Source organism: Tasmannia lanceolata, unplaced genomic scaffold, assembly GCF_043159265.1.
Source record: "Tasmannia lanceolata isolate RefF3 unplaced genomic scaffold, GAP_Taslan_0.1 ptg000011l, whole genome shotgun sequence".
Taxonomy (NCBI): Eukaryota; Viridiplantae; Streptophyta; class Magnoliopsida; order Canellales; family Winteraceae; genus Tasmannia; species Tasmannia lanceolata.
Genome location: NW_027518688.1, coordinates 24,223,648 through 24,288,558, shown reverse-complemented (window position 1 = coordinate 24,288,558; position 64,911 = coordinate 24,223,648). Strand labels below are relative to the sequence as shown.

Below are 64,911 nucleotides of genomic sequence, written 5' to 3'. Positions count from 1 at the left end.
TGATAAATTCACACTGCCGGTAGGATAATTCGCACCCCTTTAAAGGAGGGTTTGTGGCAGACTTTAATGCTTATTAACGTTTAAAGGGGTGCAAATTATCCTAGGGATGCGAATTTATCATTGTCCAATATGTATGTTTATATGACTCCACGGATGACCAATGGCTGAAAATTATGTCATGACGGGATATTTGTTTCATGGCCCTTGTGGCTGGGCCCAAAGTATGGATGGTCCAGATCAACGATCTAACCAAGCAAATCACTCATGCATGCTATGTTTTTATGTCCATGTATCAAAAACATTTTTATTTGCTAATTCTTAGATGGACCCAAACTGATCTAACCAAGCAAACCTCCTATCTTGGATGGGCCTTTCTGTCATGAGACCCATATGTGGCTGGGACAGTATGGATGGTCCTGATCAATGATCTAATTAGGGTTGCAAACCTTTGCTCGTCAATGAAAACAAGTATATCAATGTACTTGAAAATAATTTGGCTAGTTATTCAAGAGATATTTAAGAAAATCATAGCACACCTATAAGTGTAGGGTTGGGTTTTGAATTTCGGGTTTCTTTTTCTTTAGACCTGACATGGCCCGAGATTGGGTCCGGTTTTCCAACATGAAACCCGACCCAACCCAAGACCCATGATTTCTGATCAAATAATCTTGACCATTCGTTTAAGTGACGATCTGTATTCAATTGACAAGAATGCATTTAATTGGAGTCAAAATCGAATATCCAACCAGATGAGGGCTCCACAATTTCTTGGTCAGGATTATGGAAACCACTACAGATAGGAGGGTCTCCCATTATGGAATTTTGGGTCCCACTTTGTTGATCTGGACCCAAAACAAATGAACGGTTTGGATCATCCAGTGAAATGGGGCCCACTATACGTTTTCGAAAAATACTGAAATTTAGCCCCACATGACCTATAATTTCTCATAATAGGTATTTGTTTCCTACAGCCCTACATAATAGGGTTTTGAGAGACAATTTTTTTACTTTTCCATTGTTATTTAGAGGGACCTTCAATTTATTATTTTGATGATATCCCTTTAAAGTTTAAACAAGCCATAACTAATATTATTTCCCTCTAAATAGTAGAGATGAACGGAAAAAAAATTCTACAGAAATGTTTTTTCCTGAATCCAAACAGGGGCATTTGAGAGACACCCCCTCTCTCAACTCCTTATAATCCCTAAGGTGGGTGATACAAACCATTCATTTGTTGGGCCCACACATAGATGGGTGTGCCTACAAAATCTTCTACATAGGATGATCCTAACCCTCCGAGTGGTTGCATTAAAGAGCTAGAAATATAGGACCTCCAAAGACATTTTACCCTTCTGGAGTCGACATACTGCTCAATCTACAGGGATGATGAGAGGGTAAAGACATTTTACCCTTCTGGAGTCGACATACTGCTCAATCTACAGGGATGATGAGAGGGTATGGACACTGGAACCCAATGGAGAATTCATGGCAAAATCTTTCGTCGCATTTTTTTTACAATTCCCTAATATCAGACATCTTTATTGACCCTACTCTAAATCGTATCTACCATATTTGTAGATATTCACTATGTTCCCCAAGTAGATTATCTTGAGCTATTTCAAGAGTTCGTTGAGCTTCTTGCGGATCAATGTCACTACCCCTCTCCGCTCACTGTCAAGAGCGAATTTCTTATTATTTAGATTCAAAAAAAAAAGAAGGGGATCCATTAGAAACTTGCAAAACAAAATAAGGATTGGGTTGCGCCATACATTTGAAAGAGCATACAATAATGATGTATTTGGTGAATCAAATACCATGGTCGTTCTAAATGATAGACAACCAACTAGAGCCCGGCGCATATGGAAATACTTGGCACCTCCAAGGGTGGTGGCCTTTGGATGGACGTTGGTACACAGGAAAATTAACACGTGCGACTGCCTAAAGCAAAGACATTTTAGTCTGGCAAGCATGTGTGTACTTTGCCAGAAAAATGAGGAAACATTGGATCATCTTATGCTACACTTCGATATTCATACCATTTGTAGTCAAGGGTAGTTGGAGCATTTGGGATGTCTTGGGTTTGCCCTGGCTTTATCAGTTCTCTCCTTCTTAGCTGGCCAAGAGGACCTTTCGGTGGAACAGATAGGGCATTATGGTCAACCTTCCCCTACGCTATAACCTGGAATGTCTGGAAGGAACGAAATAGACGGATTTTTTAGGACAAAAACAAAACAGCTGGGCGCGTGGCAACGGATATTACGGTGGAAATAATTTCATGGGCTAAGGTTAAAAAACGAATCCCTTACATGATGGAAGATCTAATACGAAATTGGTGGTCAATTATATGGGATAGAGTAATCAGAACCAAGACCAAACCAAAATGGTTGGCACCACCAAATGGGTGGTTGAAGCTCAATTTTGATGGGTGCTCTTTCGGCAATCCAGGAAGGGCTGGTATTGGGAGAATTATTAGAAATAATACATAATCTACAGTCATGACTTTATCCGGACCGGTTGGAATCTGTGATGCAAATGACGCTGAAATTAGGGTATTACTCTTTGGTTTGAGGTGGGCATATGAGAAGAATCAGCGTCCATTAATTGTTGAGAAGACTCCACAAATGCAATAGCATGGGATTCTGGTTCTTCGAAGGGACCTTGGAAACTACAAGACCTGGTTGCGGAAGTATTGGACTTGATAAGACTCTTGTATCCTAGGATTGAGCATCGTAGGAGAAAGGCCAATGAGGCGGCGGATAGTCTCGCAAAAGTAGGAGCCCAAAGGGAAGAAATATCGATCGCATCTTTTTTGCAAACGCTATTGGTGTTGAGGACTCTGATCTTGTTGTACTCTCGGGGTGGGAGGGTGGGAGGGCACCTTGTCCCAACCATATTTTAATAAACAGTCAATTTTCAAAACAAAAAAATGTAGAGTGGTTGCATTTGATGCTAGCATGTATCTCTTGCCCCATGCCGTGATTATAACCCGAAAAATAGGTTTTACAGTATATCTCTTTTCCTCGATATATTCATCTTCTACATGTTCCCAAAGAAGCTAGGTTTTACCGAAGATCCCTTCTCCAGGATATCTTCGTCTTCGACAGGTTCCCAAAGAAGTTTGTTCATCTTCGTTACTACTACTCTTCATAAGGTCACTCAAAAAGAATAAGATTTCACGGCATGGAGAGGGCGTCACTGACCAGCTTGTGCTGATTTTAAGCAAATTGCTAGCAGTTCCCACGTTAGAATTCAACACAAAAAACAATCTGTTTGAACTTTGAACTGCAGAGTATGGTTGTAAAGCAATTGCCACTCTAACAACCTCAATTGCTGGCGCCTGCCATGCAATAATCGGAAAATAGGAGGGGAAGTACCACTTCCCCATTCAACTTTTCCAAAGATTTGCAGATATAATAGGAACAAATCAGTCACACAATCTATGATTTATAAATGATTCGCAACGGGCAAATATATGTCAAATTCCAACGCATTTGACAAACTACTTCAATTGCAACTGAAAATCAAACCAAAACCAAATTACCACTCGACCATTCTCTAATAGTTCCATATCAAATTCAATCAACACAAAAATACAGAATAGTGAATAGTGAATAGCTTTCTCCTGTCAAAGAAGATACATGACTTGTAGAAAAGCGAGAAATACCTTATCAAATAAGGGTCAAAATGATGTGGAGCAAGCAACAAGAAGAGATACAAGAAACAAAATCACACAAAAACAAGAGCACAAGATTTACTTGGTTCACCAGTGGATGTGAGTTTCGCTATTCCGATTTGGGTTACAAACTCTCCTTCTCAACCGAGAAAACTCAAAGAAAACCTTGTTACCCGTAATATGTGGCTTATATATCAATGCCACTATATCAAAAAAATTACCACATATTAGTTCGTCAGCGTCATCTTGTATACTCTCAGAATACAAGACAAGTGCACAGCAAAATGACCAATGGGAAATTTACCACTAACCCTGGAATTGTAGACAAATAGAACATGATGAACAAGAACCTCTTAGATTTTTATCTTGCTTCATTCAACACAAGATGAATGGTAATCATTTCTTCTGGACAAAGAAAGACAACCCACAGTCAATTACGTGATCAACAGCTAGCAAGCAAGACATACTGGAATTATGCTATTACACACATTAAAAATCAAATGAAGATTACAATGAAAAATCACCAATGTCAAACAAGAATTTAAAAACCAATATCAAATCCAGCAGCCTAAGCCAACCAATAGAACCAATTAAACAAAATAAACTTTCTATTATCTTAGATTTGGAGTTCAGGGCTTCAAACTTCAGAAAACAGAACGACAAATCAGATTCCTACTATACAAAAACAACCCACAAGATTTATGAAAGCAGAACCATATATCCAGAAGTATCCATCTGAACTATGTACAAAAAAAAAGAAAAAGGATTTACTTCTCGATGAGGCAACGGTGATTAGTCAACCAACAATGGTGAATAGTCACCAACACTCTTCTCCGAGCACACATCTCCAACCCCTTCATTATCTGATCCCTCATCGTTGTTGTTCTTCTCCGTCGCCAAATACTGCAATCTCCTCCTCAAGTCCACCATTTCCCTCTCCATCAAGAAAAGTTGCTCCTTCAACGTCAAATTCTCCTCCTCCAATTGTGCTATGTGCGTATCCTGATCATCCACCCGGTTTTCCAACAAATTCGCATGTTCATAAGAGAAATTCGGACCCACCATCTCGAACCTACTCAAATCCTGATCCAATCTCCTCTCCATCTCAACATGTTCCTCAACCTCACTCTCACTCGATCCATCAGATTCATCTTCCTCATCGCGGATCTCATTCCCCGGAGATCGAAGTCGAATTAAGCCCTTCATTGTCCCATACCCATCAACACCCCACTCCTCTTTCGCCATATCAACTAGAACCTCCCTCGAAGGCGAAAAGATAGGAGTTGGAAGTATTGCTGGCGTAACAGGATAGGGAGAAACTAGCTCTGCAATTCCTCCTGATTTCTTAGCCCTTATAATGAAAGACGAAGTGTTTCTTGGTGCGAATGGGGCGAATCTATTGAACTTTTTCTTTGGGTAGAATCGCCTTGCCTTCGTACGATTCTGCGATTTCAATTCTTGAAGTTTTGGGGGATTGTAACCACTGCTCTGCTTATTCTTTACCTTCCAATTGATCCGACTGGGCTTTGTTGTGGCAAAATTTGGCCGAGAATTGTTCCCAAAATTCATAGAATTTTCGGGCTTTTTCGTGATAAAAACCTGCCGAGACAGATTTTGGAAATTCATAGCATCTTTGGCCTGTGGTGGCCAAATTCGATACAATCGATTCTTCATTTGAGAATCGTTCATTTTGGACCAGCAAAATTCAAGCAAGAAAATACCCTAAAAAGACAAAATACCAGTGAAAGAAATTCTTAAAACGTAGATGTGTAACACAAACCCTAGAATCCAAGATGATGAAAGGCAAAAGAATCGAAAAGCCCTAAATCTTGATCTATGAACCCTAGATATCCTAGATATCTAATTTTTCTGAAAAGAGAACACAAAAATTCGAAATATAATTCTTGAATTATAAGAAATTTAGATACAAACCCTACAATCTGATGATCTGTTCCGGAAGGAAGATGATACAAAGCAGAGGAATCAGAAAACCCTATATCTTGATCTACGAACCCTAAATATCTAATTTTTCTGAAAAGAGAACAGAAAAAATCGAAATATAATTCTTGAATTAGGGATTTTAATCTTTCAATACCAGTGAACGAAATTCTTAAAACCTAGATACATATAACACAAACCCTATAATCCTATGATCTGTCCAAAAGGAGGAGGATAAAAGGAAAAAAAAAATAATCAGAAAACCCTAAATCTTGATCTACGAACCCTAGATATCTAATTTGTTTCAAAAAAATATAATTAGGTTAAGAAAATTCGAAATATAATTCTTGAATTAGAAGAAAATTAGGTTAAGAAAATAGATTTCCCTTTCTCTTCTTGAATGCTTGTTGAGATTTGAGAATAACTTTTCCTTTGGTTGAGAACTACAGAGAGGCATTTTATAGAAGTGGTGGATGGAACGGACGGTTGTGATTGAATGGATGAGATCTAAATATCTTTCGGTTTTTCAAAGTCCATTTTTAGTCCTTTACGTGATCCGCAATTTGAAGTTTCCCTTACTTAACGGGAAACTAATGACGGCGTTTGAAATTTACTATCTTGCCCATTAGATCTAACAAAATTACCAAAACCAGATCTTTGAAAATAAGGAATTTTGGGTCCCACTTTGTTGATCTGGACCGTCCACCTACTTGCTCTCATCTTGTTTCTTCAAGATGAATTATGATCGAGTAATCTTGACCATTCGTTTAAGTGATGATCTGCATTCAATGGACAAAAATGCATAGATCAGCCCCCCATGTACTGCAAAGATCAGCCCCCCATGTACATTATGGAAACCTCTATAGATAGGAGGGTTAAGATCACCCTATGGAGATGATAATCGGGTGCAACCTATTTACATTGTGACCCAAAAAAAATCAACGGTTTGGATCATCCTATGAAGTGGGGGGTCTCACTACACTGTTTGAAAAATACTGAAACTTAGGCCCACCTAACACACCTAACATATAATTTCTCATAGTAAGTGTTTGTTTCCTACAGCCTACTTTGGATTGCAGAATTTTTTGGAAAAGTTCGAAAAATAAATTTTTTTCCCTGAACTTCCTACTTTTCCTTTGTTTGATCACAACTAAAAAAGTAACTTGAACAATAGTAATTGAAGTTTGTTTTAGAGGGAACTTCAATTTAGTACGAGAGAAATTATATGGTGCCCGATCAACAGGGGTGTAAACGGATCGAATTCGATTACAGTATCCACTATCCAAATTCGGCTTCGGATTCGAATTCGACGGGTATTTAATATCTATTACCGAATTCGTATCCGCCGGCTATTGTTCGAATTCGGATATTATCCGTATCCCTTTATCCGGTAAATTCGAACATTTTATTGCAGCACCATCATCCATTTGTCTCTTTCATCCTACAACCCACATTTGTTGCTTCATAAAGAAGCCATGTCAAACTCCAAGAATGCCCTTAAAATGAGAGATTACTTCATTTCCTACTCAAAAGACTTTTTGTTTATGTTTTTTTTTCTAAAAAGAAAATTCACTTTTCTTTTTGAAACAAAAGATAGTGTGTCATTAATAAAAATAAATATTAATGATATTATTAATAATAAATAAAAGGGATTTACTTCTCGGATTCGGATGTTAAACGAATCGGATATACCATTTACCAGATTCGCATCCGCTAAGAGCCGGATATCTCATAAACGAATTCGGATAATATCCGCTTGAAACGGATTCGGATAATATTCGTTTTAAACGGATCCGGATGCGGACGGTAATCGAATTTTCGAATGTCCATTTACACCCCTACCGATCAGGCATGCTCGTGTAAGGAGGCAACCCTTGATATTTGATCCAACAGCAGCCCCTTAAAAATATGAAGGGGGAAGATCAAATATCAAAGGTGGTGCATGAGCATGCCCGATCAGGCACCATATAAAATCTCTAGTTCACTTGCGTTCCCTGGAAAGTAAATCCCTGGAAAACAGTCTTTTTTCCTTGACAAAACCTTGACAAGACAGAATTCTAGTGTTCACTTGCTTTCCAGGGAAAATAGAATTACACATGTGGAATATTTGCAAAAAAAAGCAAAAAATGACATGGAAAAACCCATTTTCCCACCCTTTAGGGATTTCATTTCTGACCAAAAACACACGGATTTCGTTTCCTTGGAAAACTAGTGCAAAAAGAAGGGCAAGCAGTTTCCCTGGAAACCTTTTCCTGCGCAAGTGAACAGTCCAGAAACAATCCAGGGAAACCTTTTCCTGCACAAATTCACCTGGATTTTTTTTCCTAATGCCACGTCAGATTCCAGGGAAACATTTTCTTTTCCTTTCCCGGGAAAACAAGTGAAGGTGCCCGATCCGGCATGCGCATGCACCACCTATGTTATTTGAACCCCCATGCAAAGAAATTATATGGTGGCCGTCCGTGCAGCCCCAAAGTACAGTGGGAGCCACATTGTTTGGGTGATCCAAACCATTCATTTGTTGGTCCCTCATGTAGATTGGGTGTGCCTAAAAAATCTTCTCCATATGATGATCCTAACCCTCCGATTTGTGAAGGTTTAAAATTGAGAGTACAGTATAGAAACCAACAACACCACAGATTTGTGAAGGGTTAGGATCATCCTATGGAGAAGATCTTTTAGGCACACCCCATCTACACGAGGGCCCAATGGAGAAGATCTTTTAGGCACACCCCATCTACACGAGGGCCCAACAAATGAATGGCTCTGATCACCCAAACAATGTGGGGTCCCACTGTATTTTGGGCTGCATGTTCATGCACGGCTCGTCACAGTGTAATTTCCCTATAATCCCCAAGCATTAGATGTGAGCTCAAAAGGTATATGGTCGTAGGGAGGATTCGATAATTTCACGCAGGAAATCATATCCACACTCCCAGTCTCCCTTGTTTTAATAATGTCACTCCTCTACCTTATAATTAGCTGATAAAAGGCTGTTTAAATTCTCCAGAAGCTATCAACAGTGCTAATAAAATAAGAGGTTCCACTATCAAAACGAGGGAGTGCAGATACCATTTCCCTTTCACCCTTCTTACTCAAGAAAGAGACTCTCACGGTCACGGTCTCACCCGTCTACTTATTAATTGATGCAGGTAATCTCCTTTAAAAGCAAAGATGCACAGTTAGACTTAACCCTGTTACTTCATCACATAAAGCTTTCTAGGATAATGACATGAACCCCACCTTGAAAAGAGACTGTGCCTGCCCCCCTTTGTAAATGGTCAGATCCAATGCCTCCAGTGGTTCGGCCCCACGAAACAACACTCCTTGTGATCTAGACCATCCATTTGCTGTGCCCCACATACCCAGAAAGCTCCCCTATCATACAGCTTCTCTTGAGTCCACCCCTAAGGAGCATATCCAATATGACCCAGTATAGCAAGTTAGCACAATTCATCCATCCAAGCATGAATTGTTAAACTACTCTTCATAATCCAAACAGATACTTTCAGAATATCAATGAGCATTAAAATAGAGAGAGAAACAGTAAAACTACTCTACTTTGATCGGAAAACGTAAAAGTTGGTCAATATTAACAGACCTAGATTACTACTCTTCATAGTATTGCTGTTTATATCTAATTTTATTTAGACTCAAAAGTTTCAGGAAGATGGCACAAATAAATCAAAACATTACTGATACCACCATACTTTGAGCACATCTTGAGGAAGTGGATGAAGTATGCTCGCGACTGTGATAAGGATGAACCCATCATGTCAGGACCTGCGGATTTGGGCCCCAGATACATCGGGTAGGTTCTCGGTTCGATCATTCTTGTGCAAGTTGGTGTGCGGCGACGGTCAGGATTCCAAATTCTCTATTATTTGGCGTTTCTTGGTCCCTCCCCATGTGGCGGCTTTTGCATGGGCAGTGGTTCATAGGCGGATAAAAACATGTGACCGTCCAGAGGCGCAAGGTTTCTTTAGCAAGCAGATGCATCCTCTGTAAGGAGGCGGAAGAATCCTTAAACCATGTCCTTCATTGCTCCTTCTCATCCACGGTGTGGAAAGTAATTACAAGGTGCTTTGGTTCTGCATGGGTATTCCACATATCCATTTCAAGGACAATGCTGTTTCGGCCATCTAGCCCGTTTAGTGAGTCGGGTCGATCCCTTCGGAGCATGTCACCCTATCTATTATCTGGCCCATTTGGCTAGAGAGAATGGGAGAATCTTTGAAGAAAAAGAAAAAAGCATCATATCAGGGATTAAGATTGACCCCATAGCTTGGGCAAAATATAACAATCTTTTGTCATCACATTCAGTGGCCAATATTTTGCGAAATTGGCAGGCAACAATCTGAAAGAAAAATGTCAATTTACCTGCTAGGAAGCTGCCTACTGGCGGACGGTTTAAACTTAATTTTGATGGACTCATCCGCGATGCTGAACGCAATATAATTTTCTCAAACTTCAGTCTGGCTGGGATATGCAAATCCAATGAAGCGGAAGCAAGAGCTTTACTGTATGGTCTTAAGTGGTATGTTTCCCAGCACCTTGGCCCCTTAATACTAGAGGGAGGCTCGTCTAACGTCATCTCTTGGGCGAAAGGAGAAGGCCCGGGTCCCTCGAAGCTAGGTAGCATCATTTGGGAAATTTGGGACTGTTGTAAAATTATAAGCCTGAATTTTTCGCACACCTATTGGTCTGCCAACGAAAAGGCTAATGAGCTAGCTAAGGCGGGAATGGAGAGCAGCCGAGTGGTAGAGTGCTGCTCTTTTGTATTGCAGGCTAGTTTAGGCGATGGTTCCGAGGAGCCTCGGTGCCTCATAAGGTTCTATGCTTGTACATTTTCCGGGGGGGGGGGGGCCTCCTCCCATCTGAACGAGTTGAACTGGTACATGATGTAGTGATTTGGATCTAGAACTCTTATAGACATAGAACAGGAACATACGTACAGAGAGAGGTTACACCAGCTCCATAAATCCATGACAGAACTGATCCCATCAATGAACTCAAATTGGAAGAATAGCTAAGAAGGCCTGCAGCAAAATTTGAAACAAACAATAATGAAAAGATACCAACTGAATTAGGTGCTTCTATATTTTGTTTCTCCGAATAATCGAACATAATATAAGCAATAGATGATAAAATAGAGATCAAGCATGAAATAGGAGGTGACTGATGAGGAGAAAAACTGATATGGATTGAGGCATCGTGCAAAATTGGTACTTGCTCAAATGCTTACAGATAGAGCAAAGAAGCTTCTTTGCACACCCTTAATTTTGCCTGGGGTATTATTCTAGTACCAGCCACTGCCAGTTAAGCGAAAAATGTTCGTTTTTTGGCAATTCAGTTTGAAGTTGATCTTTGAGGATCATCATAGAAGCAAATTACCTGAGCACTAATCCTTCTTGTGGAGCAACAATGAATATGTTGGTGGTGGGATAGTAAGCTATATGTACTGTTTATCAGAACTCCTAACGATATGAGCATTCTGTTTCATTTTCACTTGCATGATCTACTAATGAAATCCGAGGACTGTAAATGGATAAAAAATTTCTATTGTCACTAGAGACTATGAATAGTTGGGACTTTTCTTGAGAGCCATTTTACTCTAGCTATTATACATTTTTCAACTTTGATACAAAATTTAAAAGCAAATGTCTTTTGCTGCAATGGGAAAATTTGAATTTCTAGTCCAAGAACAATGCCATGAAGAAAGGTGTTGGTGACGAGTTGTTCTTTTTCTTTTTGTTTGGGTGTTAGCTTTTACCATCTTGGTTTCTTAGCTTTGCTCCTTTGTAATAAGGCTTCACCATTCAAAAAAAAAGACCAATGCCATGGACTTCATGAGGATAATGGGTAAATACGTACATCCTTATCAAGAGCTTAAAAGAATGCACCCAAACTATTTCTTAGTCTTACCAACCCGATAAACCTTTTTTTTTCGAACAGCAATAACAGATAAAAATTTATTAAAAACAGGGATTAATCCAGGGTCTGAGACTTTTTTTAGAAAAAGTAGAAAAAGTCTCTGATCTAAGTTCGGACTGATCAACACCTTCTCATACCAATGTTTCTGCTACCTCATTCATATTTCTAAGCTAGGAATTACAATTAAAAGATGGGTTTAATTGTCTGCTACCTCATTCATATTTCTAGAAATACATTTAAAATATGGGTTTAATAGTCTACACAAACCTGCAACTTCAGTGCTAAATATGGCTAATGTCCAAAGCATGATGAATTCGCATTCATTCAGTCCGAAACTTCATACCTGCCAGTTCTTCGTGAAAAACATAGAAGCAAAATAGTTTGAATTTGTTGGAAATTGACACAAACTAAATCTCTCTGATAAAATGCTATAACAACAAATTTCTTACCTGCATAGGGTCGGGGTAGTTGTGAGTTTGCAAACTTTCTCGTGGCATTAGTTCTTTGCCAAGGCCTCATAGATCTTAGGGCAGTATGCATTTAAGTCTTAAGAGAATTCCTTGTTCCTCTACAATAGGCTTCTAGTGTTATGGCTATTTGGTAAGACTTGCTTATGGTACACAGTCCTGCAAGCACATATCGTCTTTTTGGTATCCTTGCGATGGGCTAATCTAGTGGCAATTTCAAACAACACTGTGGCATGGGTCTGTACCCCTTATCATGGCCCTAGGTATCAAGTCCAAGGGATAGAATGCAATGAAAACTTATTAGTATGAAAAAGCTGTCCCCTACCGAGGTTTATGTCAATTTGTTAACACATCAAGGTTTCTAAAGAGAGGCTGGAAACTGGATAAATATATGAAGTGCAGAAGTTCAAAAAAGGGTGTTATCTATAATCTAGTACCCCATTACTTGAATGAAGTCCAAAAATGGCATGCAAGCAATACTAATGTTGAGATAAAATATAACTAGACCATGGAGCTTTAACAGAAAAGGCTGCTCGAGTACCTTCAAAATTTCAAATTTTAAAATTCAAACAGTTTTTGAGGATAATTTTAGCATGTAGTAGGTAAGCCACTGCCTAAAACATGGATAATTTTTTTTTGGATGACATTAAAACACGGTCACCTTCTTCATGAAAATTTTCTAAAGGATTCATTAGCCGACCCCAACTAGTTTGGGACAAAGGCTTAGATGAGTTGAGTTGATGACATTAAAACATGGATATCATACATACTGCTTATAGTATAGCAATGCCATAGAGGAGGTATCATTGGTCTAGGATAAATTTTTTTTTTTTTTTTGAAAAGGGCAGAATAATATTGAATAAACAGAACCGAGGTGGTCCTGAAGAAACAAGGAAAGAAAGAAAAATTACAATCAAGGAGGGAGGTAATCAAAAAATTCTAAAGCTGTCCTATAGACACCTCTGGCTAGAGCATCTGCTTCAGCATTGGCTGACCTCCTAACATGACCGAACACAATGGAAGAGCCCTGAGACAGTCCTCAATTTCCTCGAAGAAAGGCAGAAATCTCCAGGGAGGAATCGCCTCACCCGAAAGCCATCGAAAAACATTTAAGGAATCCCCTTCAACTATAGTTTTGTCGAAAGCTTGAGAATCCATTAACTTAATCCCTCGATGTACGGCTCTAACCTCTGCTTCATTCAAGTCTGCAACTCCGATAGGACCCGAGAAAGCCCAAAGGACTTCCCCTTTGTTGATTCTATATAGACCCCCAATTCCGGCCTCGCCCGGGTTACCAAGAGACAAACCATCGAAATTAAGCTTCATTAGCTCCTGAGAAGGCGGAATCCAGGATTGCCTGATTGTCACTTTGCTGACCCCTTCCATACAGATGATTGCCCACCCTTTCCAGAGATCAAAAGCTGAGACAAAACGAAACAAAGGTAGACTTCGAGCCCAAGATATAACCGCAGCGATCAGCTTTACATAAATTCCATAGGAAGATCTAGACTTTCCTTCAAAAACACGCGCATTCTTCTCTTTCCACAAGAACCACCACACAGCTAGAAGACACATCCTCCAGAGGATCTTGCCTTTCTTTCTCCAAGGGCTCGATTCCCAGCTCTTAATGAAATCAGCCATAGATTTGGGAGGAACCCAAGAGATTCCAAAGCGTGTAGTAGCTTTGGAGGATGTGTCTAAGCCACTGCCTAGGATAATTTTAGCATGTAGTAGCTAAGCCACTGCCTAAAACATGGATATTATACATACTACGCATAGGATAGCAACGCCATGGCGTAGGCATCATTGGTCAGGGAATGAAAATGCCATAAGTAGAGTAGAAGACACAACCTGATAATATGCTATAAAAAAACAAAAGAAACTCAAGTGTGTGTATCAGTGTATATACACATACACATATATGCCACTGATATCTGCATGACCATGTTTTGATAATGGGACGAACTCGCCAATTGTAATAGCCTTTGACGGCTAGTTCAACAAAGAAGGGAGCTTAATGAGGAAATATATCATAATCCAGTGATAACATATTTCAGACATGAGAAAAATTGTAAGACCATCAGTCGCCAAAAATAAAAACTACTACTCAGAAAGTACATGGTTCACATCAAGTATGGATTCTTTTTTTCCTTTTGAGTGAGAAGACAGCGGAAATTTATTAAAAATGAATATAACCAAATTACAATATTACAAGAGGGACAGGAATTGACCCTACACTATGACATCCCTGATTATCCCGTCCTTAGGCAGAGAATCAGTAATAACATTAGCCTCCCACCGCATATTACAAGGCACTTCCCTCCCCTACTAACAGTATCTACTCATTTGAGACGTATCCCAGCCGCCACAGACCCCTACATTTGCATGGATTGAAGCCCATCTGACCGCACATTAACCGAATCACCTTCCACAATGTGTGATTCCAAACCTTTCTGAAGGGCCACAAGAATTTGAAGTTTGAGTACCAACTAAAGTGAAGGATTCTTTACATACCAGCAAAACTCTGAGGTCCAACCTACTTGCCCATAAACCTTCTTTTCCAAGCCTGCGCGGGCAAAATAGTGAGTCATCCATAATTTTTTTATATTTTTTTGAAACGGTAGAAAGAAGCTTTCCACTAAAAAAGAGAAGCAAAGACTGGATTCCACTTTGTTTTGAAAAGTCCTGTCTCTAGACATGCCCCCTTCACAGGCGACCCTTAATTTGGAGAAAAAATGACCATCAGGCAAAAATTACACTTATAATTTTTCAGGAAAGGATAAAATTGTTTACCCAAGAACCTAATCAAATCAATTAGTTGGTCAGAAGATTTCCATCCAAGCAACTCTTAATTTGGATTAAAAAATGGCCCAATTTGCTTTAACTGTATTTCTAGCCTTTGAACATCATCTCAACTGGATAAACAGATAACATATAATGTGCTCTGACTGAGCATGAAAAAACAATTTAGAAGGTATATTATTTTCCTTACCACAGTAATGAATGAGTTGGATAAGTTACGCAGCTAGCATTTGATGCGCCATTGAGAGTCGCTTGGGTGTCACTGCTGAAACTGCGCCTTCTTGGCCTTCATAATTGCATCATCTAACACGGAGAAGGTAAGAATATCAGGCTCTATTCCTTTAACTATCATTTCATCAACAAGTTTTACAGCCTTATCAATCTCTCCCAGACTACAATATCCAGTCACCAAAACTGTGTATGTCACTGCATCAGGTGTTAATCCCCTTTCCAGCATTTCACCAAAGATATTTAGAGCGTCCTGAACACGTTCATTCTTGCAACACCCATCCATCAAAACAGTGTAGCAAATTGTGTCAGGTTCCACCTCCATCTCTGTCATCTGACGCAATAGTTCCAAAGACTTGGCATCGACTCCACCTTTTCCCTTCTCTTTGCGCAGACGGGCACGACCTTGGAAATTTTCTTTCAAATGCCCATCAAGCAAAACCGTGTAAGTGATTACATCGGGTTTGATTCCCTTCTCTTTCATCTTGTTGAATACATCGCAGGCTTCTTGCAGACGGTTCACTTTGCAGTACCCATTCATTAATGTCGTGTATGTAATCAAATCCGGGGTTAAACCACTTTCCACCAAATTCTCAAAGAGGCACCAAGCCTTTTTCATATCCCCTACTCGAGAAAAGGAGGCTATAAGTTTACTATAAGCAATTTCATCAGGGGTAACATCCATGGCCAACATCAACTTAAGCACAGAGGAAGCTCTTTCTACATCGCCCGCCTTACAGAGACCACTAATGAGTTTAGAGCGTGCAATCTCATCTGGAACAATTCCTTTCTTAGAAAATCTCACAAAAAGCCCATAGGCTTCAATTAGATGACCAACATCGCAGTAGCCATTAACCATGGCACTAAAAGTAGCCACACTTTGAGCAAGCTCCTTTTTTTCTAAAGTGTTAAAGAATGTTTCTGCCTCTTTAAGTTTCCCGCCTTTACAGAGACCTCCAATGACCATGCTATAGGTTACATCATTGGGCTTCACACCTCGGTCCAACATAGAATCTAAAAGCTCAAATGCCTCTTGTACAAGCCCATGTCTACAAAAGCCACTAGCAAGTGTATTGTAAGTGACAATGTCAGGAACGAGATCAATCTCGAACATGTAGGTGAACAACTTCCAAGCATCATCCAATTCACCAAGGCGGCAATATCCACCAATCAGACTAGTATAATGGATGGTGTCTGGAACCAGTCTCCTACCCTTCATTTCATTGAGTAATTCCACTGCTTTTTTCATCTTACCTAGCTTGCAGTGAGCATCTATCGCAGTATTGTACACGACCTCGTCAAGGAAAAGGCCAGCGTCCTTAAATTTCTGAAAGTAATCCACTACTTCCACAGCCATACCCATTCTAAATAAGCTTTGGAGAATCAAACTGATAATGACACAATTTGTTTTAATCCCCTTTAGGAGCATCTCGTCATGAAGAAACAAAGCTCTCCACAGATTCCCATTACGACAGTATGCACCAATAAGGCTTCTGTAACTATACCTATCGGGGACTAAACCTTGCTTTTCCATGTCCTCTAAGACACATTCAGCTTCTCGAAGTTGCTTTTTGTCGCAAAAACCTCGAATCACTGTATTATAACTGAAAACATTCATCGGAACACCCATGCCTCTAGCTGCACTAAGCAGTTCATAACCCAAATCTGATTTCCCACACGAACATATCCCATCAACCAAAGTCGTGTAAGTGAAAACATCGGGATCAATTCCCATTTCCTTCATTTCTTTCAAGATGTCCAATGCTTCCTCCCAGTTCCCTTCTTTGCAAAGTGCTTTAATCAGAATTGAAAAGGTGTAAACATTCTCATTCATTCCAAATCTCTTCAACTGATGATAAACAGCCCTTGCAATCTTTGGCTTACCACGATCGATCAGGCGTTTAAGCAAAAAATTGTAAGACCGCACATCGGGTATAAAACCGTGAGTTCCAATCTGAAAAAATGCATCAACTGCCTCGTCCAACATACCAATATCAACATAAACCTTAATTAACTCATCGAATGCCCGAACTAATGAAGCAGAACCCTTATAACTCTTGAAGAGAACATCGAAAAGGGTGGAAATATCAAAACCCAGATTCTCTTTTGATGATACCAGATCCTTTAACAGAGAATTCAGTTTCCTGTTCAAACCCGACTTGCATAAAATACGTATAATCATAGAATAGGCGTCAACATCGTGACTGAAACCACTGTTCTTTACATAATTGAAGAAAGATAGAGCAAATATTGGTTCTTTCTTCAAACTGTTCAAGATTTCAACAACCCTACTTGTATCTAATTCAACAGAATGCTCTAATGAAGAGTCCCTAATTAAAATTGTTCTCTTTTTACCATTTGGGTTTGGAAAACAATGGGCTATTTGATCAGCCAAAGCTAAGGATGTGAAAGATGAGAATTTGAAGGGTGTTAAAGAATTTCTACAAGAAAGCAATCTGATAGTTGAGACCCACATAGGAATTTAGGTACATCAGTCTGGGATTCCGATACTGGCATCGGAAGAAAAAAAATCCCAATTACATAGAAGAGAATAAAATAACTGCAATGATAGATTCACTAATAGGGGAAAAACCATCCAAAGCCCAAAAAACTTCAACAAGTAAAAGGAGCAAAGAGAGAGAGAGAAGTGTCACCTGCTATTGGAGAAAGAGATTACAGAGATGAAGAAACTATTGAGAGAAACAGCAGAAACCACTGAGACTGGTATTGGAAAGGGTTTAGTAAAGTCTTTCTAAAACCCTCTCTATATATCCCACAAATGGTTCGAGTCAGCCTCTAACGAGGGTTTTGGTCGAAAGAAAACAAATAACCAAAAACTCTCTTAAAATCAAAGGAGATTTTAAGGCTAAATGAGTAAATGTGGGCCTTTGGTTTCTATTTCTTAACCATCCACTTTTTAGGTCAGAATTTCAAAGGCTAGGATCGTTCTGAAATGGAGATACTTTTCAAGCATTACTTGATAGATTCAAAGTTTGGGTTTAGTTGAATGAGTGGTCTCACAAAGGAGATTTTCTTGCTGAATGTGGGCCATTGGATTCAAGCACTTAACCATCTTTAAAGGGCTAAGATTGCTCGAAGGGAAGTAGTGATATTCATGCATGTCCAGTCTGGCCTTTTTTATCTTAATCAATGGGAACTTGGAGGATCATTTTTAGAGTTCTTGGGGACTTTAAGACAAGATGATCCTCTATCACCTTTTCTATTAATGCTGGACCAAGCAACCTGGATCCGATGGTCATATCTTACGATTTGTGGAGGTAAAATGGCCGTGTATAAACCTTCAGAAATCTGTCCATTTTTTTGCCTCCACGATTCGAAGGATTAGGATGGTCCTATGGAACTGATTTTTTGTGGACACCCTATTTATGTGAGGGTCAATCAAATAAATGGTTTGGATCACCCAAACAATGTGGGCCTCCGCTGTATTTTTGTAATGGCTTTTACTTTTAAAGGAAAGTGTTCCTGCGCAGCTGCGCAGAGAGCTTCCCTGCGCTTAAGTGACTTAAAAAGCCTCACATTGGTTCGTATAGCGGGCCCACTTGCCAATATCCCTACATGGCATGTGGAAGGATCTTTGATCTTCCATCCAAGGGCACCACTATATAAAAACCCAGGGCTCTTGGATTGGAGATCAAGGGTTTATTATATTTGTACTTTGTTGGGAACTTATCAGCAGTATCTTTGTTTGTTTCTCACTCAAATTTTTCTGCACTTTCTTTTTTTTGAATGGTAGATTTTTTTTGTTACTACTTTTATCCTGCCCCTAATGAAATAATATTAGGCATCGAATGGGGGACTGATATCTGCACGATCATGTTTCCATAACGGGATGAATCTTTGCCTTTATTCTTTACTTTTCTATCCAAGTGTCAAAGGCTTTTAGTGGGTAGAAATTGTCTATCTAAAAAAGAATTGATAGGAAAAAGTATCGAAAAAACTAAAAGAAACAAAAAGATAATTGAACATACAAAATTCAAAAACACTTGTCGGAATAATATTAAATTCTACAAATCTAAAATAATAAGCCAGGCATCATCCTCATGGTCACGAGTGGTAAGTGCAGCATCTGATCTGTTCTCCAATTCGGAGCTCAACAAGTATTTGCAGTAGATTTTGAAGCGGGTGAAGCAAGGAACAATGGGGAAGAGCCTAATGTGGAGACCTAAGGCTTTTCTTCGCCTTATTAGTGGTGGGAGGAGTAAGATTTCACTGACCTCAAGATGAGTATAAAAAACCCATGTTTCCTTTGATTTTTATTGAGTTTCATCAACATGAAGAACCCAATTGAAAGGAAAATGAGAAATATGAAATACGAGCAGAAGGAAAAACAAATCATTAGCCACCCACTCCAAAGCTTTTTGCAAAAGTTATTGAAGTAAAACATTTCAGGAAAGAATCGAAAATAGTATGCCTGAAGTCGATTAAGGTGTTTATACACTTTATTTGTCTACAATGAAATGAACTCTTAATTGAAGTAAAATTCAAATGCATCAATGCTACAGAGCCTGGCTGTATCAAAGCCATGTCCATGGGCCTTATGAATAGCCAAAGATGCAGCTCTCATCCAAAGTACAAGTTTCTTTCCGCAGAGCTTCCGATCACAATAATAATTAATTGTATGGTAGAAATTGCTTCTTCTATTGATTCTATTGACGCAGACACCTCTCCTCCGCAGCTCATTACATGTTTGCATAGATGGCCAAAGGAACCATGGTGAAATGGGTTGGTGGAAATGTTCTTGTAGAAAGTGGTTGAAACAGCAGAAATGGCCGAGGAAAACAGTATTAAAGAAAAAGGAAAAAAAATGGCTGGCAAAGGGTCTTGCAAGTACATGGGTTGCCAACAGTAGCAAAATGCTTTTTGATTGACCTTGACCTGCAATACCTGCGCACCATTCGGTGGTGAAAGAGAATCAGTACCAAGTGCAAAAACGGTACTAGGTGAGAAAATGTTAGCATGGTTACTTATTGTTGTTGTGGTCAAGGGCGACGACACACGGAGCAAGTGGGGATAGACAGAGACGATAAGATTCATTGAGATTGGCCGGGGTTGAGAATTTAAAAGGGTGGTGGAAAAAAGTAGATGTAAATTCCTTGAAAGCTTGATCTCACTAGCTCACGCTTTGGACTAATGTAGTGAAAGATGGTCTGGCAGGAGTTTGGATAATTGGATTTAGCATTTAAAATGTGAAAGTGCAAAGGAGAAACAAATTTCTGGAACCAAAATCTGTTTCTCTCATGCTTTAGGACCAGAGATCACATGGGAAGTTCTGTTTGTTTTAGATGTAGGAAGTTGGAGCTACAACTGACATTGACCCATAAATACCACCAAAGTCTAAACATGATCTCTTATCACATGTGATAGTCATACCTATAGACATAAAATTTAAGAGAAAATTAAAAATTAATAAAAGCGCATGCACGAACATGCGCATATCATGTACAAGCAGGCATACATATACAGATTTCAATATAGTTAAAGCCTTAAGGGTGCATTTAAATATACACCCAAATTGTGGGAGTACATCCAAAAGCACCCTATGATAATTAATTGGAAGCTATTTCAAAGATTTGCCGGGATAGCAACAGAATGGAGTTTAGGAAGGGGTCAAGCTGGGATATGAACATAATGCACCCAACGATAATTAATTCACTTTTATGTTGTAAAACTGAACATGAAACAAATTTTATGTCCATTTTTACGTTAAAAGAAACGGAGCCATAAAAAGCACAATCTGGGATATGAAGGGGTCAAGCTGAACCTGGGTTTAGGAAGCGCACCACTATCTGCTCAGTACCACATCAAGCGGGTAATCTGGAACCCACGTCAATCCCTTCCAACGTAGAAAAATCTGACGGTCCCACAGTATCAATGAACCCCCGTACCGACACTTTTGGTACAGCAGCATTTGCTTCCCGTAACTCTTGATCTATGAATACAGCAGCATTTGCTTCCAGTAACTCATGATCTATGAAGACAACAACGACAGTTATATCATCATGGAAATTGCGACGCTGTCCCTTCCCCATTCTCTTAATTTGTGCATAGCTTGTTTTTCTGTTCCGAGCGGCCACTTGTAAAGCTGCTATGATAAGTTTCCTGGCTATTCCCTACAAATAAAGCAATGATAAGCTTGACAAGAAGAGACAAAAAGAGCAATGAAAACAGGAATCATATGGGAAAAGAACATACTGCTCGAGGGTACTTGTACACAATTTCTGCAGCTTCTTGATTTGTGACAAGTTCCCAAAGGCCATCAGATGCAAATATCAAAAATTTATCTTGGGGATGTATTGCTCTTGTATATACAAATGGTTCTGCCGTCAGTACAGGCCGCCGAAGAGGTTCAGGGAGACCGAAACGCGGGTTTGATGGATCAAGTGAAAACTCTGGCTTCTTCAAGTATGCATCACCTATAGATCTCGAAACCTGTAGCCACCAAATGCAAATCAATAACAGATAAAAGAAATTCAAAAAAGGTTTAAGCTAAATATATCGCCAAAACTTGATGAATGTACAAAGGAAACAGCCTATACAAACCAAATGAGCAAAAAGCAGAATGTAAGCTTGATTTCTTATTAATGATACATGAAAAAGTTTATATTTGATTCATATCATGTGAATTCTTAAGGAGCAATGTGGAGAGCACTGATGGCATGATTGCTGCTTTTCTTTATTGACACCTCACAGTAGGATTCTAGTTTCTGATCAATTGGTTAGATGTAAGCTTCCTCAAAAATAAACTGGCCTCCTTGTTAGCAGGACAGTGAATTATGCTATCATTTTGATAGGTCATAATTTCTTCCAGAAGGTGCAGAGCTTCTTTTTTCCGTCTTTTAAATGCTAAAATCACAGCTGGCATTGATCGCAGATATTTGGTTTCACAGTTAACTCTTCTTCTGGGCAATAGAAGAGAAGCATGCAGATCTAAAAAAGTAATTATGTATTTATTCATGTAATTGCAATCTTCTGGTGTATCCTAGTTTTCTAGAAAATTTGCAATCCCACTACACCCTGGAAGATTTTTCTCCATGAATTATCTCCCATATATTTTTTTCCTACATCCAAACAGCCCCTAATTTCATCGCTATGGATTCTAAACAGTTGTACAATAAATTGTTAAGCATTGACTGCACTATGTCTTTTATACGTTCTTAATAAATGGTGACATGGTGGTCAAGAATTTGTGGTGCTATCTACATAATTAGTACAAACTAAACAACCTCTCAGAATAAGTAGTAGTGTATGACTAATATATAATTATATACTAACTATAAAAATGCCAATAGAAACAAAAAAATCATCGATCATTAGACTGAAGATGTTGACAATGTTTAAATGTGTTAGATTAGCCCTCATCTACTTATTAAGAATTCTCTTTTAGTCGAGGTAAGTGACAGACACTATGGATTTCCAGCTTAGGGATCCTTGAGCCACCTAATTATTAAGATATCACTACGGAAGAAACCAAAAATCATCAGGTCATTTGACTGTAAATGTTATTAGATTTCATGTTTTTAAAAAGAGCAACCTCTTAGCCATTAAAAGTGATAGAACCTATGGATTTACAATTTAGGAATCACATGCCTTTCTTTTCCTGATTGATACGGGTTCCATGGATAGGAGCATGTCATGAGAAGAGAGAAGATTAAAACAACGATTATCCACTACACGATTTTGTCAGACTTGAAGATTAAAAATAAGAAAAAACTTATATTAAAAACTCAAAGGACAAAATAACGAGATCAAACCTGGATTATGCCTTTAATACGCCATGCTCCTTGCTTACAAACTAGAATATGTGGATCATCCGGATGCAATGACATGAGTTCCTGTCTAACCTCCTCCATACTCGCATTATGATCCCTAGTCAATTGCTCAGCAACAATGTTATTTGATCTAGTTAAACGACCAATCACAGCTCGTGAGTCACCTACATTAGCAACGTATAATGTTCCTCCCCAGATAATACCAACCAAACAGCAAGATCCCATTGCGGCAATTAATGGTTTAATTTGGAGTGCTCTACGCACATGAGCAAGAAATGAGCTCTCGGTTACAGCAAATGCACTTCTCAGAATATCTTCAGATATTATTTTGTTTTCTCGAACTAGCCCTGTAAAAAAACAATTGCACTGCAGGGTGAAACTTCTGAACCGTAAACACTGCTAGATGACTATATGCAGAAGCCAACAAAAGTAATTAAGGGAGCACAAACAAGCATGATCAAATGGAAATGTGGTGATGAGGAACAAAGGAAGGTCACTTACATAACAAAATAAATGGAACTAAAAGAAACTACAAATGATAAATTGAAACTGAGAATTTCATCAGAGATTTGCAAAGGGTCCATCAAATATGGGATATTAACAACGTCCCCCAATGATCCTAAATAACATGAGCAAACACCAAAGAAAGCCTTTCATGTTCAATAGCCATAGCATTTTGTTGAGGGCATTGACCTCAAAAATACATAAGGGATATGTGGAAAAGGCAGAAAACTGCAGTTGGCAACTCAGATGATTAGAAAGTGGACAAAAGTTTCCCACACTGTGCACATTGAAGACTAACCATTACACATCCATGTGCAATATCAGATGAAACCGGATGAAGGCAAATACATCAAAATGAGGCGTACTTACAGACTACCATCCCCAATTGGGTCATAAAACTTTGAAGCATCTCTCTCAAGCTCGCCAACTAGAAACCTACCATGCATTCGTGAAGGCCTCCAAAGTGTAAATGTAAATGAGACATTTGCAGCAAAGACCTATCCAATTCTAAGAAACTATGAGGAGCTGAGTAGAGGGGTAGTACATCTACAGTGATTTAGGGTTGGAAGCAGCCTAGGGAATGTCCATACAATATATACATATGCATACACACATGCATGTTGTGAGTGGCTGGTATAGACACCCTTAAAATTAGGCATGACACCGATGCCAGTTTGTCGTGTGTGTGAAAAACTAGATTCTAATGAATAAAACAAACTGAAATGGGCATCAATACCAATTCCCACATAATTCACATATAGGGATAGTCATTTTTAACAATATCTATAAAATGTGTAAGCATAGCAAATGGCAGTTTCCATTCAAACCATTTAAGTAAATTAATGAGCACAGTAAAAACGCATACACTGATACACACTATGTCGCATCAGTACAGATACAAGTGTTGTATCCAGTGTTGAATTCGGCGAATCTAAAAAAGAACAATTCGTAGATTAGCTAAAATGTTTTAGTCAATTCTCAAATTTTAATTTTTTACATAATAATATGGTTATAACAAGTAATATATTAAAATTGTTAATAGATTAAGCAGAAATAATGTTTTATTTCCACACAAGAAACTTTAGGATGATTAAAACTCAAAACATGCGATAATTGTGAAGTTTTTTTTATTCATAGGTAAGGATTGAGCCTGCGACCCAAGGTTGAGAAACAAACCCTCAACCATTGAGCTACAAGCCCAACCCCCATAATTGTGAAGTTGTAGTAGTAGTATTCATAAAAACAAAAGAAGATGAAAGAGATCTAGAAGTGTCTCAGTGAATCATGAAGTACTGGAATCCGACATGTATCCGACACGGGCACTTCAACTATTTAGAAGAATCCATGTAACATAGAATACACACTATGTTTCATCAGCACATGTACGAGTGTCGGAATCTGACATGGCTATCGAGTTTAAGGTTCGGAAAACCTAAAAAAATGATTCCTGGATTCGCCAAAATGTTTTAATCAATTCTCAAATTTTAATTTTTTACGTAATAATATGGTTATAACAAGTAATATATTAATAAGTTTAATAGGTTAAGTAGATATAATGTTTTATTTCCACTCGAGAAACTTACTATTTTATTAATAGTAGAAAATATCATTAATGAGAAAAAGGAGAAACAAAGGGACCCCTGGAACTTTTCCCACTCATAGTTTCATAGCTTAATCAGCCAAAACAAAGAACATACAGATCACCGTATCTAATGGTTATTAATCGGATATACCATATCAATTATTAATAAGAACTCAGGGAATTCATATGAGTCAAAATTTGACAAGGTAAACGTCAACAGGTACGAAACAATTACAAAAAACAAGGCAAAACACACGCAATTCAACCTATCTGTTAAACAGCTTGATTCACCACAGGACAATGAATTCAAAGTTACATAAATTTTCACACTAAAACATATCTAGGAAGTGCAAATTGAGCATGGTTTTAAATTTTGCTTTCGGTACCGGTTTCGGACCCCACCAAAATTGAAATTTCGGTCGAAATCCAATACACCAATTAAAAAATAATATTATATTGATGACGAAATTACGGTAATTTCAGCTGAAATTTAATATTAAAATACTGTTTTTAAAAAAAATAAATAAATTTGAAGTACGAAATTTTGACCGAAATTACAACTTTTCGTTGAAATTCACCTAAATTTCAGTCGAAATTCTGTACAACAGCGTAAGTAATCAAATTTCGGTCGAAATTAACGAAATTTCAGACCGAAATTCTCGAAATTTCAGACCGAAATTCTCGAAATTTCGGTGAAATAAATTACCGTTTCAGGTATGTGCCGTTTCGGTGTCGGTCTGAAATTTCGGGTTTCGGTTGAAATTTAAAACAATGAAATTGAGTAGCAATTGATAAGAGAAAGAAGGGAAACCACGGAAAAATAACAAATCAAATTCAACAAGTATATACAAGCTCAGACATATACATCAAGAAAGAGACTGTCAATTATCTAAACAAGCAATGCTTGAATTCAAAACACAACCATATAACATACATATACATTGCATATTGACAAAAACAAAATAACCCAGAAAAGCTAAAGATCAAGAAAATCAGGACTAACTCATGAGATGAAGGAACAGATGATTGGCGATGAAGCGGGAGGCATCAGGCCCACCATGACCATCATAGACACCGATGAACGTGGAATTCGAACTGGTTTCGACCTGGCAATGGTCCTCAATGAACTCATTCGCCTGTACAACAGCAATCGAGAACTCGCCCAAAGAATGCCGATCGAGGTCTCGTGACCAAAGCAACGGATCGTCCTTTCCATCATCATCCTTGTTCATATGGTCGACTGGGAGCCAGCACGTAGTCACAAGCTTCCTCAGATATGAAAACATCCCTCATTTCCTCAAAGAAAAACCCTAGAAACCAAGAAAAACCCTAAAAACCCTAGAAGAAATAGACAAAGAAAACCAAGAAATACAGCTCTATTTCTCTCTCTCTGTGTGGCAAATTCAGAAACAGTCTGAGATATAAAATGCGAGTTTTCGTGTAGAGAAATTTGCAGAGAGGGATAGATTCACAAAGAAAAACCCTAAAAGAAAGAAAACCAAGAAAGAGAGTTCTCTTTTTCTCTCTGTGGCAAATTCACAAACAGTTAAGACAGAGGATTGGAGGTTTTCTGTAGTGAATTTTACAGAGAGAGAGGGAGAAATGAGAGGAATTTGAGAGATTATTTTGCAGAGGATTTGAGGAGAAATGGAGAATTAGGGTTAGGGTTAGGGTTAGGGTTTTTCTATTGAGAACAGATTTTGAGAGAAAAGGAGGGAGAATCTTGAGAGGAGTTTTGTTGGATGAAAATCTGCAAATGGGAAAGTTGATGAGGGTAGTTGGAAGAGGACAAAGCTTTAACGAGAGTTTTAAAGGAGAGGGATTGAGAAAATAACACTTGTATGGCATGAAACTACGAGATTGCCATCAGTCTTCTGGAATTACTAGAATAGCCTTTGTAAATATTAGGCTCTGTTCACTTGCATTCCCGGGAAAGCAAATCCCCGGAAAACAGCCTTTTTTTTCCTTGACAGAATTCTGAAGTTTACTTGCTTTCCGGTGAAAATAGAATTACACATGTGGAATTTCTGTAATAAGACAAAAAATGACATGAAAAAGCTCATTCTCTCCCCTTTAGGGATTTCATTTCCGACCAAAAACACACGGATTTCGTTTCCCTGGGAAACTAGTGCAAAAAGAAGGGCAAGCAGTTTCATTGAAAACCTTTTCTTGCACAAGTGGACAGTCCAGAAACAGCCCAGGGAAACCTTTTCCTGTACAGATTCCCTAGATTTCTTTTCCTAGTGCCACATCAGATTCCCAGAAAACATTTTCTTTTCCTTTCCCAGGAAAACAAGTGAACATAGCCTTAGGGGATTTGCTAGGCAATTTTGCATAAAGCCATTTCCCGACTGGTTGTTGCGTGTAAGAACAGCCACACAAGTTGACTCTTTGGCAGATTCTGTCTTTTTCATTTAATTCATCTGAGGTGGCTGTTCTATCATTAAGAAAGCCAGACCTAATTTGGCTTTCCGCAAAATTGCCTAGCAAATCCTTGTAGCGGTCCTGCCTAATCCCAACTTACCTACCAAAAAAAGAAAGAGAGAGAGAATCACCCGAATCGAATCCGCACAGCTTCAAAGAAAAAGACGAAAAACTCATTATTTTATGCCTTTTTTGTGGGAATCTAGAAAAAAGCGTAGAAATCCATCTGATTTGCCAAATGTGGTCCTCCCATATTTTTAGTTTTTCTCATTCTCTTCAAGGTAAAAAAAAAAATTAAAGAAGCCATACTGAGAATGATTGTCAAACAGGCGCTTAATGAGCAGTTGAGTCAATTAGTTCACCAAACTTTATGTTCATTTTTACAACATAAGACAAATTTTACGTCCATTTTTACGTAACGGAGCCTAAGTGAGGAAATCAGATTCTCATTTCTTTATTTTCCTTATCCTCTTAGTTTATGAGGAAGGTCAAACAGTAGATAAGAGTTTGCATTTGGAAAATTTACAGAGGATAGTAAATAGCAATCAAAGAACACTAGGAAAACGAAAAACATGTCATTTTACTTTGATTTTCCTCATTTTTGGTGCAACCAAAGGGAAGCTAGAGTGTCCAAACCAAATTGGAGATAGTTTTTTTTGGATGAGATCATAACTCATATGAGAATTTTGCTAGGCAATTTTCGCAGAAAGCCATTTCGCGGCTCACTTTTGCAAGAGAGAACAGCCACGAATGCTAACTTTTTTAGCAGACTTTGTCTTATTAATATTATACCTATTCTGATATGGCAAAGAACTTGTTCAACAATCCAACAGTGAGGAAAGTGAGATCTTGATTTGATTCATGACTGCAGTGAGATCTTTCTTGTTGTAGAACACTTTAATCAGTTCAAGATTCATGCAACTCCCGTGCATTTTTAGAGAACTTTTGGTTTCTTCAACCACGTATACTTATCTCTTAACCCATCTCGAAGGTCAGAGAGGAGATGTCAAAGACAACCACCCTTGTGATGAATAGGATGAGTTTTAGGTGAACCGTGATGGTTGGGCTTCATGTGATTGTTGAAAGTGGAGTGCCAATATCATTTTCTGAAGGGGTGAAATATATTATCATGCACCCTCTAAAGTGATGGGACCCACAATTGACACATGGCATGATGCTTAGCGTCTAGGAAATGGGTCCCACTTCTTGTAGGATGATATGTTAGAGAGACCCTTTTCCTTTAAAGGGTTGAATTCATGACATTGATTCATTTATTTTGAGTACTGTTTGGATAAAAGGAAAAAAAAATTCTAAGAAAATAAAAATTTTATTAAAAAGAATATTCCATGGAAAGAGAAATAACAGGGCCCAACAGGTATGGAATTTTCCTACAAAAACTTGGGAATCTAGAAAATAATTTCCGTGAAAAAATGAGTGAGCCAAACAGTGAAAAACTCATTTTCCAGGGAATTTTTTACGTTGAATTCAAGGTGACATCTGTCTATAAGAGTAAGGCATAGCTTAGAATATTTATAGACATAAATTCATGGTCTTACTGTTGCTTAATCAACAAAGTGATAGATATGTTTCATTGAAAATGCTAAGATGAAAAACTCGTTCTATTCTTTGTAACAAACCCACATGTAAAGTTTCTGCAGGTGATTGTGTTCTTGAATGCTCTGGTGAGGTGAAGCCTCGCAGTAATAGAATGAGGAAAGCTCCCTAATTCATAGTGGGTCTTATTCCAACATGTGGTTAATCCAAATTGTCCACCTAGTCAGCCCCATTTGAAAATCCAAGTGGAACATGCAAAGTTTACAAGAAGTAGTTTGAGTGTAAATGAGAAGTAACAAGAGATACTGTGCACTGAATTCGGTGATGGTGTTGAAAATCAATGTAGCGCAACTAGACATGCCAAATGCCAATCGAACTCCACAATTAGGCATGTTTAAGCAAAGTCAAAAAAAAAAAAAAATTTGAGACATTCAAAATATTTTGAGCAGTCATGATTCTTATGCAAAGAAAGGATGACATGAACATTCAATAATATCTAAAATTTACTACCAAAAAATTTAAAAATTGGGTTCTGATTTTGTATTTGGCTCTTGGCGGCATCATTTTGTGTTGTTGGATATAACTAGGGGTGTAACTTGGGTCGGGGTCAACCTGGTTAGGGTTGAGGCCTTGGCAACCCGACCCGACTCGAACCCGACCTCCGTCTTCTAATTTTATCATGATTTTCTCCGGATTATGTTTTTCTATCTCGTATTTTTCTGTTGGGTCGTAGATAACCAGATCCCACCCGACTCAACCTGACCCGATTTGGAGGCGGGTTGACCATCCTCAATCCGAGACTTGGCTTGGGTTGGGTCGGGTTGGGTCGGGTTGGGGTTGAGGGAATGCTATCTAGGATTGGGTTAGGATTGGCCTCAACCCGACCTGAGTTGCACCCCTAGATATGACTTAGATGTGTGTTCTCAACTTCTATCACTTTAGTGATTATATCGTTGCAGAGATTTTTTTGTCAAATTGGAATAACACTTGAATGGCGGTTGCATGCAAGGTTTCAGGTTTCGGTTTTGACATGGAAACATATTGGTTTTGCATAAAAATTTAGGAGAGAATTTTGTAAAATTAGACATATGGAAATACATGCAAATGATAGACATTTACAATAAAACTTCAAAAAATGCTAAAATAATAACAAATACATACAAAAATATCATCGCCTAAAAATAGACCTTGAGTGGTTTAACCACATCGAATACCTAGTAACATACGATGCGCCACGCTGGTCTGATAATTCAGTATATATCACATTTTACATGTAATTTATATAAATACACAATTTCACATGCAAATCAATAAAGCCATGTTTGGATACCCACAAGATTTAGATTTGGATTTCTCACATTTGCAATTGAAATTTGAAACTGGATCAGATCCTTAGATTTCCAAATCAGCTACAACAGTGGAAAAAAGATCCAATTTTCAAATCTGTTCTGCAAGACATTATTTGGAAATCAATATTTGTGGCAAGTACCTTCCCCCTTGCTGCTCCTCGACCTTGCTACAGCAGCGAGACGTCCCTCATTCCCTCTCTCTCTCACAACATGAGCATGAACAGCAGCGAGACGTCCCTCATTCCCTCTCTCACGAACAACATGAGCATGAGGATGTTTGATGCATTTTGTATCCAGAACTCAAATCCAAATCCAAATAAAAAAACTTGAGGTATCCAAATGTAGCCTAAAGGATTTGCTAGGGGCCATTGCAGAAGGAATTTCGCAGCTGGGCTGTTGCATGTGAGAGCAGCCACCTCTTCTGTGATGGTCCCAAGCAAATCCCTTCATATAAATACAATTATGTCAAACATATAGATAGAATATGCAGGTACTGCGTTTACATGAATAGAAGAGATCTTTGTAAAGTGTGTTTTTACTAAAAAAAAATATTACATTGGAAAAGGCACTCTGCCTACGGGAGTTGTTCATGATATTTCAAATAAGGCAATGGTCTTTAAGAAACTTAAGAAACTTCGAATTAATCTAATGAAATGAAATAATGAGGTGAGGTGTGTCTGTGTGAGTGGGGGGGGGACTCTGATTTTTTTTGCCCTATTCACACCTATTCACTATTGTTTTTCGATTTCCATATGTGTTTTGATGAGAATGGAAACAAAAATATTTCAGTCCTTTCATGTCAGTTTAGAGGAAATTTAAAACTATGATTGCATGTATTATCATGCCATACATATTAGAATTGGCAGCTGGTGAGACATCAATGCTCGAGACTCACAATGAAATGGCTATGAAAGTTAAGCATTCAAAAAAATGGAAAGAAACGCAATGCTAGCCAAGTTGAGAGAGGTGGGAGATATAATTCTGACTACACAAAATATTGCTAACAAAATTGACAGAGAAGACATCCCCATAGAGGGATGATAGGTAGCTGGTACAACTGGCAAAGAAAATTCCATAGACAACGCTACCTGTTCCTCTGTCTACAACCTTTACAAGTGATATGCAATATCTATATGAATAGGGAAGAGAGATTGATTGATGCTATATGAAAAATTGAGAAAAATATTTGGATCAACAAGCTCAAGAGACTGCTTGGAGCTAACTTTACTCTTTGTTGCTGGATGATCGGTCCTTTTTCTGCCCGCCAAGAATACGTCGAATCTGTAGACCTCTGCTGAAGGCCTGGTTGAAAAGCATACGGGTTTGGAACTCTGAAACGAACGGAAACCACGCCAGGAATGCAACTGGGGTGAACAGAAGAAGACCCATAATGACTTCATAGCCACGAGCCAGAGTGCGAACTGATCCCCAGAACCCAGCTCGTTGAACAAGAGGCTTACAAGCTTGTGCAATCTGAAAGAAAACCATGAACATGATAGAGAATGAATTGACAAAGGAACGTATAAGAAAAACAAAAGTAATATTATACATATTCTACTGTTTTCAACATTAAAGCATAAAATCAATCACATTATCTACAGTACATGCATTCTTCTGAATGGGCGACATACCTGTGTCAAGACAGGTGTCAGATTCCAATACTTCAATATTCACTGTGCACTTCTAGATCTCTTTTATTTATTTATACTAAATATTTCTTTTGAAAGGTAGAGGGTGAGCCTTGGCGCAACAGTAAGTTCGCTCCATTGTGAGCTGGTGGTCACGGGTTCGAGTCACGGAAACAACCTCTCTGCAAAGCAGGGATAAGGCTGCGTACATCTAGCCCTCCCAAGACCCCGCAATGGCGGGAGCCTTGTGCACTGGGCGTCTGGGCCGCCCTTTTATTTCTTTTGAAAGGTCTTTTTTTTTTTTTTTTCTAAATACTACAACAAATTTACTACGATCACATTTTTTCAGTTTTATCTATATTAATAGCAACTTTTTTTTTTGGAATGGTTGCAGATTTCATTAATCAAGAAAGAGGCCCATTAAAGTGTAGTCAACCCGAGACAGGAAATACAAGATGAAAGCAGAAAAACCAATAAAGAATATACTACAAAAACTCCAATTCAAGGATGTAATAGCAAGTTTTTATATGGAAATAAAATATTACATTTACTTAACTCACTAAAATTTCCAATCAATTGCCCATTATAACCATATTATCGTGTAAAAGAAATAAAATTACAATTGATTAAAATAAATTGGTGAATCCAAAAATTCTTTTTTCTTAGGTTAGCCAAATCCGACACTCGGTATCTGTGGCGGATTCCGAACCTCGTACCCATACTCATGCAAAATAGCATATTATAGATGTTTTTGAAAGTTGGCATTAGTGAGAGGAGTGTTGGACAGAATTCACGTACCAGAAGCAAACCCCATCCACTTGGCAGGAACGCGAGAAAGCACACTACGATGTCTTGGACTGTCATATGGGGCAGCGCTATCAAGGTGACCAGAATTGAAACAAATGTCAGAAAAATAAGGCCCTTGAATAGCCTAAACACAAGCTGAAAGTTTGCACTGAATTTTCGCCTTCCCACGGACACAGTCTGCAAAGGCAAAAATACCATCAAAACAAGGATATTATAGATGATACAGCACAAAAAAAAAATGTTTGGACTGGAAACCATAAAACGAACAGCCAAAACAAGTTGTGGCAGATTTGAAATATGTGAGAGATCCATCCAAAATCATATATTTTCTGTTGAAATTATATGCTGTCTTGAAACAAGAAAATTGTTATTTGGTCTACTAACAGTAATTAGTCAGCTACGATTAAAAAAACCAGTAATTAGTCAGCTTTGCAGGGGATGAATTTCAGCTTCAAGAAACATATCTCACACCCCTGTTCCTGTTATTTTTTTATATACAAGTTAGGGAATTGAATGATGTTTATTTAGTTACCTTCATCACAAGCAATATCGCAAAGATCACAAGCCATGAAATTCCATAAATCTGCAATGCAGCAAGCAAATGCTATTATCATCAAGTCCGCACTCTCATTGTAAGAATAAAGTCATAACACAACCCATGTAATGGTAAAATGTAACAGAAGAACAAGAGGAAACATACCAGAATACTTTTGTTCCGTTTTGTTATAGTCAAGTGATAGACAAGCCCATATTGATAGATAAAGAAGCGTAACGCTAATAAAATCTCAGCAATGATCCCACGCTTTCCAGAAAAACGAAGGTGCTCTTGCTCCTTCTCCCACCATGATTCCCAACTTTTCTCTGGGGGAACACCAATCCCTCCGTGGTTGCTAATCCATTTATTCCAATCAGTCCAATCATCTACAATCTTCTGCCACTCAAACCCCGAAGGATTGAAAAGAAAGGGAGCAAAAAGCCATGATCCCACCAAAAACCACATAGAAACGGTGATCATAATGTATGCAGCTGGGTCTCTATATTTATGACCAAAAATATGGTACACAAGAAGAAGAATCATAAGTTCAATTCCCTTTACAAAGTGACTGCGAGAGTAAAACCTATAATTCTCAGCAAACTTGGCATGGAAGACAACAAATCCACGACCAGTAGCTCTATATTCAGCACCACCATGAAGCAATGTCCTTCCATAGTAATGGGTCCTGGTGCCGAGAGAAAACGTAAAAAACACAGGCGCCAATTGTAACTGCATTAGTATGAAATCTGTTAGCGCAGTCCGGAATCCTCTTTCCAAGCCAATTTCCATCATCATAGGCAGGGCCATCAGAAATCCAAGTTGGACAAAAGACTGAGAAGCAAGAGCCACTTGGAGAGACTTATTATGTCTAAGTTGATTAGCCAGTCCTTCTTCAAGTCCACTAAGAACAAGATAAAGGCGTCCATACAGAAATACATATACAGTGAGCACAGTCACCTGGCAGATGAAAATAAAAACCAATTCCATCATCACCAACCAGATAAACAAGGTTTAGAATTTCGGTTTCGGTTTCGGACTTCGACGAAACCGAAATTTCAGCCGAAATACCGAAGTTCGGTAAAAAAACAAATTTCAAACTTGTACCAAAATTTCGGCCAAAATTTTGGAAAAAAAGTAAATTTCGGCAAAATTTTCCGAAATTTCAGTTTCGGTCTTGACCGAAATCATCGGATTTCTGTTGAAATTTAAAACCATGTAGATAACAGGCCCACAAAGCATTATTTACAGGGTATAATCTGTAGGGGTGCAACTCGGGTCGGGTTGAGGCCAACCCGACCCAACCCGAGGAACCCATTTTTCCAACCCAACCCGATTACCAACCCGGCTGGGCTCAACCCTACGCAACCTGATTTGCAATCGGATCAACCCAACCCAACCCGATTTCCAATTCATGCACATGTTTTTTGTCGGCCCCACTGTTTTTTTTTTGCTCACATTCCTACACATGCATCCACCGTATAAAAACTCTTTGTAACTGAACTGAAGAATAAATTTATGTTGAAATTTAAGCACATTTCTAGCTTCAATGGGAAATGTGTTTAGTTGAAATCGGGTTTTAAGCACATATCGGAATTGGAAATCGGGTTTCGGGTCGGGTCGGGTTGCCCGACACCCCAACCCGACCCAACCCGATTTCCAATTCGGGTTGATTTTTCCCAACCCAACCGAACCCGATTTTAAAAAAAAAAAAAAACCAACCCAAATTCGAGTTCAACCCAAATTCGGGTTCAACCCGTCGGGTTCGAGTTGAACCCGACCCGAGTTGCACCCCTAATAATCTGTATCATACCAAGGTGCTAAAGTAGAAGCCCACGGTGGTGAAATAGCACGATAGCATTCTGAAGAAATCAAAACGGTGTCCAAGCCTGTATATGTCACGACTCAATGTCTGTTCACCATTGCCATTAGCTATCTTTGACTCAAACATGGAGATCTGGTTAAGACCCACATCCCTCCCTTTGCCAACTTGCATGTATTCGTGATGAGTTACATTTCCTTCCCGAAGTGTAGAATTGAAACCTGTCATACCGTTGACGCAGAGAAGGATATACATGAGAATGAGTTCCATAAGAAATCCTACGGCTCACAATGAATAGGAAATTTAAGTTTGAAACATGCCTGCAAATATGTCCTCGCTTAAATTAATGATCTTGGATGCTTTACTCACCCCACCTCTCGTGAGATGAAATAGTCTATCAAACACGTCTGGATGGCCATAGTGAAAGCGGACCCTTCGTGGAAGAAAAATAAATGGAAGCAACATAAAAAAAACACTTCACCACATTGAACACTAATAAAATTAAAAAATGATAACACTGAAAGACATGACATGAAAAATAAATCGAGAAAATGTTAACCGATATATCATCGTATAGAGAAGTGAACAATCAAAGAAAACACACATTAGGTACACAAAAAGACAAGTTCCACGGGAGAGTACCAATGATTGCTTAAGGGGACAAGTGATTCGCTGATTTTGTGAGACAAGGTTCAGGGTTTTAGAGGTATGGAGGATCACCATTAGTTACCTCCACTAAAATTTAAAAAACACAGACAGTTCTGACCCCTTTATAGCATACATAAAAAATGCAACTTTTTTTTTAATGGAAAAAATGCAACTATTATGACATCAAGGATGCAGTTCACAAACTAGAATACTCACTTCAATGGGTTAGCCAACAATCTCTGTCCAATAGTTACAAAACTAGTCTCTTGATTTGACATAAACCACGCAAGAGAAGAAATACTGCACAGTTAATTAAAGAATGATAAGGTCCCACAAAAATGTCCAGAAATAATAAAATTGATATGCACGAGTAATCTATTACAATGAATTTATTTCCCATTTAAATCCAAGTCAAGAACAGCAGCAATAAAATATTTACCTTCCAGTAAATATATGTTCTCTAAGCCCGAGAATTGATGGATACCTCACACCATCATGTTTTTTAAGAAATTCCTCAAGCAAATTCCTCATTTTGAAGGCTTCTTCCATGTAATTATCCTGTAAAAATGGATGCACTCAACAAGGTGATGCTTTGAAAAGATGGATGGGTCATCATGGAAACCAAGCAAACATCCACTCTTTACCTGATTCATGTCAATTGTCTGCAATCCTTCCCCACGAGTGAAAATAATGGCATGATTCTGATTTTCTGGTTTTCCTTCACCCAAAATAGCAGGACCTGGAAGCTTTATTCGATAAATAACCTGTTTATGGAGATCGAAGAGAATGAAAAATCAATAAAAATGAATATCAGGAAAATAAATCAAATGAAGATTGTAGAGGCATACTGCAGTTACCATTAAAAAAAAAGGCATTCTACTGGAAGATTTTCATTACTTCCTCATGATTATCATCCATTAAAATGAGTGCACCTGCCCATTACGTTGTTCTCTTCAATGAATGATGCAACAATTTTATTTTTTTTAATGGCAGCAACAATTATTTGTTCTAAAAACCGATAGAATACCCTGATAACTAGATACCTATGTTCATTAGTTTCAAGAGAAGCTTTATAAGATTTCGATAATTGGAGAGAAATGAGACAATACAGTATCTAACTTTCCTAGTTAATCCCTTTAACCTTTTAGGGATTGAGCCCCTAGCTCAATGGTTGAGCCTCTGTTCTTCAACCCGGAGGTCGGAGGTTCAATCCCAGATTACCTATCCCAGCTTACCTATGCCTTAGTGCCACGACAATGCATATTGACTTCGATGATGAGCCGTTACCTCCGACTGTAGATCACACAGAGACCACTACTGAGGATGAGGATGAGACTGGTAGTGAGGATGAGGCTGAAATTGATATTTCCACCGTTGAGATAGATTCCGTTGATGAGCCAAATGAGGAAATCATGACTAAGCAAACAGACGATCGGACGGATTGCCTTGATGAGATAGATGAGCAGCTTAGCTGAGTCTTGCATAGAGAAAGAGCTGACAAAGCAGCGCATTGAGCTAAAGCATAACAATGGGATTTATCATCTATGACCAGACGGCAGCCACAGTGTGACAGTTTATTCGTGAGGCATTGGATGGTCAGGATGATTCTAGTGAGCAGATGGCTGGTTTGCACTGAGACAGATTGTAGCCATGACCCAGACCACGGGCCATTTACAGAGGGTCACACCATAAAGGATTCTTCTTCCATATTACATCATGATGAGCATGAGCCCATATCATCTCCAAAGGCAGACTATATTGGGCCAGATGAGGGAATGGAAGAGGATGGTTTAGCTCTTGAGATGATAGAGGGATATATTGTTGTAGAGGACCATTTCTAGAGCTGACCGTATCATGGCAAAGACCTACGATTTGCATGGAGAGCGACAGAGTAGAGATGTGTAGAGCATATATGGACAGGGACATGCATGATACACAACCTCATATGCCTAGTTGGCTGTGGGCATTACAGGGCAGATGTGACCAAGGTGACACCATAGTTGGACCTTGGATGAAAGGTCTTGCTACGGAGAGCTTCGTATTTGATACTAACACCGGCATCGCACATTTGCTTTGGTAGAGTACGGAGGGATGACATCCCAATTTAGTACTCATTGACCTGGGTCTTTACCCCTTCTTCTACCAGGATGGTGCCGAGCTTGTGCTCGAGCTCTTTTCTTGGCGGGGAGGAGGGGACCGGGTCCTGGCCAAAGTGCAAGAGCCAACTCTAGTAGTAGTGCAGGGACACAAATGCAATAAGCCTTAAGTGGCATTACTTGTAATTTCTTATTTTAGTAGGGGTATTTGTACATAGGGTATAGTTGTAATATGAGTTTGAGGGGCTTTGTAGGGAGATTTGAATCTAAAACGAGGAAACTCTCTATAAATAGGAGAGTCACTCTCATTTGGGGACTTTTGATGACCTTCAGTCTTTCAGATGATTTTGAAAATAGTTTGTATACCCTAGCTTGGGGAGAAGAAATTTCCAGCTTGTATGAGATTCTTTGAAGTTAAAGGAATCCCTGCACATTGAAGGTCTTCCATCTCTTTTTCTTAGCATGAGTTCATCGCCAAGATAAGTACCTTCTTGTTGTTTCCTATAAAAAAATGTCAATAAAATCTCAGGTTCTAACCATTTTCCCCTATTTTTCTCTTGAATTTCAGCTCAATTACAGCACATTACTGCTCATACTCTGTTTTGAACAGTAATTGACTATTCTAGGATTGTTCTTGCGCAATTTTCAGCGTTCTTTCTTGTTCTTACTGTTCTTGGTTGTCTCTTGCTCCAAATTTTATATTTGCAGCTTTGATCTATCAAAAGTCTACATCAAATTTGGTATCAGAGCTGATCCTTCTTGAATTCCAGCATATTTTCCTGGATTTTTGCACATTTTGAAGAACATTCCAAGTCTGACCACAAAATTCCAGATCTGAGAAGGAATTTTTATTTCTCTAAGATCCTGAATTGTTTTCCAACAGAAGTCTGCATCAAATTACCCAACTTATAGCTAATTCCTTTATGAAATAGGGTCGATAATTTCAAGATGTCTCATCATACAGTAGTACCATACATCGTGTAAGCATCCGTTGAAGATCAACCTCCAAAGCTAGAACCATATTCGGCGTTTATTGTAGACCAACCTCATTCTCTCTCCTTCTCTCCTCTGTCCTCTACTACTCTAATCTCCAATAACACCAACTTAAACGAAATAAACTTCTAGAGTATATCATACCGAGAGTGTGCTGATAATATGGCTAATGAGAGATTTTCTGGTTGAATATGATGTAGCACATGTATAAGGCTGCGTACATCTAGACCTCCCCAAACCCCACAACAGCGGGAGCCTCGTGCACTGGGCCGCCGCCCTTCTTATGATGTAGCACATGTATTTGTGTATATATTAATATGAAAGATGAACAATGCGGCAATGCCTCACAATGAAGCAATAAACGAAATAAATTTCTATAGTATTTTCTAACATTTTAAAATTTCCTTCATGTTTTCATTTTGAAATTATTTTTGCTGAACTTTTAATTTAAAAATATAGAGAACCTATGAGGCTTATTATGATATGGCTGAAGGTTTTTCCTTGCTACTCTGCCTTCAAAAACATGGAATGCATTATATGTCATGTACATGAAAAGGTTGCACATAAACAAGCAAACTTCATGGTGGGAGACACACAAGCTTGAGGTTTTGATTGTGAAAAATAAATATCAACTAAAAAATCAAGAAAGCGAATCTCTTTTTTCAATGGGTTTCAAAGCAGTCAAAACTATCTGACTTCAAGTGGCCTATGGATCTTTTTGTCTTGCCTCATGGTTTTCCCAAGTCAACTTTTAGTGGCTTAGCAGCGTTGTTCTAATGCATGCCTACTGGTTTTGCAAGTGTGCTTCTTGCTAATAAAAAGTGTTATTTGAGTATTTTCACCCTAATGGGATGTTGATATTGCATAGCAAGAGAAATCTCAACTCTCAAGCATCTATCATGCTATCCTACCTATGATGTCATATGCAAAGTATCTCTGGAACATTAATATATGACCCTAAAATTTGTTGGCCTCTCTTTGGAGCACAATCCTTTTTTGTGGAAATTTTTAATCTTCTAAAGGTATGCTTCCAATAGGGGAATCCACACTCAACACCAGAAACACTGTTCTCAATTGCCACTGTGTGAGCTAAATGACCGAGATTTCTGTTTGGGATGCTGTGATTGTCTAGCATACTTTCACTCTATCACCTTTTGTTCTCAGATAATTAGTTTCTAATTAATAACAAAATTGTCAAATTTTATGCATAGCTCCATCAAACTCAAATTCATGGTAGATAATGCAATGTAAAATGAATTATTATAACCATTTTTATATGGACTACTCCAAATGCCAATTACCTGGTCTAGATTTTGCACTTTATCAGCAGGATCACCCTTTGCTATATTAGCCCTCACCAAAGCTGAATAATAGACCTTCTCATTTACCCTTTTGGATCTATCTTTGCTTGGTTCTTCAACCTCATCAATATAAGCCACACGAAGAGAGGGATAGCTGCCACATGAAAGTAGTTACACCAAGTTTAATCTAAAATGAGAAAATGATCTAGGTAACATTCATTTGGTACGATGAACTGATGAAGACATACGTTGTCATAAGCTGTAAAATGTCCTGTGCACGAGGATGGCCAGATCGTTTGTCAATCCCATATTGCTGACAAGACACCACATATGCGAACTTCATATCAGCTACAGCTTGCCCTTGGGCCCACAAGGATCTTTCCATCTTTGAATTAACTTCAGATGATAATTCAGCCGCCTTATAGCCATCCATTAGATCTGAAAGAAAGCAACAACCAAGACACACACAAGCAAAATATCATTAAAGTACAAGATGTGAACACATTATAATCAAGAAAATGGTGGGCAGGGAAATCTAGTCACCTTCCTCTTTCGCCATATCAAGGAAAGCCTGAAGTTCCAAAGCTTTCCGATAATACATCATGCCTCTGACTAGAATAAGTCAAGGAGAAGTAGAATAATAAGGGAAAAGCTACAAGAAATATGTAATTAATATTTTGCAGTGCGTTTTCAAGTGAAGCAGCAAGTTATGTACCAGTTCTGGTCAAGGTTTGGCCTCTATATGATGCCCAAAGACGAAGTTTATCTTCCAGATCCTCTCTTGATCTTAGTTCCTCTTCTGTTTTGCACCCTGTCCGCTCAAGGAAATTGGTCCATTCATCTACACATTTGGGAAGAGGATTAAAGTGGCTTTCCAAATTATAACAAAGAAATTCTCCATGTCACTAGATATTGGAAGATAGTCTTATTAAGAACCATGCTGGCTTGCAAATTCTGTGTATCAAGAGGAAGCAAAAACCTGGGTATATTTTCTGTAAGTAGAAAAGAATAGAAACACCATCTTCATTCTGCTCTTCTAGATCATGTAGGGAGAAAAGAACCTCTTCCTTATAGTATGGGGTCAAAACACTGCGACAAAAGGGATTTCCATATTAGGCAATATGTTGCAATAAATCACATAAAGACCATACCACAAGACAACATGAAACAACATTATCTCGATATATAACTAAGGAATTTAAATGATCTGCGAAGAAATCGGCAACAGAAACAAAGAATGAAGGAAATCAGTTACTAATGGCACAGCATTACCGAGACATATAGCTTCCATAGCTTCCATACTAAAAGTGACAGAAAAAAAAACAGCCAGTTTTCATACAAATTGCCTTAGCTTTCGTGAATAGAACCTAATAAAAGGACTTCAAAAAATCTTCAAAGTATTGAGGAGTGTCCCCAACGAAAATGATTCATCATTCAAGCAAGAAAGATGATATTCTCTAATTAGGTTAGTTACCTCAGGTCAGCAGAAAATGAAGTAATATTTTTTAGTGCACACCCGTATTTAAAAAAGCGGATGCGGGTCAAAATGCGGCCGAGAAAAATCCTTGTCGACTCGGCACACACGTGGCCAAGAACGCAGTTGACGTGACTGCATACTCAAATGATGCGGTCATAACTTGAGAGAGGCAAAGGAGTTTTTATTGACTCTGTAGGGCAAAACAGGGAACGGGGTAGCAAAACGCAAAACATGATGGCAAAACACGGAACGCGGGCAAGGGAAAAGGGAGTCGACTCGGGGGAGTCCACGATGACACGGGAGTTTTAAAACTATGATTGTAGTGCCTCTTGTTGATACCTCTATTTATAGTAGTCCATAGCAGATTTGGTTGGTTGAAATTTCATTAAAATAAATCCAAAGGTATGTGCTTCCCAAAGAAAAATTGACGGCAACGGACTTTATGAAGTCAAATTTTTGGCAATGGTTTTGAGGAATGTACAATGAAAGGCTTGTTTCAAGCAATGACCACGATATCAGGGAATCAAATATGATGAGATTTGTGACTACTACCAATTACTTAAGAGAAGATATGCCATTCCATTAGCCTAGTGAGTTTTTTTGCCTTCACAAGTTATTTGTTCAAATTGACTCTTATTATCGAGAGCATGATCAGCATGGGAAATATTTTGCCAATGTTATATGCTTCATACATTACATATTACAGCCAATGAGGAACCGTATGTGCAGAAATAGCTGCCAGAAGCTATGTAAAGATGACAAAGTGCAAATGAATATGTTTTTCCCCAAAAACACATGGGAACCCAACCATAGATGCTTTTAGATCCTATAATTACCAAATCAAAAGAAAATTTGAAAAAAAAATGGTATTTGGATTCAACATATAAGAGAGATATCTGGGGAAAACTTACGAGAATGAAAGCATGTTACGAACTTTTGGGGCGTTTGGCATGTCCATGAACAGGGAATTTGTGAAGAAGGATATCCGCCTTCTAGCTTCTAGATTGGATGGTACATCCATCGCAGATTCCTTCACAGTGAGCAATAGATAGAGCCTCTTGATCTGATAGACCAAATAAAACTTAACAAATTAGCAAATGACCAATTTTGATGCATGAAATTGTTATTATGATAATCATCTTCGCCAATGTAATTAACCTTCTCTTGCCAAGCGTCTGTGAAATCTTCTTGTGGTAATGGAAACTTGATTGCTCCATACGATGCAAATAACTGGTACTGTTGATCAAGAGGTGCTATCCCCTCAGGCCTTCCATAAGAGCCCACACCATGGCTTGAATCAAATGGGCTGCTCGAGAAAAAAAAAAGAGTTTAGTGCATTAGAATAGTAACATATAACATACATAAATAGAGAATCACAGCAAAATGCTTCACCTGGAAAACCGTCCCTCAAATATATCTCTAGTCACAACCTCAAACATGTCCTGGAAAAGAATGACGACCTGATCCCTGTCTTCAGGTTTATTTTCCATCTGTAATGATTAAATACTTGTAGCTTTAAAAACTCATCCCACTCCTTTACAAGAGAAATAGAAACAAGATGTTTTCTGTTGGATGCCTACCAAATATTTCATCAGCTTAACAAAATGGTCGTAAAGGGTGGGGAGAGAACTCATCTTCAGTTCACTTATTAAAGTGTCCTCCAGTATGTGTTTTTCAACCTCAGTAAATATATCTTGTATGACCCTGAAAATTAACATTAACAAGAATTATCAAATTAAGGTAGAATGCATAGAAAGATAAAATTCACTAATAAGAGGTAAAAGATCATAGCAGAAACATCGCTCACTTTTTCTCGGGTTTCTCGGGTTGCCCATCTACTAAGTACGTGATAATGTTTCCAAATGATGCATAACACTCACGGACAGCACAATACATGTAATTATCTGCATTGATTCTCTTTTTCAGTTCACGGTCCTTTCCTTTACTATCTTTTGCCATATCCAATGCAATTGGGATCTAAACAACAAATCAAGACTGAAAATGAGAACAGATGGGTTTAATAGTTCATGACTAAATCGGGGAAAAAGGAAAAAAAAGGACCCACAAACCATGCTAGCAAGTAAGAATGGAGGCCATTGGATAAGATCCAACTCCCGATCAGCTGAGTATGGAACAAGCAACAAGTCCATCTCCCTGAAGTTTCCAGTGACCACAACATTCATGAATGCAGGGCAAAAAAATAAATAAAGAAAGAACCAGTTCCTACCATGTTCTGAAGCATAAATAGAATTAGGGGCCAAGTTCTTGTGTTTGTTACTATGTCAAAAGAGTAAATATCTTCCGCTCAGTATCCAAAAATACCTCTCACTAATTAGATCTTCCTCTCTGAAACTACTAATAATTTTGTTCCATATTTGAGCAAATTTTGCAGCCTCCTTTCCTTTACTAGCAGGGATCTGAGAAAATTAACCATTTTCTTGTCATTTCCAATTTCAAAATTACAACTAGAGTTCGTGATAAATCCATAAAAAATAGTTGCATTCACATGATAATAATAAAAAGGAATATCAAGTCTAGTAGTTCAAGAACAACAAGAGAAAATTTCAACCTCAGGATACTTGCGAGAGAATTTGGCCTTCAGTCCCTTCTTCTTAGTCTCAGTCTTGTCAACCGGAATCAAGCAAGCATTAAAAGCACCGGGCAATGATTGAAATCGGGACCTTAACATCCCTAATGTCCGTATCTGGAATAAATAGTATATCGTATCACAATCACAATAACAATAACAAAGCATCAAGAATCTCGACAGCTTGTATAACTCTGTCCAAAATAATTAAAAATCCATTTTAGTCAAGAGTGCATGGAATAAGAACCAGGAAAGGCCTTAGTAAATTGATTCTTTGAAAGAAGAAAAAAGATAAAACACAAATAGCGACAACAAAAGGAAAACCACAAGCAAAATGACAATGTGTATGCATACATTTGACTATGTGGCATCTGCCAACACATATGCAGGGACATGCAAGGTTTTATAATTCGGTTTCGATCTTAGTTGCCACGTAAACAGAAACGTTTCGGTTTCGGTAAGAAATTTCGTTGGAAATCTTGTAAAATCACAAATACATATGCAAATGATAGAATTTAGAGACGAAACTTCAATAAATGCTCGAATCAGCACAAATACCCACTTAGAAACTATCACATAAGCAAGACAACCATCCATAATGATTTAAAAATATCAAATACGTAGTGACATCTATGGTCGCACATGTTATATAATTTAGTACAAACTAAATTTCACATGTAATTCATATAAATACTTCTACATAATACATTCACCACATTTTGCTTGCAATTCATATTATAATTACGTAACACAAACTGATATAGTATACCACTAATGCACTTACGGTTTTGGATTATGTATTTTGATCGTTTTGGTTTCAGTTTCGTTGGGGATGGAAATGAAAACATTTTGGTCGTTTCATGTCTGTTTCGGTGGAAATTTAAAACAATGGGAACACATGCAAAAAAAAAAAGAATGAGACAAAGCAAAATTCTGGAATGGACACATACAACAAAATTATGCAGATGCCTGCATATTATGTAGGCATATAGGTTTTTATGCTTATATAATTGTACTATCATTAGAAAATTATGATATAACTGCATGGGCATTGAATAAGATGTTTGATAGCATCAATATGGTGGCCATCTCACGTCCAACAAAGGTAAGAGGTGAATAATAAACATTAAAGCACGTCAGCTACAAAAGTTAGTGAAAGAAGGTTCAGCAACCTCTCCAAGACGACGAAATGCCCCATAAATACCGCCAAACAATGTGGAGAAAATTGCATACCAAATTTGGGTATCCATAAAATACACCTAGAAAACATCACAGCAAGTACTCATTAGAGAACAAAATCAAGGCATGAATGAGAGGGATAAGGCATAAAGGTGATCATGAAGCATACCAGAATGATTGGAGCCCACAACGCAATCACTACCCCTATATTGTTCTTGGCTGAAAACAGCAAACCATCGCATTTCAAATAATTTTCCAATTGTTAATACTTCAATTTTTTTACAGATAATTACCTTGTGGAAAGAATTCATGCCACTGATAGGTTCTTATTGCGGTGTTCATGATAATTTTTGTTGGATCCACCAGAGGCTTTATCTGTAATGAGAGAAGGTAAGAGCAGAAAATTGGACAGATAATTATTTCAAAAAGCGAAACTCACAGCTTCAAGCTTAGTGAAAAATAATTTATATGATAGTGAAAGAAATTGCGAACTAATAATAACCTGGGACTACAAAAAATACAAAATAAAAACAGCTATCAAGAAGGTCAGTATTGTGCAACTATCGATTTCTTAAAATTTGCAAAGGACCTGGATGTGAAGCTCACTACATTAAATCAACATCACAATTCTGTAACTCCTTCATAAACGATGACCTTAGTTTCTTCCACTTATTGTAGCTTTAAAATAAGGGGAAAATACAGAAACACCCCCTCAACTTTCTGACATTTTCAACGATAACCCTGACTTTTCGAAGTCATCAACAACACCCCGTTAGTTTTCAATAATGCTTGTTACGTGGCGGGGAAGACGGGAACGAAGAAATTGTCAGGGGTGCCTTTAGAGGTGTCAATGGATCCAGACAGTCCGATGGATCGTCCGAATCCTAACGTTAATGAACGGGATCTAAACATATGAATAGGATCCATGGGCATATTTCGGATCATCAAATCTAGGATCCGAAAAATTTCGGATTAGGTATGGGCATGCCACAGATGCCCATTGGATAGTCACGAACCGAAATGTTTCACAAAAATACCCTCCAAATTTTGTTAATGCTAATCGTTCTATGAAGGGTTATTTTGGTCAAAACCTCTCTTATCAGTTAATGAATCGGATGGGAATGCGATTTCACTCATTTCAGTCGTTTCATTTCATACTTTCAAGAAGGAAAAGAACGAGGGGTTTTAGGGTAATTTATTCTTTGATAATAGTTATATATCATATTCGTGTCTGTACTTTTGATTAGTTTTATTGTTTACAAGCATTATTTTACACAGATTGATAATAGTTATATATCATATTCGTGTATGCACTTTTGATTAGTTTTATTGTTTACAAGCATTATTTTACACAGATTAAACAGATAAATTTTTAATTTAGTTGAAGAAAATGCATAGAGACACTAATAGTGGACTGCCATTCTAACTCTCTTTTTTTAAATAATTGTTTAATTAGCTTAGTGGGACATAATAGGAACCCCGATGGACGGTACGAATTAAAATGGATTGTGATCATGACGTGGAAAGTAGGATCCTCCGACCCGACCGATAAGGAATTTGAATGGGATCATGACTGTGACATAGTGGATCTGACCCGAAGTGGATCCGTTGACACCCCTAGATAGGTGCCTTTGATGAATTTGAACTATAGGATGAAAAGTCAGGGGGTCTACTTCATGGACGGTGAAAAGTCAGTGGGTGTCGTTGATGACTTTGAAAAGTCAGGGTTATCGTTGAAAATGTCAGAAAGTTGAGGGGTGTAATTGTAATTTTCCCTTAAAATAAATATAAGCTAACAGAGGACCTCGAATTGTATAGATGAAATACCAAGTGGTAGCCTTATAGAATGATTCAATCTATCCTCAATTACTTTACCAAAACCATTTTGGTTATTTGAGCAACGTAGCACAATATTATGAACTCAATTTATATATCATTCAAAATATGTCAAATGAAAATATTTTAGTAAGAAATCCCATCTTTTCAAGTGAATATTAACTAATTTAATTTTAGTCAGATTAACATAAATGTACTTTTTATGTTTTCAGGGGAAGGCAAACCAAGGTACTAGATAATTGTATTCATCTCTGAATTTCTGCAGTCACAAAGGAAGGCATCCCTTCATATAACAACAAAATTTGGTTAGATAAAGTGAATGTGCCTGCAGTTGCACAGACAATCAGCCGTGGGCCGCCCATCTAGATATGAGAGGCCTTTATACGTCTTTTATTATCAACATTGCTTGCCTATATTTGTTATTTTTTATTCACTATTGCACAAAAAAATTCCTCAAAATTGTATGAAATATCAGAAAAGGTGTCAAGTATTGTACATAAAATTTTCCTCAAAATTGTATGAAATATTGGAAAAGGTGTCACGTACAGCAACATACAGTGACTTGTGCTTTTTGGAGTAACTGATTTCTAGCCTCAAATACTTTTGCTAAAAAACATTATAATGAATCCTTTCCGAACAATATCTGCACATATTCCTTTCTCTTTCAATTTCCAAACCCAATGAGGCATTTGATCCTTGTAACCTTGGAAGGTTGTTAAGAGAAGTACCTCAATGTAGTAACTAAAAGCCAACTTCGTTATAATAAGAAGAACCCAAAACATTGTGTACCTGAAAGTGGGAAAGAGAAAAACAAATCGATTGACAAAGATATAATTGGGGACCTCATGCTTGTAAAGATTCCCGACAGACATCCCTAACATTATAACCTTACTTGAACAGTGAGAATGAACTTTCGTGCATTCCCCTTCCTACATAGAGACGAGGCTGCCATAATGGAAACAAAGACCTTTAGCTGAATAATAATAAAAACTGAAAAACAACATAAGATATACCTATAAATCAAACAGCTGGACAGTGGAATACCCAGTCCACAACAAGGTTTATAAACACCACATTGCAATATATATAAATGATACGAAAATCATCGTTCTGCATACCTGAGACCACCACATCATGAATGTTATAATCCTGTAGTTCGAGCTTTCAAGAAACCGTCTGATGAAGGGGAACAAAAACAACAAAGCGCCGAGCATATTTGGCGATAAATATATAACAACGGCTAAAATATATAATGAAGGGGCATCCTGCCGATTTCCGATCCAGCTTTTAATGGCCCTTGCCAGTCCAGAAGGATTCTTCCATGTGTAAGCATATGATACGGGTAGAATTATCACCCAAGCAGCAGCTGATACAACCTTTAAGATATATCTCAGCTTAACCTGAAATGACATACTCCGCCTAGCTTTCCAGCTCAGAATTATATCAAGGAAAGCTGCAAAAGTGAAATAATGAAAATCAAACAAATTTCATTCAGCTTTGGAGGGAGGGGGGTTTATAAAGCAGTAGCAGTATGATATTAAAAATAAAAATAAAAACCGATTTACCAAGCTTCTCCCCAAGAAAAATTGCATTGGAATAAATGAAACAATAATTGCTATAATTCATAATATTACACAGCAGCGCATGACCTGAAGATTAAATATAATTCACAAAACATCACAATGCAGCTATACATGCTAATCAGAAATTGTGCCAACATAGCCCAGATATGTTACATTGAACAGGGTACTTGTGCAGTTATTTTGAATGGGGGAATTTATAAAGCAGTATGATATTATTTTGAAAGAGATAAAGCAGTGTGATATTAGAAATAAAAATGAAGATGTGTTGGCTCAAAGTAAATCAGGCAATGCCGACCCATAAGTCTAATAATAATCATAATATATGCAAACGCATATTTGAAATAAAGAGTACTATTAAAGGCGATGATAATGACAAGATGGCTTATTGTTTTAACCGACCTTGTCCAAGCTTCATAACTGCAGCAGTAATAAAGATGCTCAACACCTTTTTGAAAACATCACCATTAAAGATTGCAGTTGGACTCGACCCGTTCCAAGCAATTATAATCATAGCCTTAGAAGAATGAAAAAATCAATGTCAACATCGAATAGCAAAAAATAGAGAAGTAGAAACCAATGAAATGGAAAGGTGAGGAATTACCTGTAAACACAAGATAAAGAAACTCCACATCCTATCGAAACTTCTGAAGATATGCCAAAATGATCGTACCTCAACAAAATTTATCTTCCCTACCCGACGATCCCTAGAAGCTGGTCTGCCCTCCTGAGCCAATATCATGTGTATTTGCTTTAAACGTGTTGTTTTAAACCAATGTAAGGCTTTCTATAAGAAAGGATGGAAGAATATGTAACATAATTAATAGCGGACTGGTAGTTATAGTGTACGTCATAATTAAACCCCTGCCTAACCACAGCTTACCTGCAAAAAAAAGGCTTGCAAATAAAACAAAACCCCAATTCATTGGGTTTCCAATTATAGGAAAGGTGTTGATACCGCTGAATGAGGTTAGATGGTCCACAAACATTGTATTCACATGACAACTGAAATATGACACTTGTGCAATAAACTGAAAACTCACACATTACACTTTATAATAAAGTTTTATTTCATCAAAAATTTGGTGTGCATGCAATCAAGCCCTAAGATGGTAAAAGCAATTCATCGTATACAATTACTTACTCCATTTTTTTCACCACGTAGTTCTACAGGCTGAGAAGAGAAGAAATCAGCATCAGCACGCATTGGCCAACCTAGACGAAAACAATCGACTGACCTGAAATTTAAGGCATGATGTTACGTTATGAATATGAACAAATCAAGGAGATGAAAATGCAGATCAAACAAAAGAGAACAAACTTTAGTACATACCAAAAGTATTCGTTTAAATCATCATAGTTCCTCCATTGTGAATGCTTTGATTTGCCTCTCTTGCTCTTTTCAGCTTCCTATTAAGCAATGACATTGGGTTTAAGAGACACAATTTCCAGAATGAAAGGATCCAAATAAAATCTGATTTAACTAGTATAGAAAATCAAATGAAGAAAAGAATCAGTATGCAACACCTTGGCTATTATTGTATAAATTGGAGTCACTACTTTTCTTAAGAATGCTTCTTCATCACCTCCATAGGCTGGCTTGACGTTCTCACCGGTCATTGGACTAACATTCCCGGCCAACATACCATAGAGTTCAAATGCCATCTAGAACAAATACAGAGCAACAAAGCAACTAAGGAAACAGAATTACCAAATCTATGGATATCTGTTTATACATAAACATATATACACACACAATTTATATATCTACACACAAGTGTAGATAAGCATACTAACTTAAAATACAGTGGAGGGCATATTTTTTGGGTGATCCAAACCATTCATTTGATTGGCCCTCACATACATAGGGTGTCCACAAAAAATCAGCTCCATAGGATCATCCCAACCCTAGGATTTGTGGAGGTAAAATGGACGTGTATAAACCTTAACAAATCTGTCCATTTTTTGCCTCCACGGTTCGAAGGGTTAGGATGATCCTATGAAGCTGATTTTTTGTGGACACGCTATCTATGTGAGCTTTGGATCACCCAAACAATGTGGGCCCCCTGTAGATAACTTATCTGTGTAGAAACCGTTTTCTCTCACACACACACACACACAGACACAATCACGTTAATATATAGAGATAATATTTACATATACAATGTGTATAAAATTTAATATACATACACATAAGTATAAGTATGATGACACAAACACAAATAATTCTTTGGAAAGATATATACACTTAAGCAACTAATGAAGAGTCGTTAACAGAATGAGAGGCATCAAACCACAGTATCTGAAGACATACATGATGATAGATGTAGCAAAGGCATTCTGGCATGAATCTCAAATTTGCAGCTTCACCCCATATGAGTAGATATAGACCCATATATAATAGTTTACGTTGCTGCACTTCCTGTTGAATAGTTGGCAGCCTGCAATTCCAAAAAAAAAAAAATCAAGAAACGAGAAAAAAATGGATGACAAAAAGAAAAAAAAATGCATTGTTGACAGGCTTGTAGTTGGCAAAAGAGAATAATCAGAAGAAAAAGAGGAAGTAATGAAGCCATTTACCCAGGCCAAAAATAAAAATAAGATACCAACAGAGGTAAAGGTACAGGGTAGCACTATTGATGAAAAAGTTCCAAGCATTATTAGAAAATGTTGGGGTTCCACGCAAAAGCAAATAGTCCTACATCGGATAAGTTGAATGGATGGGGATGGGTTATAAGGGAGTAGGCACCTCTAATGGCTAGCTTTTAGGGGTGAGTTCTACCCGGTTAAATTCCCACCTACAAATGGTATCAGAGCTCAGAGTGTGGTAACCCCGATTTGCCTTCGAGGGCGGGAATGTCCCTCGGGGAAGATCTCGGAAACCCCGGTGTAGTATCTCATGGTTCCCACGCGGCCGACGTGTGGAGGGCCAAGATTGTCCATGTTGCTTCCTCATGGAGGGGGAGATTGTTGGAGTTCCACGCAAAAGCAAATAGTCCCACATAGGATAAGTTGAATGGATGGGGACGGGTTATAAGGGAATGGGCGCCCTCCCTCTAATGGCTAGCTTTTAGGGGTGAGTTCTACCCGGTTAATAAATTCCCACCTACAGAAAACATGACAAATTTAAATGGGAAAAAACTCACCAAAGACTACTTTTGCGACCCAAGTACTTGCACCATTTTTTGTAGTTCTTAAATAGCTTCTTCATGACTTCAGTCAGTGCACGATCATCCAACTAAGCAAGAGATAATATGCAATAAGAACGACAAAAAGAATTAAAAAGAACCATAAGTACTCATGATGAAGAAAACACAAGCAAAAGTAAACCTTGGGTTGTTGATCAGGCTTTGGAAATTGCCTTATATGGACGTTAGCAAGTAGCAAAATTAGGTGTTCCCTTTGATTAGACACATTATCCTTCTGCACGTCACAACAAAAGAAATGATCACCATTCATAAGCAGACAATAAAACAAGGAATAGCCCATGTCAATTGACTGAGCTCATATTACAATAGAACAAGCCCCTGGAAGAATACATCCATCTAGAATGCAACCTTGTAATTGTGCATTATTTTCTTTACCTGAAATCCAAACATGGCCTGGAGCCAGTCGAGAATGTCTTCATCTACCTTCTTCTTGCAGTCCCTAGGCCATGGTAGACCCCTCGTGTTACGAAGTGCCACAACAGCAGCTTGAATCTGGAAGCTTGGAATGAAAAAAATACCTCAGTAGCACTCATAGAAACAAAAGATAGAATCTGGCAAACGGTAGTGCATACAATAGATGAGTAGGCGTGGCACAAACCTCAGGAAATCGCATGATAGCTTGATTTGCACTATCAGGATCAAGAGGAAGTATGTTGTAAGGCACATAGATCTCTGATTTTTCAGCAACTTTATTGTGAGCTTCCAAAATCTAAATAAAAGGACGGCCACTGTATAATCAGAATTATATACAAGCAGATCAACAAGCTTTATGCAAGTCTCTCTCTCTCTCTCTCTCTCTCTCTCTCTCTCTCTCTCTCTCTCTCTCTCTCTCTCTCTCTCTCTCTCTCTCTCTCTCTCTCTCTCTTATCTATATACTATATAGCAGAAGAGAAAATGAGAGAATTTTTTGAATTATTTGGGGCACAACCTATGGAAATGATTTTTGGGGCACAACCTATTTATGTTGTTTTCCATCACATGGACGGTTTGGATCAACCCGTGATGTGGTCCGTACAGTTCTTTGTCGGCCCGTGCATCGCACGGGGTTTTTTACTAGTGTGTGTGTGTGTGTGTGTGTGTGTGTGTGTGTGTGTGTGTGTGTGTGTGTGTGTGTGTGTGTATATATATATATATATATAAGAGAGAGAGAGAGAATCACTACAGATTAGAAAGAGAGATTTGCCTCTACCTCGTTATCAACTTCAACTGACTGTGTCAGGTTGACGGCCTTCAACACTTCAAATAAGACAGCAGCAGTCTGATACGCTTTTGTAAGTTGAGCACTGAATAAATGAAGAAAAATGAAAAGTAATCCAACATAAAATAACGGAACTAAACTTTCAAAGAAAATGTTGGTAATGTCCAACCTCTTAAAAATGATTACTTTAATCTCTCAACAAAAACTCACCGGTCAGCTTTATCAGCGGCATTCTGCAATGCCTGTATATATTTTTTATAATAATGTTGATAGAAGCTCTGCATTTCTCGTGCATCACTCTTTTTCACCCTTCCCGTCAAAGTTGGATCATTTTCCTGTAAAAACATAGAAGAAACTCTCATGCCTGGAGAGAATGAATGAACAGATGTATGGTGATTTATACATTTACGTAAGTTACATTAAGTCACAAGACACCATAATAATCATTTCTTCGAAAGAAACAATAGACAAATCCATGCAATTTAACAACCAATTGATTCAAACTACGCAATGTTAAACATGAAAAGAGGCTCCATGATGTCTCTTCACACCATTAACCAACTGATTCTGTACGTATCATCCGATAACCAACCAATTTCCTAGGCAAGCCCCATATTTACCTTCAAAGACTTCCGTATAAGATAACTTCTTTCCTTTCCACACCTCCACAGCCACTTTACGCTTTATTGACATACCTCAACTGGCGATTTCCTAACCCTCAGGCTGATATTGGTTTGCAAACATTTTCCCAATTTACAAGTTGAATTTTCTTCTTTTCATCTGACATGCCCCCACATGAAGTTTCTCTGAACTTGCCCAATGCACTTTATCAGGCTGATCAGGCATCTAAAGAACGAAAGATAGTAGTTGGAGATATTAGTGAGGACCACTTTGATGAGGATAATCCTGCCCCCGAGGGACACTAAGTTCCGCGTCCAAGCAGCTAGTCTTCGCTCTACCCCTGACAATTGGTTCAAACCCTCTTCTTAGGCCTCCTTATGCTTAGAGGTAAGCCAGATCAAGGTTTTAAAATTTGGTTTCGGTTTTGGTTGGCAAGGAGATGGAAACATTTCGGTTACACTGGAAATCTTATAAAATCGGTTTCGGTTGGCAAGGAGATGGACACATTTCGGTTTCGGTGGAAATCTTATAAAATCACATAAACGTATGGAAACATATACAAATGATGATATTTTAAGATGAAACATTGGGAAATGCTAGAATAAGCACAAATACATTCTTAGAAACCATCATATAAGTAGGAAAGCCATCCATAATGACTTAATCACATCAATCATCTAGTGACTGTGTTGTCGCACATGTCTGGAACAATAGAGTCAATAAAGAAGTAAAATGTCATGAAGTATAAGTACAATGAACAGTCTCCTCTCTAAGGACTCCAACTCAAGTTACGAGATATTATTGGTCCCATGCCGATATGACATCCCATGCATAAGATACGGTTATTTGATGTTGCCTAGCAAATATTGTTCTCTACATTAATGAAATAAAATGAAATGCAAATCATTACATCTTTCCATTGGGAAATGCTAGAATAAGCACAAATACATTCTTAGAAACCATCATATAAGTAGGAAAGCCATCCATAATGGCTTAATCACATCGAACATCTAGTGACTGTGTTGCCGCACATGTCTGGAACAATAGAGTCAATAAAGAAGTAAAATGTCATGAAGCATAAGTATAATGAACAGTCTCCTCTCTAAGGACTCCAACTCAAGTTACGAGATATTATTGGTCCCATGCCGATATGACATCCCATGCATAAGATACGATTACTTGATGTTGCCTAGCAAATATCGTTCTCTACATTAATGAAATAACATGAAATGCAAATCATTACATCTTTCCATTTTGTGTTTCCAACCTATTTGTAGTAACCTAGTTGCCATAAAGGAGAAGAGAGAAGTGAGGGAGAAAGTGTGAGTCTATATGACACATATACACGTTTGTTTAGGGTTACATCCAATGACGTAAGTACCCTTCTAACACTCCCCCTCAAGCTAGAGCGTATATGTCATACAACCCCAGCTTGTTACATATATCTCTAATCTCTCAACTTGGACTTCCCCAATGGCTTGGTAAATAAATCGACTAAGTGATCTCCGGACCGAGTGAAGGTGGTACTGATCTCTCCTCTTCGGAATGATGAAAGTGACGCCCAATCAGTCAACCTCTTCTTTCATTATATTTTTTGCATGAAGCCTTGAAGACAATCCTTCATCTTAACCTTCTTGTCCAACCTTCACTTCTCCTATCCCAACTTATCATCCAATTTTTCGCTTTTTCTAGTTTCAATAAAATAAACAACCAAAAATATCCTATTCTTTTCTGAAATCGTTGCTACCGCTTAATCCATAGGGGCTTACAAAACACCCAATTAGAATGCTTTTGCAATGCATGTTTGTTCCCCAATTTGCATTCTGCTCAACATTGGTGCAAGTTAACAAACTCAACATTGATGGAAGCCATGAATGTTAGAGCAACGTCTCATCATGGAGAGAGAAAGATAGATGTTAATAAAATTCATCTGTACCCAGTCATAAAGAAAAACAATGCGGTCAAAAAGACTAGTAGATTAAGGCGGACATGAAAGTCTCTCCATATTTATTAAGGTGATTACTAAAACAATAGTCCTTTGAAGCTGGTCACATGAAATAAAATGCCAAAGTAGGTCTATGTACAAACTTGCATACCAGTGCTTAAGCAATTAGAACTATTATTTTCCATGTAGAACAAGGGTATGAAGGACTTTAAAACAATGAAAACACATCATTTAAGACCAGTGTATCAAAGAGAGAATGGTCTCCAAAAAAGTGAAAACATGATATTTGCTGCTACACTTGGGATAATAAGTTTCACATGCCATTCGGCAAACATTTTTAAAGAATGATAATAATGTGAACAAGGAGAACATGTAGGAGCAGCAATCCCTACTAATAAAATATAATGCTCACCCTTTCGAGACGTTGTAGAAGTGCAGTTTTGAATTGACGGACACCACGCCCGCTGGACGTGGGATCCAACCTGTGAGCTTTCTCAAAGGCATAGAATCGACCTAGTTTCAACAACAACATTGATACACATATTAAGTTCTTCAAAACAACTATAAAAACTTTACAGTAGGAAGTGTTACATTGGATTTTCAGAAAAATAACATCTAGCAAAAAATAATACAATAGGAACAAATCATTGAGGAACAAAAATCAAGCACATAGACACAACAAAGGCAAGGATGGAAAGATGGCATGGTCATATCATCCCAAAAAATGAGAAACTGGCCCTCTGAACGATGAAAATGTTAGCCAAATACAGCAATTTCAAAGAGTCACTAGAAAATGTTACCAAATGCAGCAATTTTAAAGAGTCGCTAACAGAAAACAAAGACTTCATTCTTTTCAAAGAGTCACTAGCTCTGTCTGATAATTTTTAGTCGTAAAATTGTGATTCATTTTCCACCAGTCACAAATATTGTTTTTATTCTTTTGACCTTCCAATTTTAGTGATTTCTAAATCAATCAATGGTTGAGTTAAATACAGGGGTTAAGCTTCACTAAAACTATCAAACTTGAGTTTTATCAAGATGTCTTTGAAATAGAATCCACACATCCCATTTTGATTCTGCTCTCCATCTTCACCCAATCGCCCATACTTAATTTTCTTATAATATGCATTGATCTTGCACAATCAAAGTCATTCAAGAGTGATGAATGATACACCTCCTGACTAACAAGCTAGGATACAAACTCAAATGTCATACCAGAGACAATCTCAACTCATGTCATAATAATTCAAATGGTATCACAGAAAATTTTGCAATAGCAGATTATCTGATATATAAAGATTCTATGATTCAAGTATTGAAATCAAACTCTAAGAAAATAGACGTGATTGATCGCAGATAGAACTTACAAAGATAAGCAACCCTAGGATTGCTGGACTCGACTTCATTGGCGACTCGGAGAATCGGAGCAATCTCAACAAGTGACGATGGCACGATCTCACTGTCATAAGCAGGCTCCCCTAAATTCCCCACAGTTTGTGTCCGCTGCAGGCGTCTCTGCGCTTGCGGCTCTGGACCCTTTCTTGATGACATTTTTCTCCCCCAAAACAGATAAAATTAAAAATACTTCTTCTTCCTGATTAAAAACATCAAAAATAAATAAATAAATAAATATTTAAAATAGAAAATCCAAAACTAAGAACATAAAGATACACGCAAGTAATCAAATGAACAGTGAGAAAATAGGGACCCAAAATGGATAAAATTAAAAATACTTTTTTTCTCCCTGATCAAAAACATAAAAATAAATAAAAACTAAAATAGAAAATCCAAAACTAAGAACATAAAGATGCATGCAAGTAATCAAATGAACAGTAAGAAAATGAGGATCCCTCCTTCACAACATTTTTCTCCCCCAAAACGAATAAAAAAAAACTTTCCTCCCTGATTAAAAACAGAAAAATAAATTAAAAAATACTTAAAATAAAAAAATCCAAAACTAAGTACTTAAAAGATGCATGCAAGCAATCAAATGAACAGTAAGAAAACAGAGATCAAATGTTCCACATTTACAGAAATCAAAAAAAGGAAAAAAAGAAACATAGTTCCGTTCAAACCAATCTAATCTAAACAGACTACAATATCCCCAGAAAACGATTAAAAGAGTAAAAAATAACAATATCCACTAGAAAAAAAAATCTGAAAGAGATAGAGAGAGAGAGAGAGAGAGAGAGAGATATTACCTGATCTTATGATCTTGGAGGAGCATAAGCTTACTAATCCAGAATCTTCAACATGCAACAAAAAAACACCATTTTTGTCTGAAAATCAGCAATATACTAAAAATGAGTTAAATAGATGAGACTAGAATCTGCAGAGGAGAGGATAGAGATAGGTTTTAGAGAAATGAGTAACAAAGAAACCCTGAGAGAGAGAGAGAGAGAGAGAGAGAGAGAGAGAGAGATGGCTGATGCTTAAAGCTACCAACAGAGAGAAATGAGAGGGAAGATGGCGTGGAGAATAATATAGAAACCTGGTTTTGCTCAAGTGAGTTTGCTTTTCTTTAAAGGGCTAACTTTTTGTGGTATTACGAAAATGCCATTTAGAGTACTCAAATTACATAAAACACCCTTGAGGGGATGCATCAGGATTTCGGAAGCAAATTTCTCGATTCTAATTTGGGAATACGAAATAAAGAGGTTTATATTAGGCAAGGTTTTAAATTTCGATTTCGTGCGAAATTTCAATGTTTCCAGAAACCGAAATTTCGGTCGAAATTGGGTACTGGCCCACAAAATACCGGTTTTTTCAGCCGAAATTTCGGCTGAAATTACCGAAATTTCTGTATTTTCTGTAATTTCTGTCGAAATTTGGTAAAGTAATAAAATAATCAAAATTAAGCATTTATTTCACCGAAATTTCGACCGAAATTTTGTAATTTCGGAAATTTCGGTTTCGTACCAATATCATTTCGGTCGAAATTTAAAACCATGATATTAGGAAAAAATTGGAACAATAAAATATATAAAATATAGTGTTGAGAATAAAATTAGGACAAGAATAATATTGTAAATTTATGATGATATATGTTCATGGTATTTTTCCAATAAAAAATATAAATATATTTCAATGATTTTTACATCCATTAATTTTTTGCCATGGAAATAAAATATACAGAAAATTCAATGATTTTTCAAATTTTTTAAAAAAAATCATGATTTTGTCATTTTATCAAAATATTACAAAATATCATAATATTTTTTAAAGTATTAAAGATATTTGTAACTAAAATATAATCCAATGTGCAAATAGTTTTGAAGTTAAATATGATAAATGCACCCTTGAAATAACCGATAAATTATGTGGTGCCCAACCATCAAGTCCCATGTGGGCAGTACCTCAGAAGCACCACCCTTGATATTTGATCGAACAACAGCCTCTTAAAAAAGTGGGTTGTTGTTGGATCAAATATCAAGGGCGGTGAACCGCCCACGCGGGACTTGACGGTCGAGCACAGTATAAAAACTCATGTTAACCATGGCCACCTTTCTTCAGTGTTTTTGTGACCGCTTTTCAAAGTTATGAAACCACTAGGCGGGGGTGGCCCTGATAAATAAAAGTGGGAATCTATTATTTCCCATATAATAAATGCAAAAGATAAGTATTCCGCTATTTAAAGGGAAATGATAAATGCGCCCCTTTTCATCACTTGGGACACCCAGCTATATTGTACGTGGCAACCAGGTCCCTTCATTCCTTCAAATGTGAAGTACATCAGCCACTTTTTAGTCATAGATACACTGTAGCCAGGTGTCCCAAGTGATGAAAAGGGCGCATTTATCATTCCCCCATTTAAAATGGAATAATTATGCAACTTTTAGAAATGACTTAATTAATGTTTCCAAGAGAGGCCTTATGTCTCATTTGCAAATAAGATTAAATTAAATTATTCTTAGTTTTGTGGCATTCTCGGAAGCTTCGCACATGACTAAGACCAAAATCTTAGTTATGGACCCACCATGCAAATGTAAAGTAAGCAGGGCGATTTGGACTGTTGATCTGAACAAGCCAACATTAAAGAATTTGAATAATTTTAAAAAATCACATTTTCAGAATCAAATGGGATTTGCTATGCAAATTCCAAAAAAGTGAGCCTGTGTGGGTATTTTATTTCTGCAAAAGTGAGCCGGGAAATAGCTTTCCGCAAAATTGCCTAGCAAATCCATTTCCGAATCAACCCGATACTTGCCAAATTAAACGCAAATTTAAAGAACAACTAGTCTATTTCTAAAATATTACTTGTAAATCTCATGGAAAATAAAAAATTATTAAAGATGACATTGTAGTGAAAGCTAAATTCACAACTAGTATCTTTTCATGCTTCTTATTGTGTATTATTATTCAGAAAAAATGGGTATTTGTATAGGGAAGTGACATATTTGCCGCTTTTTTTTTTTACTTGGGACAGCCTCCTCTAGTTTATTTACGGCTACTCTTCTAAACTAGAGGTGGCTGTCGCCAGTAAAAGAAGTGTGAGTATATCATTTGCCTCTATATATTAGTAGATATACTTGATGTAAATATAAAGAGTTTTGGGCATGAAGTTTGTCACCATGCTCACAAGTTGTGCTTTTCATCCTCTAGTTTATTTACCAAGTAATGGTTCTTTTCATCCTTCCAGGGGGTGCTATTATCAATAGATAGGGCTGAAGCTAAAACATATTGTGAGTAAAAGAAAACCACGAGCGAGGGTACTTTTGTCACATTGTCGTCCCAATTTCATTAAAAAAAAAGAAAGAAAAACGAACGCCACCTAGTTTTTCGGCATCCACGTCCACAGTAAAAACTGACAAAAACACGTTTAATGACTATAATACCCTTACAAATTCAAAAACATTATCATACCATCCCCGTCAAAAGGATAAAAAATAGGTCTGTTATGGTCAATTCACAAAGAACGGTAAAACTTACTGGTCCAGAGTTTCTCGCGAGTGGGGAGGGGTAGTTTTGATATTTACTTGTAAAGTCAGGGGTATCAAATACGTCATTTAAATGGTCGGCTCGTCAAAAGATTAAAGATGGCCCTTTTGCTTTTCTGTGGGCCCCACTGTAACTGAGTCCCCAAAATAAGACGGTAGTCTCTCACCGATTGAAACATGCATTCAGAAGGTGGTGGAGAAAATACCGGAAACTTGAAAAGTAGAAACCAGTAATTTCTCTTGGGAACTGATAACGGCACCCTCTGTTGCTAGGGACCCTTGCAGAAGGCATTTAGCTGGCCGGCTGTTGCATTGGAAACCAGCCACGTAGGCTCATTTTTCAACAGATTTTGTCTTATTCATTTAAGAGAACCGTGAGCCCCAAGAGTAGAGGTGTCAGTGGAACCAAATGGGACCCATCTGGACCCATTATGAGGACCCATGGACACATTTCAGGACCCTGTCATAGGATCCGAAATTATTACCGTTGAGGATCCAGACAACTAACACAAGCCCATGGAACAGTCCTGAATCCAATTTTACTCTACTGTTTTGTGAAAATTCCCTCTTTACTTTTTAGGAACAAATACCAATGGGGGATAAACATTAGGCGAAATTATCAACATGACCCATGCTTTTCAAAAATTATCAACAAGGGACAAAAGAGGTCTCGTCAGTAAAAGCTGGACGAAAATGCCCTTTGGCATTTACAACACGTTTTGACCTTGTTTTTTTCCTTCTTCCCTCTTCTTTTAGTTTTCCATTATCACCTTTTTTTATTTTTTACCGTACTAGTCATCTTCCTCCTTGTTCAGCCACCATTGTTGCTAGTAAATCTTGAAAATTTGAATGTTGAATTCTTACCATCTATATCTAAGTTTTGTTTTTCTATTTTTTTTTAGGGTTTTGCACTATTTTTCATTCCACTGCTTTGATTTATCTTGTTTAGGGTTTAAGCGGTTTGTATTTTAGGGTGTGTTCTAGAGAAAATGCATGGATGGCTTCACTCACTTTTTTGGAAGACAAGTGGTTGTATAGGAAAAAGTTGATGTAATACATGAATAGATGGGTACACATTTTTTTATTTACTTAAATTTTTTTTTTGTAATACACAAATTGGGATGTAATACATGAAGCACATTTAATGAAAACAACATCAATTTCTTTTGTTATTTCTATCATGAGCAGAATTGTAATGCCATTAGAAGAGTTGCTATAGGCAGGGGGTTTTGTAGCAGAAGGGGTTTATCAACTCTCTGGAAGGGGGTTAGTAACTCTCAAAAGTAGGGTTACCAATTTTTGAATTGGCTTATCAAGTGTTTGAAAATTGGCCGAGGGTACTGGAGTTTTGGAAGGGGGTTTTCAAGTCTCTAGGATTGGAGTTATCTAGTATAAAAAATGGGGTTACCAATTTTCTAAATGGGGTGATCAAGTCCCTAAAAATTGGCCAATGGTACTGGAGTTTTGGAATGGGGTTATCTAGTATAAAAATAGGGTTACCAATTTCCGAATGGGCTTATCAAGTCCTTGAAAATTGGCAGAGGGTACTGGAGTTTTGAAATAGGGTTTTCAAGTCTCTTGGATTGGGGTTATCAAGTATTAAAATGAGGTTACCAATTTCCGAATGGGCTTATCAAGTCCCTGAAAATTAGCCGAGGGTACTATAGTTTTGGAAGGGGGTTTTCAAGTATTTGGGATTGGGGTTATCTAGTATCAAAATGGGGTTACCAATTTACGAATGGGCTTATCAAGTCCCTTGAAATTGCCCAACGATAATGGAGTTTTGGAAGGGGGTTTGCAAGTCTCTGGAGTTGGGGTTATCCAGTATCAAAATGGGGTTACCAAATTCCGAATGGGCTTATCAAGTCCCTTATGAACACGTTTTTACTTCCTGTTTTTTTTTCACTCATTCATTTTCACTGTTTTTTTTTCTTTCTACCCTACGATTCATCTTCCTCATCCTCCATTGAAAGGGAGAAGGAGAAATGCAAAACCCTAAAAGAAATGAAAAACAAAACCTAGATATAGAGAGATAGATGGTAATGAACTCACATTTCAAGTTTTCGAGATTTCCCGCCTCCAATGGTGGCTAAATGATGAAGAAGATGACTCGTAAGGTAAAAAAAACAAAGTTGAAAATGAAAAAGTAAAAAAAAGAGGGAAAAAGAGAGAAGAGGGAAAAGTGGAATAGCAAAACGTGTTGCTTAAGAAAAAGGGCATTTTCATCCAACTTTTAATGACAAGACCTCTTTTGTCCCTCGTTGATAATTTCTGAAAAGCATGGGTCCTGTTAATAATTCCGCCTAATTTTTGTCCCCCATTGGTAATTGGTCCTACTTTTTATAACTTTCGGTGCTAGGTCAGCAGTATTTTAGAAAAAATAAGTCACGCATTTGTTTTTGAACGATTCTTATTTGAAGTATTTTTTTTCATTCATCTATCAAATACCTCTCTCAAATCCCAAGTCACCATCTTCTCTTCTCTAATCATTGACCCTAAGTTCCTCGCTCACCGCTTCGTCGTTGTGCCTCACCCTCATAACTACCAATCATGCTCAGACTCTCTCTCTTCCAAAAATTTTAACTGTGTAAAATGTATGTAGGACCTACTAAGACACTCTGACGAACGGACCAATTTGAAATCGATCATGACAGAGTACAGGAAGTAGAATCCAAAGAATACTCCGAATCCGATTCGACTGTTAAGAGATTTGAATGGATCGTGACTAAAGATATAAGTGGATCTGATCCAAAGTGGATATGTTGACACCCCTACCCACGAGGACTACGAGATCTAAGGGATCCAGACTTTGACGTCAATGGACCCAGGTGGTCCGTGGATCCAAACGTTAATGGGCAAGATTTGTTCACAACAGCTAGATTCAACCATGTCCATTGGATCGATATCCCAAGGTCCGAAATTATTTTAAATTGTGACCTAGACATTGCCACAAGATCCGATCGAGTATCCTAGATCCCAAAGGAGGGCTATAATGTATGAAAACACTCTTCATATTTTTGTTAAGCGATTCACTAGCGTCCACCGCAGAAGGCATTTCGCGGATGGCATGTTGCATGTGGCTGCTTTGACACCTCATGAGTGAAGACAAGATCTACTGAAAGGTGAGCCCATGTGGCTGCTTTGACATGCAACAGGCCATCCGCAAAATGCCTTCTGCTATGGACGCTAGCAAATCCCGTACGTCTTCCGTGAGGAACAATTGGCACCAGTCCTACATTTTGTCCCAGTAGACCGGGAACAAGTAGGTAAGCTCTAATTGTGTACAGCATTAAGAGGGTAAAGACAAAGAAAGAAGGTGGCATTATAAATATCACGATATCATGAGATATGTAGCCCTTCCGGGACAAGACAAGAGTATGTGACATGCACGATGCCACGACTAGGAAAGGATTCGATTCCCTTTCATACTCACCCCACCTTTCCTTTTCACTTTTTCTTTTTTAAGCTTTTCATGAAAAGACTAATACCTTCTCGTATAACTAACAAAAGCAACCATGACTGTAGACGTCCCACTAGAACTGTCCAGATTCTACTTAGTTGCCCTAGTAGAATAAGTAGTCAACTGGGAGAAGACGAGCATTAGATTTTCACTTAGGTTGGGGAATAGTGGTAAGTAGTGTTTGGTTGTTAGCCTCGTAGAGCAATGGTAGAGGGTGTTACTACCGATATAGGGAGAGAGGGCAGAGAGAGAGAGAGAAAAAAACACCATTCCTAAGAAATCTAAGCAAAGTTCCACTTTTTTTTTGTGGTTTTGGACTTGAATATTATAAGAAGGGGACAAGGGTGACACATTAGCACGCATGCGATGATTAACCAGGAGACATCCCATGCAGTCTCCAGAGATTTCAATGCTATATCGGCAACCAAACAAGGAGTATTGCTTATGTAGCCAAGCAAAACCCCTAAGCCATCCCAACTTTTGTGGGAACAAGCACATAAGGACCAAGACAATCACAGACAATCACAGCCTAGAGGACAAAAGAACTCCTCAGTGAGTAGGTACTGTTACTGTTAGCAGAGGAATCACAAGGGATGTTTGTCATCCCAAATCTTCTCTCTTAAATGGAAATTTCAATCCCTCCCTCAATCATCTATAGTTTTTCTTCCATCCCATTGCCCTAGTTTTTCCAAGCCAAATTCCAAACTGGCAAAAGATGAAGGTTTTGAGGGACTACGTGTTCAATTCGCGGCTTGCAATCTTGCACCGAGAGGACGAGATGTTCACGTCGGCATTGAAATGTTTTTGCCA

The 64,911-nt window shown here is 37.9% G+C and overlaps 5 protein-coding genes across 6 annotated transcripts; all 5 read right to left on the bottom strand.

Moving 5' to 3' along the window:
* Positions 1–4,263: 4,263 nt before the first annotated feature.
* LOC143886297 (uncharacterized) lies at positions 4,264–6,049 on the bottom strand. The gene has a single exon (XM_077390236.1). The coding sequence runs from the start codon at positions 5,360–5,362 to the stop codon at positions 4,466–4,468; it is 897 nt and encodes a 298-aa protein (XP_077246351.1). The 5' UTR covers positions 5,363–6,049; the 3' UTR covers positions 4,264–4,465.
* A 6,929-nt stretch (positions 6,050–12,978) lies between these two features.
* Positions 12,979–13,653, bottom strand: LOC143886063 (uncharacterized). Its single transcript, XM_077390046.1, has one exon. It carries the CDS (start codon positions 13,651–13,653, stop codon positions 12,979–12,981), a length of 675 nt encoding a protein of 224 aa, XP_077246161.1.
* A 534-nt stretch (positions 13,654–14,187) lies between these two features.
* On the bottom strand, positions 14,188–17,858 carry LOC143886737 (Pentatricopeptide repeat (PPR) superfamily protein). Its single transcript, XM_077390846.1, has 2 exons — positions 15,005–17,858; positions 14,188–14,578 (listed from the first exon to the last, which is right to left on the bottom strand). Exon 1 carries the CDS (start codon positions 17,516–17,518, stop codon positions 15,074–15,076), a length of 2,445 nt encoding a protein of 814 aa, XP_077246961.1. The 5' UTR covers positions 17,519–17,858; the 3' UTR covers positions 14,188–14,578; positions 15,005–15,073.
* Positions 17,859–19,418: 1,560 nt separating this feature from the next.
* LOC143886736 (putative protein phosphatase 2C 43) lies at positions 19,419–26,687 on the bottom strand. Of its 2 annotated transcripts, none has more exons than XM_077390844.1 (5): positions 25,922–26,687; positions 22,815–23,179; positions 21,256–21,492; positions 20,825–21,173; positions 19,419–19,947 (listed from the first exon to the last, which is right to left on the bottom strand). In XM_077390844.1, exons 1-4 carry the CDS (start codon positions 26,202–26,204, stop codon positions 20,865–20,867), a joined length of 1,194 nt encoding a protein of 397 aa, XP_077246959.1. In that variant the 5' UTR covers positions 26,205–26,687; the 3' UTR covers positions 19,419–19,947; positions 20,825–20,864. The 2 variants fall into 2 exon arrangements, with proteins under 2 accessions (XP_077246959.1, XP_077246960.1); XM_077390845.1 differs by having other exon boundaries at positions 20,844–21,173.
* A 4,527-nt stretch (positions 26,688–31,214) lies between these two features.
* On the bottom strand, positions 31,215–58,137 carry LOC143886735 (callose synthase 3-like). The gene is made up of 43 exons (XM_077390842.1): positions 57,906–58,137; positions 57,072–57,298; positions 56,117–56,217; positions 53,349–53,473; positions 53,130–53,223; positions 52,539–52,649; positions 52,316–52,432; positions 52,062–52,154; positions 51,878–51,969; positions 51,046–51,172; positions 50,259–50,396; positions 50,065–50,141; positions 49,876–49,969; positions 49,336–49,458; positions 49,134–49,248; positions 48,270–48,604; positions 48,044–48,096; positions 47,880–47,940; positions 45,609–45,690; positions 45,485–45,534; positions 45,309–45,395; positions 44,119–44,253; positions 43,872–43,966; positions 43,619–43,703; positions 43,357–43,526; positions 43,130–43,253; positions 42,942–43,039; positions 42,708–42,855; positions 42,461–42,612; positions 41,052–41,161; positions 40,788–40,913; positions 40,616–40,684; positions 40,321–40,510; positions 40,073–40,226; positions 36,327–36,446; positions 36,122–36,240; positions 35,899–35,982; positions 35,355–35,467; positions 35,026–35,255; positions 33,381–34,172; positions 33,213–33,263; positions 32,672–32,857; positions 31,215–31,718 (listed from the first exon to the last, which is right to left on the bottom strand). The coding sequence occupies exons 2-43, from the start codon at positions 57,253–57,255 to the stop codon at positions 31,470–31,472; spliced, it is 5,859 nt and encodes a 1,952-aa protein (XP_077246957.1). The 5' UTR covers positions 57,256–57,298; positions 57,906–58,137; the 3' UTR covers positions 31,215–31,469.
* Positions 58,138–64,911: the final 6,774 nt, after the last annotated feature.

Bases quoted from the DNA above. Each gene is read 5' to 3' on its own strand.
- LOC143886297 (XM_077390236.1), bottom strand. From the start codon at position 5,362: ATGAACGATTCTCAAATGAAGAATCGATTGTATCGAATTTGGCCACCA.
- LOC143886063 (XM_077390046.1), bottom strand. From the start codon at position 13,653: ATGGCTGATTTCATTAAGAGCTGGGAATCGAGCCCTTGGAGAAAGAAA.
- LOC143886737 (XM_077390846.1), bottom strand. From the start codon at position 17,518: ATGTGGGTCTCAACTATCAGATTGCTTTCTTGTAGAAATTCTTTAACA.
- LOC143886736 (XM_077390844.1), bottom strand. From the start codon at position 26,204: ATGTTTTCATATCTGAGGAAGCTTGTGACTACGTGCTGGCTCCCAGTC. The intron at 21,493-22,814 runs GTTTGATCTCGT...TGGTGGCTACAG, and splicing joins GTATTAAAGGCATAATCCAG to GTTTCGAGATCTATAGGTGA. The intron at 21,174-21,255 runs GTATGTTCTTTT...CTTTATTTGTAG, and splicing joins TGTACAAGTACCCTCGAGCA to GGAATAGCCAGGAAACTTAT.
- LOC143886735 (XM_077390842.1), bottom strand. From the start codon at position 57,255: ATGTCATCAAGAAAGGGTCCAGAGCCGCAAGCGCAGAGACGCCTGCAG. The intron at 43,967-44,118 runs GTTGAAATTTTC...TAATTTTCTCAG, and splicing joins TCTCTCGCAAGTATCCTGAG to ATCCCTGCTAGTAAAGGAAA. The intron at 35,468-35,898 runs GTGAGTATTCTA...TCTTCCACGAAG, and splicing joins TTGTTGGCTAACCCATTGAA to GGTCCGCTTTCACTATGGCC.